Here is a 72089-nt window from a genome sequence, read left to right on the forward strand (position 1 = left end):
ATTTTCTGCTGGGTTTTTTTTCTCTTTTCCTCAGGCACTCAGGGCACTGCCTGCCTTCTGCACCTGCCACAGGCAAGTGTCTCTGTCTTTCAGTAAAATTACTTTATGCATTTTTAGTGCAGGTCCTGGCCTGCTTTACATCCTGCTTTACCCGAATGATTATATCTTCTTTACTTCACTAACTTTTCAATAGACTCTGCAAAGTAAAGCTGTCACTCTGATATCCGCCATTTGATATTCTCTAATGATGTGAGGCTGAAAAGAAAGAGAGAAAGGAACCACCTCCTTCAGCCTCCCTCCCTTCCCCAGTCCATGGCGTGTATAATCCTGCTTCTCTTCATCCACACTGTTGATTCATAAAATCCCTTCCTTGTTATGGTTTTTCAAGAAGCAAACTGATCTTATGTATACAAGTACAAGCCTTGTATACACAATGCAAGAGATAGGAATAAAGAAATGAAAATTGGCCATTGGGGGGTGTATTAATTCCTGTGGGTTTAAAGAGACTGTTTCAGAAGAAGGGGGTCAGTTGTCTTATATGATCCAATCCAAAACACACAAGCCCCTTTATTTGAAGAGCCTTTATCGTACTCTGTGGGTTTAATGATTTTCTTTGAAGCTTTGTGAGGTAGCTATAGAAAAAGGATGGCTGGGAAAGGATACAGCAGAAATGATGAGAAAAGATATACAATTTGGTCTCCAGAGTTGCTCCTTTCAAACACTCATTAACACCTCTAACGGTATTAACTCATATTCACTGACTTTTTGATAGCCTTTTCATTACAGAAACTATTGTCTCCCTGTGAGACTCATCAGCAAATAATTGATTAGATGGTGTTCGTTCATACTGATACCTGTTCTGTGATTTACTGCTAATCACTTTGCCCTGGATGTGGAGGACAGTGTGACTATAAATGACCTTGTACTCACTGTCAACATTCTGCCCACAGCAGTGACCAAACCTCTATAAAGTGCCCAAAGACAAAACTTAAAAATGTCTTTTTATCACATTAAAGGGGCTTTCAATCATGAGTTGATGGTAGCTTTAAGCTCTGTTTTGACTAGGTCTGAGGTGGTGTATCCTTTACCCAGTTGACTGACAGCTCAGAATCTTCATCAATTCCTCTATGTAATTTGGTGATGGGGGCAGGTGATGCTTTCAAAGTGCAGCCCAGGTTAAGGAAGGAGAGTGTGGGGTCTATATTTTACACATTTTTTCAAGTGTACTTCATCTTGACAAGCCCCCTCAGATAAGGGAAAGCTCTGTGAGCCTCAGGAGGGCCACATAATAGAGGCAGTGTAGACTAGCTAAACAGCCATGAGGGAGGTAAAAATCAACAACAGTATGTGTGTCTGAGGGGGAGGAATATTTTCTTGACTGATTAAGGTAGGAGGCATAAGGTACACAGAAAGCCACAAATTACCTAGGACAGAGTTGTTTACAGATCAAAAGGAGCTAATTATTGCATGGAGGTGTAATGACATCCTGATGATGAGATTTCAAGCACTTCTTACAATTTCAACTGCACCAGAATTCCATTTTTGTCTTGCAGTTTTCACTGTGATTCCCCCCCCCAAAGAATTAACATAGTTGTTGGATCATATACAAGTATAGACACATACACGTTAAAGTGCACACACGGAAGTCACTTGCTCAAGTTCAGTTATTATTATTTAATGATGATGATAATAAACTTCATGTAGTGCTTTACATTAAAAAAAAAAATCTTCCAACTACTTTCACATGTGTTGTCTCGTTTAATCCTCAAACAATCATGTGACCTAGGTAGGGGTTTAACTAAGCATTATAGATGAGGATACTGAGGCTCAGAAAGTTTAAGCAGTTTGTAAAAGGTCATAGAGTTAAACATCAGAGCCAAGAATCAAACCTATGTTTGCTAATTCAGTATGTTTACACTACACTTTGATGTTTTGCATAGTCATTTAACCTTTCTTAGCCTCAGTTTTTTTTATCTGCACATACCTCATAGAGTTGTGAGAGATCTTATTTGATAACACAGGTAAAATTCTTTGCAAACCTTAAAGTGCTATACAAATATGAAATATTAATAATAATAATAATTGTTATTATCTAAAAGTACCCAGATTCTTACCTATTCTCCTGATGATTCTCCTTGCCTATGCACAGGTCAGAAAAAGCACTGTGTAGTAAAAAGCACATTGTTAATTGTGTCAGAAGTCCTGAATTTGAATAAAAGCTGGTATTTACTCCCTGTGTGACTTCAGGCAAATAATTCAGCCTCTCAGGGCTTTCATTTCTTTTAGGGGATGGACTAGATCAGAGATCTTAAACACATGAAACCATATGCCAACCCCTAGGTGAGGCCCAGAACAGATTACAATGTAATTGGGAAATATTTAACAAAACCAATAAACTTAAAATAAAACATAGATAACATTACATTTTAAAATTAAGTTAATATGCAGCTCACAGGGATCCTTATGTATAGATTACTAACCTCTATTTCTATTTGAGTTTGATACCACTGGGCCAGACAATCTCTAACATTTTGTGTTTATATTATTTTAGGAAGATTTCTAGTGATAGTAATTGTGTATCATTTGGCACTATTTATTTAACCCAAGAATTCTCTTCTTTACATCTGACTAGATTATTACTCACTACACACTAAATTCACTTCTGTGTGTGTGGGGGGGGGGGGGGGGGGGAGATAGAGACCCAGAGGGAGAGACAGAGATAGAGACAGAAACAGAAAGAGAGGCAGAGAGACAGAGACAGAGATACACACAGGTTAGTATCAACCTAAAGACAACCTGCTTTACGTCGAAGACTTTAGCCTCCTTTTCTTCAGGCAAAAATGGGTCTCCATTGGGCAACTACTTGAGTCTTTTAAGTATACTTAGTGAATTCATGAATTCACTGTCACTTATCTAAGGATGGTCTGAAGCAGGAGTGGGGAACCTGCAGCCAGGAGGCCACATGTAGACCTCTAGGTCCTCAAGTGTGGCCCTTTGACAAAATCCAAACTTCCGCAGGCTTCAGGTTCCCCACCCCTGGTCTAAAGGAACAGGAGATGTGGACTCCACTGTATGCTCACATGAAGCCATAAGCCCTGTCTGGCCTCCATTTCAGCATTTCAGAACTTTCACTGATTTCACCCTTTCCTCCCAGAACCACCAACCCTCCACTGAAGACAATTCCAATCCACGTCACTTGCAAACTTCCAGTTGATATCATAGGGTCAAGATTTAGCTAGTCAAAAAGACATTTTGTTAGGCTGATTTTTTTAAAGAAGCTTAATAAACTCCAGAAAGACTGTAACTATGGTTCTTCTCCTACATGGCTCGACCTTATGTCATAATTAAATGGTTATGATTTTCTTTTCCGAAAGTATTGCTAATTCATTCTCAGCACCTTGGGCAGTGTTAAGTGGATTCACAAATAGTTCCAGCTCGTTGGTAATGATCAGAATTTGCTGATTGATCAATACCTACCAGGTTGGTTCTTCTTCCTTCTTGTCTTAAAGATAGGAACTATATTTCCCCTTCTTCATGTCTTAGTGATTTCTCTTGACATCTGTGAGCTTTCAAAAATAATAGCTAGAGCGTTTTCAATAACACCCTCCAATTCCTTCCCTACTCTTGCAGGTATCTGCTGATTAGACCAGGCCCAGCTTTTCCAATCATTTTCTTCCTTCTTTGAGGGTCCTTTTTCTGCATTTTACCCAACCCTAGTGGCTACAGTCATTAAACCACAAAAATAAAAATGAAGTATTAAAAACTTATACTTCTTTGTAACCATATGTTGGCTTTTTTTTTTTTTTAAACCTCTCTAGCATCTTCATGGAGAGAAGGCAGAAAACATTGTTTAAGTCTGGAAATTCCTGGCTAAGGAAAAATGAAATTAATGTTTACTTGTTTGCCTTTTTTTTTTTTTTACTAGCACCTAGAGAGTCAGTATGAGAACTGAGACACCTATGTTTAATTAAATTAAATTAAACTTAATATTAAAATGCATTTCTTTCTCTCTGCTACTTTCTCCAACTCTTTCTCTATTCCTTTCTATAGTCTCTTTAAATTTTTTTAACTTCAAGTTTTACTCCTTAAAGGAGAAATACATATGATTTCACTACATGTGTTCCATTGCTAGCTGCTAATTATTTTTTTTCCAGGGCAGATATTCCCTTATCTTAAATTTTACATGGAAATTCCTTTCTCCTTAGAGGAATCATACAAAAAAATAAGTTAAGCATAATAAGTGACTCTCCATTTACTCAGCCTAATTGGCTGAATTTAATTTTCAGTCTTACCTGCTCATCTTGCCTAAGATTCTTATCAGCTGTGTTAACCTGGACAAGTCATTTGACCTTTCTAAGCCTCAAATTCCTCTATTAATAAAATGTGGATAACAATAGAACTTATCTCAGAGAGGTAATGCATGTAGAGTGCTTTGCAAGCAACTGTTATCCTTACCATCCTCTTGGGAAGAGGCTTTCTCTACTGCCTTTACATTGTGTGATACAAATAATATTGCATCTGGATTCAGAGGATCTAATTTTTAATTCCAGGCTTTCTATTTGCTCCAAGTATGACCCTGGGCAAGTCATATACACTCTCTGGGCCTCTGTTTCCCCATTTATGAAACCAGGTGGTTGGACTAGATCTCAAAAAGTCCTTCTCAGCTCTATATTTATAATTCTGGACTAGACATACAGACATCGCAAATACACTTGCCTTCATGGAAAGCCTTCAGCATGCTGTTTTCATGAATGACAGCCAGTCTTCATCCACAAATCAGCTGGCAGGTGTTATTTCTGAAGGCAGCCTCTGCCTGAAGGTCTGGTTCATAATCTCAGTGTTGCACCTGTGTCCTGTAACCTCAACACTTGTTGAGTTGTTCCAGTCTTGTCCACCTCTTTGTGACCCCATTTGGGGTTTTCTTCACAGAGATACTGGAGTGATTTGCCATTTCCTTCTCTAGCTCATTTTATAAATGAGGAAACTGAGGCAAAACAGGATTAAGCGACTTGTCCAGTGTCACATAGGTAGTAAGTTTCTGAGGTTGGATTAGAAATCAGATCTTCCTAACTCCAGACCCTGGGCTCTATCTATAGCTCCATATAGCAGCCTTCAACCTCAAGACTTCTTCTAGCTTTCCAGAATTATTGGATATACACACCACATCTAATTTTTCCCCCATTGGGTCTTTTGCAAGGAGAGTAAAGGTGGTAGGAAAAAATAAACATGGGGGAGAGAATTAAATTACAGCTTCATTGTTGCCCACTCAAATTAATGTTCACCAATGGAGTGGCTCACAAGGCAGGAAGCTTCACATCTGGGGCAATGTAGAGATGCAGAAAGGCAGAAAGGGTAGCTTTATGGGTCCATCATGGGCCAAAGTCGGGCCATGTAGGAAAATCACCTAAAGCTCTCATATTCAAGTGGTGATTTGGTAGCGGGTAAGAAGTGATCTTTGACACAGTTGTCTCTTATGGTTGTTTGTATGGCATTCTATTCCTAAGGAAAAAGACCCTTGGGTATGGCTGTGGGTGGTTCTTACCTAATAGTGGAACTGGTTTGGCCCAAGTTAAGCATATTATGGAAGCTAGCCAGTTGGGTCTTAGCAAAGTATATTTGCCAGGGAAGCTGTTGGTTTATCTTATAATGGGGATGATGTATCTTCTTTAATCAGTTACTCATGGGTAGCTCAGCTTGCACCTGCCTTGGCTATTACAAGGCATGCCCATTTATGACTGCTAATCCTTGGAGGAATTTCAATCCTTTTCAGGGATTGAGTCAGTCCTTCAGTCAGCCAGCCAGGCAGTCAGTCAGCAGCATTTATTGAATGAACACTTCCTAAGTTCTGGGGGTGGGGGTTGGTGAAGTTACCAGGGTTATGGTCCCTGATTTTGAGGATCTTAGAGTCATAGAGGAAATACAAGAAAGAAATTGAAATATACTCAATACACACTAATATTTATATAACTAATCATCTGAGTACATATTAGGGGCAATTGGAGCTAGGAGAGGCTAGCCCAGAAAGGCTTCCTGCTGAGGAAAAAAACCCTATAGCAAAATAAAAGAGAAATACAGTCCAGGACCTTCAGGAGATTTCCAGGACCCGACACTCACTGATGAAATTGGTTGTTTCTATAAAGACACCTTATCACAATCTTATGACTTCCAGATACTCCACAAGCATTCTTCCCTTTCTTCACACTGCCACTTGGCTAAAGACAAATAAATGCAACCCCTGAATGGAAGTGATGATCTCTTGAGTCAATCAATGACTGAATGAAAAAGTACTTACTATGGGACAAGCAATGAGCTAAGTGGTAGGTATATAAATGCAAAAAGCAGGGCAGTCCCTTCTCTGAAGAAGATTATATTTGAATACTGGAAGATAACAAATACAGGGGAATGGTAGTGAGCAAAGAGGGAGCTTTCAGCCTGTGAAACCACAGAGATGGTGAGAGGTACCATAGGCAAATTCCTTTCCAGGAATCATACTGTTGGTTTGATTATTGTTCTAGAACTAGAGGTGGAAAGTGGGAGGTAACAGAGAAAGAATTATGAAGATGATGGGAAGGTAGTATAGCGGGTATGATTTGGGCTCAATAGGGAGAAATCTCACCAATCTGGATCCCAGGGACCCCAGACCCTGAGCCCTAGCATTCATTTTTGGACACTTGTCATAGTTTGTCATGTGATATGTATACTCACATAGCATATAGTTGTCTGTAATCTTATTTCTCCTGTTAAATCGTAAACTCTTTGAGGGCAGAGAGTACACCTTGGATATCCTTGCATCTTCTACAACTCCTACAGTACCTTGTACCATAAGTATTTGTGAAGTTGAATTGGAGTGAGCTTTGAATAGGGTAGTACAGGTGGGGAGGGAAATGACTCTGGCCAGAAAACATGGAGATATTGGAGGAAGGGAACAAAAGAAGGAAGGAAGATAGCTGAGGGGACTTAGCATACAAAAAAAAATAACAAGAAAAATTGGAACAATGCAGGGAGAGGGAAAATGAAGTTAAATTTTTTTCCTTAGTGTAGGATCTTTTCAGGTTCATAGGGTTAATGCTGAATGGATCTTAAGGCTATCTTGTCTAACTCCCCCGCATTTTACAAATGAGGAAACTGAGGCCCCCAAAAGTTAAATGACTTGCTCAAGCTCACCCAAGTAGTGATTGAGGTGGGATTGAAATCTGAGTCTTTTCATTCCAAATTTAGAGCTATTTCCACTATTTCAAACTGCCTCAGTCAGTCTTTGGAATAAACTAAACTAGATGCTCTTGGTCTCCTAGGTCTCCTATTTATTCCTCACCTATTCCATCTTCTGTCTTCTTTTAACTTCTCTCATTTTGAGAAAAAATAAATCCCTGTTTTCAATTCAATCTCTTAAAAAACTGCTGAACTCTATTCTTAGGCCTTCTGGCCAGAGGATGCCCCCAAAACCTGTTTGGCCCTGGCGACCAACATGCCCACACAATTATGCTATTGCTTCCTGTCTGATCTGGGTGGTGTTGACACTGAGGACAGAGGCCAAGAAAAGGTAGTTTGGAAAGCAAACAACAAAATACATTTGCTTTTGTGTAGACACAGCCTTAGTGAACAGGACCCATGGTCTTAGCAAAGGCTGGGCCCCAAGACTGCTTTGCCTCTCCTTTAGGGAGGTGGTCTAGCTAGTCAGGTAGTATAGCACCTGGCCTGGCTGAGGAAGGGGAGGGGCTGCACTGTCTCTGCTGCACCTGTTCTACCTGTGGCTGTGAAATAATGCATTTCCACTCTCATGAATTTCATACCTTTTGGGAGCACTGTTTTAATGTCATACTTAAAAAAGGAAAGACAGAAGGAAAAGAAAAGAAAAAGAAAGGATCACTTTCTTCCTGTATCCTTAAGGCCCAGCAATTTTGATTGTGCCAAATTCTGATTTTGCCTGTGACTATTAACACCCCCAGAAAACAGGGCTCCCCTTTCAGCATTTTAAGGGGTTTGACATTTTTGCATTCTTCACTGAGAAGGAACACGTCCTGACAAGGCATGTGGTTAGAGCAGATGCCTGCATGCCTTAGCTGGATTGGGAGGCCAAGGAAGGGGAGGGGGCAGAGGGAGGGAGGCAAATGGAGGGAGCGATGGAGCGCAGGAACTCTGTTCACCTGAAAAAGAATTCAAGCTAAAACCATTTCTCTTTCTCTTCACTAAATTTTCTTTCTCTTCACTCTCCTTCATATTCCTCTGCACCCCAAATATTTCCTTCTAATACAAAGGTCCTCTAGGGCTATGATGTAAGAGGGAATGCTCCAGTGTTTAGTATCTGCAAAAGTTACTGAGTGCTGCCTCTTATTCCTCCTGCTATTTTTGAAGCCTGTGCATTCATTGAACTTCCCTAGGGGACCAAGTTCAGGATCACCTCTTAAATTGTGGCAGGTACAAAGTGGGTCACACTGAACCCAGAAACCGTGCCCAAGCCAATGCTGAGCTAAGGGAGTCAAGTCACCAAAACCAACCTATTTGAGATTATCTGCTACAATCCCTCAAGAAACTGAAGCCCACGTATAACAATTGGCATGAGGCGCTTTTCATTTTACAAAGCTGTTTCCCTTATGAGGTAAGTAGTTTTAAGTATTAGTAACCCCATTTGATGGATAAGGAAAATGAGATTGCAAAAAGTTAAGGGGCTGGCCCAAGTTGCACAGCAAATTATTGATAGAATCGGGACAATTTTTCTTTGTCTTAAAAAGGCAACCTTTTAGTTCTACTCACTTTCTTGCTGACTTCCTGGATTGTATCTCCTCTACTTTGGTCCACTGTAGCCCAACACATACGTGTGGTTTTGTTGGATCACTACCTTTTAGTATAACGTGAAGGAATTTGAAGAAACAAACTATATATGGCCAGGGAATATCATCAACATAGTTTTAGGGGTTTTTAGACCGTTTACCTCAGGTTTAAATGCCTTCAATCGCCTCACCACTGATTTAAAAATACAAAAAATTCTTCTGAGTGCCACCTATCCTCACTCTTCACTTTTTCACCCTTTAATCCTGGGTCAAGTTAGGTTTCTTTCCTGTTTGGGCTCCAGGTCCAAATTTTTGGCTCCCACTTAAAACCACACAGAAATTATGGCTACCTCTTTCAACTGTGCAACTGCTATACCCTGTCCGAAGCCCTAGAAAATTGAGCCTTTCTACTGTCTCCTCTTTCCATGGACTATTTAATGGACTCCTTTTGGCTCAATGGCTCCTCCAAGCCCTTTCTTCACCCTTCATTTTTAGTACAGCTCCCCCAAGACAAGTAACTCTTGTCCCTTTAATGATTTAATCCTATCTCTTGTTGTTGTCATCTTTTCACCACTCAAATATATACACCTCTATAGGACCATTTGGTGATACCTTACTTATTCCTACTTCTGTCCTTTGTAGCCACCTGTACACCTCTCATTCTCTTACATTTGAAAAAATGCCCAAGGCTGGTGTTTATAGGTGAGCACATATATATTTGCAGTGCCTCTCCCAAAACACAATCATCTTCCAGAGGAGGACGTATTTTATCATGGCTTCACAGAAAGCAATACTTTGCCAAACTACTCAGATTGCGGTCATCGGGGAGGACTGCAATTCTCGGCTCTTTGTCACAGACACCAGGGAGGCTATGTCATACAGGAAGGAGGACCAAGGGAGCCAAATGGTACTGGAATCCCACAGTGCTCTGAGCTGTGAGCAATAGGGGATTTAAGGCTAGTCTTTTGGTGAAACAAATATATAGGTGGAAGAAAAGATACACCCAGCCTTGATGAAAGGTAACAAATGCTCTGTTTGTGACTTTTCCCAAAACAAAAAAATCTTCAAAGGTCATATCACACAGGTGACAGGATGTAAAGCCTTCAAAATGAAGAAGAGCCACCATGGATGTCCCAGGTTGTCAGATTTTGCTAACAGAATCAGGACTCATGTCAGACAGACATCTGTGCTACAACCCCCCCCCCCCCCCCCCCCCCCCCCCCCGCCACCTTGGCCCTCATCAGTTCTCTCCAAAGCAGCCTTCTGTGTTTCTTTCAGCTACAAAACACAAGTTCTGCTGGCCTTGTGTCATCCAAAGCCTCCAGAACTGGAGACTTCACCAAACCACTCATCTTTCTCCCCCTCCCTACCCTGCCCCACTGCAAACCATAATCTTACGGCAGACAATAAAGATAGAACAAGTATTCAAAAAAATGAGTAGCTTTGGAGTCTTAGAACGTGTCCCAACACTTTCTGCTGGTTTTTCTTTTCCCCAGGCACTTAGGGCACTGCCTGCCTTCTGCACCTGCCACAGGCAAGTGTCTCTGTCTTTCAGTAAAATTACTTTATGCATTTTTAGTGCAGGTCCTGGCCTGCTTTACATCCTGCTTTACACGAATGATTATATCTTCCTTACTTCATTAACTTTTCAGCAGACTTTGAAAAGCAAAATCATCCCTCTGATAACTGCTATTTGATATTCCATAATGGTAGCATGGAAATAGAGGTAGGGAAAGAAGTCTTTGGTTTGGTCCTGCTTATCTTCATCCATATATTTTATCTTTTCGTAATCAAATGAGATAACATAAAACACTTAGCAAACCTTAAAGCCCTTATTTAAGTGCTAGATATTGTCATTTTCCTCATTGATTAATTTCCAATGTACCAATTATGTTATTTGAGTTGAGGCACTTCATTATAGAAGATAAAATGTTGGACTTGAAGTTAGAAAAAAAAACAAAAACATGAGTACAAATCCTACTTCAGGCCCTTTAATAGCTGTTTGATTCTGTAAAGAACACTTTGCCATGAAGAGCCTCAGTTTCCTCATCTATACTCCAGTGTTGCTGAAAGGCTCAAATGAGATTTTATACACACACATACATATATGCATGTATCATAAAAGGATATAAGCTATGTTGTATATACATATAATTTCCTATAAACTATAAATTGTTAAATGAATGGTAGCTATCATTAGTTACATGATTCTACTACTTTTTCTTTTTTAGTACTGGCAGATTTTCAGGGCAGTCTGCAACTGGGTGATGACATAAATGGATAACAATAATTGTTGGAGGGGCTGCAGAAAGATAGGCATGCTAGTATATTGGTGGAGCTGTGAATCACTCCAACTATTCTAGACAGCAAATTGAAACTATGCCCTGAAAATCAACAAATCATGCGTTTTAGCCAATTATATCAATATTAGAACTATACATCAAAGAGACAAAAGAAGAAAGAGACTCGTATGCAAATGTATTTATAGCAACTATTTTTATCATAGTAATGAAATGGCAGTTAAAGGAGTTTTCATCAACTGGGGGATAGCTGAACAAATTATGACCTATAAATGTAATGGATTACTATTTTTGTTATAAGAAAGAAATGAGGAAGGAGATGGACTTAGAGAAACCTGAGAGGAATTATATAAACTGATGTAGAGTGAAGTGATCAAAACCAAGCAAACCACCTATAAAATAACACTGTAAAGAAAAGTAACTTTGAGAGACTTAAGAACATTGATCAATGTTACTGTGACGAGTTAGGACCAATTGTGATTCCAGAGATCCTATGATGAAACAGAAACAGCTAGGTGATATAGTGGAAAGGGTCTAGTATACAAAGTCAAAAAAAATCTGACTAGGCTCAACTCATATTCTGTATGGAGGGTCTGTTTCAGGTATCTATATTGATGGTTTGGAGAGTACTTGAAAATTAATTATTAAGCTCTTTTCTCCTAAACAGAAGCTGGCAAACATTTAATGTTCAATCATAGTGAGAGCAGGATGGACTGAGGACGATGTAAAAGGCCTACTGAGAGGGAGCATGCCCTTGTCTGCAGAACACCAAGAGTGCCAGGGCCTAGTCAAAGGTAGCAAAGGGTAAGCCAATCTTTATTATTACAAAAAACTCAGTACCCAAAGCTTCAACATTTTTAAGCAGGGCATTAGAGTGTACCAGAAGAGGGAGATACTGAGTTCTGCTTTACATTCTGCTTTATCCAGATGAATAGACCTGAGGCTTGCCATGGTGGTGCTGTAGAGACAGCAAGGGACTGATGATGCTTAGCAATGTAGGCAACTAATGAAAAGCCCCTGAGATTCTGCCTTTCATTTCATACACTCTTTGAAAATACAATAGCCCTGTGTTATATTGCTCAAATATTTGTAGATGCTGGATAGTTACGTTGTTGGTACTGAGTGTGAAGAGGAGAGTCATGTACATTCCTTAGTCACCTCTAACAAAGAGGGTGGGATAGGGAAGAAAAGAGCTTTGTGTTATGGTTGCAAGTCTACTACAGAGAAAAGAAAAGTGCCTATGAACAGCATGGAACACTTAACAAGAAGTTTCCAACATAGGGACCTCCCAAAGGATATGAAAAACTTGTCAAGGAGGTATGTAGAATATTTTGTAAATGTACTGTCTCATTGAAATTAATCTCTTTATATTATTTCACATGTGCATATTATGCATGGTAAGTGCTAGAATTTATTTTCATGTTGAAAAGGGGTTGCAGAAAAATTTTATTGAAAGTCAAAGTGTATAAGGATGAAAAAGCTTCAGAACTAGACTGACCCCCAATTATCATAGGTATGTTTCAGGATGAAATGATATAGGTGCAGTTAATAATATATGTTCATCAAAGATGGTACCATTACCAGATAGAGCTGATTTGATTGATCAGGGAAATAGTGATGAGAAATGATAGATGGAGTGACTGGAAGAAACTGGAGTCAGCCTTGAATGGCCATAAGATATATTCTCAGGTATGGATCACAGAAACCAAATGAGAGGCAAATTCATAGCAATTGGGTCCCACAAAAAATTTCAGGTAAAGCCTAATGGAAGATGGGTAAGTGGACAGAGCCATTCTTTTTGGAAAGTTAAAGAAGTTTAGAACCAGAGGCCCTGGCAACCTGCTTTGGGCACCATACCAACAGAGCATAGCCAGAGTATGAGCTAGGTTTTGTTACAATTATGGATACAATGGACATATGCATGCTGGGTATACCTGAGAGAAGTATCTGGTCTTGCTTTTCCAGTAGTTGAGTTCCACTAGACGTCAATGGCAAATTGAGGTGATATGAAGGATGAAGGATACATAAGTCACAAAAGAGCTCTTTCACTCAACAACCTTTTTGGTCCTTTCCTTCTGAATCCATAGGCCCCCATGAAGCTGTGACAATTGATAGCATGTGATAATTATATCCTAGCCATTTTATGAAGAACCTTTCCAAGATATCCTTTTGCTACTTCTGCAGGGGCAAGGTCTATGTGGACTGAGAAAAAAAGGACTACCCATATATGGATTACAACATAATGAACCTGGAGTTCCCTTGGAAAGTCATGGGTAGATGATGGACATCATGGTCCTGATATATCCAGATCAAGTAAATATTTCTGAAATTAAGCATAAATTAGGATCAACTCCACTGTGTTCAGTGTACTGTCAATGTGTGACTGGCAACAAGCTGGTACTCAATACTTAAAAACAATTACAATTCATGCATCCTATGCAGAAACATAAAAGACAAGACAGAGCTGGCAGAGAGAATCAAATGAGTACTATACCCTTCTACTCATGAATGGCTTGAAATGAGAAGTTTGACTTTAGAGACTCCTCAGGAATGGAAGATTATCTAAGGAAGAAGCTCAGTGGGAGAGCCCACATATCCAAGTTATGTATTTGTCATAAAAGAACACCCTAGCAATGAGATTCATTATGCCATCCACAAATTATAGTTCTTGGTCTTTAAGTGAGCTGCCAGTGGACTGTATAAGGGTATGTGTATGGAACTCAGTTTCAATATGGATGAAAAATAACCTACTGACACATTTCAATGAGCTTAGTTAGATGCTAACAATCAGAGATGGGTAGTGACAATCTTCAAGTATAAACTTAGGATGTATACCTAGCCAAAGAAGATGAATATGGATGCAGATGCCCTATCCCAAAGGTCCCATATATTTGAATTCATGCTAATGACCATGGAGGGATTGAAGAAAATCTCTGACATATATTAAGGCACAGCTGATTGTCTGGGACTTCTCCTGGAAAATGTGCTATTGGTGGAAGTCAACCTGCAGCATTGCATCAATCCTCACTGTGCCAACTTTCCTTGGATGATTGGTAACTAGAGCAGCTGTATGAATCTATAAGAAATGATATAAGAGTCAACAAAAAAGGTAGTGTGACTCTTGAGCAATCCTCCGAGGATATACTACTTTTGAAAGTATGACAAAAGGTGGAGATATGCAATGGAATGCCCTAAATGAAGTATGAAAATGTCTATTGATCTGTGACTGTGAAAGTACTTCCATGATGATTATGGAAACACAACCAAGGCAAGTGGAGACACAGAAATACTGACTCCTCCCTTACTCCATCCCCTCATGCCCAAGATTGATGATTTGATTACTCCTTTGTGAATTTCTCAAGAAATTGCTTTTTTCCTACTGGCTTCTTTAAGAGATTACAAGCCAATTTTATGTATAGTGTTGGAGAGACTGAGGAGGATTCCATTGCCTTTTAATTTCTTGAGAATCGCCTTGTTAATCTGCTTTGATGAAATATTTTGCTGTTTGACTTGTGATTCTTATATAATTTGTGATTTAAAGATGCACTGAATGGGAGGTCAAAATATGATTTTTATTTCATAATTGATTAAAGAATACACTGACCCTCAAGGTAGTGAGCAGTCTGAGAATGGGTTGGAGGGGTGGTTATACAGATGTTCACCTTTAAAGAAACTCAGACCTTCTGCAGGGATAAAAATATAAATGCATACTCAAACACTAAAGGGTCCAAAGCCTTGTAAGCACACTCTAGTCATTAAATTGGAAAGGATATTCTCTTGCAGGACTCATTCACCCCTTTTCTGGATATTATCACTTCCCTTCTCCTCCATACTCTGGAAGCCTGTCCATATTTTCCCTTTATCCTATGCCCAAAGAGATTAATTTCTTCCTGTCAAGTTTAAAGATGATTCTTTGCCTCTAAGTTCAACTGGTTCAGGCTTACCTCTCCAGTCTTCCGCAAACACTGATCTGACTTTTTTCCTTTTACCTTTAATTATCACACAGTCACCAAGGTTTAGTAGCCAACTACTACTTTCTCTGCCACTGCTATCAGCACTCTCCTATTCTTGGTGACTGGCTACTTCCATAAACTCCAAGTCACATGGTCAAGTTCCTCCTGGCAGTCAAATGCCAAAGAAGACTCATCAGGAAGGAATTGATTGAATAGTTTTAATTCATACCAATGCCTGCCATTTGATTTGCAGCTAATCACTTTGCCCCAAATATGGAGGACATTTTGGCTATAAATGACCATAGCATTGCTGTCACTGTTTTGACCACACAGTAATCAAATAACGAACATCACTCCTGAATATTTGACTTGAAAAGGCCTTTTCTCATACTAATGATGCTTTCAAATATGGGTTGGTGGTACCTTTAATCTCTATTTTGACTAGCTCAGAGGTGGTGTAACCCTCATCTATTTTATTGGCAGCTCAGAATTCTCTTCAATCCACATGTATATTTGGTTTTGGGGGCAGGTGATGCTTTGAAAGTGCAGTCTAGGTTAAGGGAGGAAAGTGTGGAGTCTATATTTTACACATTTTTCAAATGTACTTCATCTTGTCAAGTCCCCTCAGATGAGGGAAAGCTCTGTGAGCCTCAGGGAGGCCACATAATAGGGGCAGTGTAGAGCTAAACAGGCATGAGGGAGGTAAAAATCAACAAAAGCATGCGTGTCTGAGGGGGAGGAATATTTTCTTGACGGATTAAGTAGGAGGCTTAAGGGTACACAGAAAGCCACAAGTTACCTAGGACAGAGTCGTAAGAAGCTAAAGAGATTTCAAATATTAAAAAAAAAACCTCATTTTTGTTCTAATTATTTCAGTTTTATATTCTATTCACCCCATTCCAAAATAGAAGTAAAGAAGTTTTCTTGACATAGTTTAAATTGATAAAGGAGGTTTCAATTTCTAGACTTAAGGTCATTGATGGTAGTGAACACATTTTATTCTGCTATATAGTTTCCCCAGCCTGGAACATGAGGCCTTGAGTATTGTATGACTTTAATTCTGGTTTATTTCCTCACCAACATAATGATAAATCTAAGACAGATTACTATTTTATCTTCTGAAGTAACTAACAAATCCAATTCCCCAGCCAATTCAAAGGTTTCTTAATACATATGATCAAGAGTTACCTCCTTATATTTAACCAGACTCTGTTTCATTTGTCAATAATGGAAGATCAGAAAGTGATTAACTGTACAGATTTTATCACTGTTGACCACACCTTCTCAATAGTTTTACTTAGCTTGACTCTTGAAACATAATAGTCTCTTGCCATCTCACTGAATACTTAAGAGGGATAGTTGCCAAAACTTTTTCTTTGGCTTTCTCCCACTTTTATTTGCATTGTCTCTTCCTTGACAATCCCATTCAATCTCAAATTTCAGTTATCACATATACAAATAATTTCCATTATCTATAGCTCCAGCTTTGACCTGAATTCCAACCTCCAGACTCACATTTCCAATCATCTGTAGAATAATGTCATTTGTATATCATTTCTGGACTTTGCCACTTTGCTCCAGTGGCCTTCTCCCTCTGCCTTTGTGGCTCCATTTTCCCATTGGTGAATTCCTCCTGAAAGAAAGAGTCCAGACCAACCATGTTTAATCCTCCAGATTATGCCACAGTACAAATACTCCTTCCCCCTTTCCCCTTTTCAGTGATTTTTTTTTCAAATATTGTCTTCCTCCATTAAAAAGTCATGAGGGAAAGGACTATCTTTTGCTTGGATGTGTATCTCCAACACTAATCCCATCACCTGTCACATAGCAGTGTTAAATAAATGGCATGTTGACTTGACTTGATCTGTTGGTACTATGAGCTCAACATTTCCAAACCTGAGCTTTTCCTTAGTACTCAATCCTGTCTTTTAATTTCATTGTTCCTATCAGTGGCACAGCATTCACCATTTACCGTCCTCAATTTTGAAGGTTTTGACTTTCCCCTCTCCCTCATTTTTCATGGTCCATTGGTTATCAAATCCTGTCAAGTTCATCTCAGCAACATTTCTTGATTGTCAATTCCCATCGCCACATCTGTCTACCTTAATCCTGCTGCTTCCTAACAGAGTCTTCACACGTCCACTTTCTAATCTCTCCAATTAATCCCACATATTGCTATCTGATTTATCACTTAGTATTTATATGCTGTCTTTATGAATGTGTTACATATCCCTTTTAGACTTCTAGCACCATGAGGGCAAGTACTGTAGTTTACTTAAATTTTGAGTCTTCCCCCAGCATAGAGCAAGGTGCTCTGAGTAGGTGTTTGATATATGTCTATTGAATTGAATTCAATTAACATGTGAATGAAGTTATGAATAAAGCTGACAACTTTAGAGAGAACAAGAGGTCAGAAATAAGGAGGAAGCTTGAGAGCAGAAGACAAGTGGAGTTGAGAACATGCTCATGGAAGACTGAAATGCAGACTGTTTTTCTTTTTTCTTCCCTTCCCTTCCCTTTCTTTCTCTTCCCTTCTCTTTTTTCTTCTCTCTTTTTCCTTTTTTTTTAAAATTAGGACACTTTTATGGAGCTACTACAGCTAAGTTGTTGTTTTTCAGTTTTAGATCTCCAGTACCAACTTGCTGCCTGGTACATACTAGATAATAAATATTTGAATAATAGTTGAATTGAATGCAATAAAATATAATTTAATTGATTTGTAGGGAGAGGAGTAAAGAGAGGTACGGACAAAATAACAGGAACAAGGGATGGTGATAGGATACAATCTTCAGAGGAGTCACTCCAACATACTGACAAAACTTCCTGGGAAGATTTTGCATGGGAACTACACTGGCCCTTTTTTCATCTCATTCCAACATCTGGTTTTGTAACACTACTTAACTCAATGGCTTTCATAAAATGCTCAAAATGAATTTAATTTTAGTTCTTCCTAATAATTCTTTTTAATTAAAATATGCATATGAAATTATGAAAGTAAGAAACCTAAAATGTGAAGTTGTATGTGTTTTCAAGCACAATTATAGAATCAATGATTAAAAGGAGGAACTAGAAATGCTATGAAATAAAAAATAATAAAACTATGAAATCATAGTTCTTAAAAGTCCTGGAATTATTAGTTTATGACTGTAAATTCTGTGAGGATAAACTTTTTCTTATTCTTATGGCTTTTGTGCAAAATACTCAAAAGCTTGTGATGATTTTATGATGTTAATAACTGCAGGACCAATTTCTGACTTGTACAATGATATCTTCAATGACATTTGTTGGCAAAGAGTGCAGGATGAGTAGTTTTCAGTGAAAATGAAAAGCTGGTGGTAAAAAAAATACATGTATATACATATACATATACATACATACATACATATATGTACATATATACCTGCATGCATGCATATGTATGCATATGCATACAGTTATTTGCTTTCTTAAGTGAAGTGTTCACTTCTGCTTGAGAAGTGACAATGCATGATAGCCAAAGAGCCCTATGCCCAGGCTCTCCTCTACTTAGCACATATCATTGTTTATAACCTGGCTTCCTTCAGAAAACAGCTGGAAGGAGCAAAAAGAAGCCAAGATTTTGAGTATCAAGTAAAAGGAAGGCTCCACTCCATTCCTCCTAACCACAACACTTCGCCTATAGCTCCAACTAAGCTATTTTCAGAAGGGGAGAAGTAGGAGGGCTCAGCCAAAGTTGGATACACTTACTTACTAGAAAGAGGAGCCAGGTCTGGATCTGGCAGCAGAGGAAGAAAAGCAGTAGGAAAAGAGTAAGGAGCAAAGAACATGTCACTAAGTAGAATTTTGCTAAATTTCAATTTGCCAATATATGAGCAGGGGATAGATTTTCTCTGCTCTTGCCAAGTGTATTTTGCATGTACTTAGACATTCTGGCCATTAAATTGATGGAATGTCCTACATCAAAGGGAAGCCAGGGAAGTGTGGTCTGTCATCTATTTTATGAAATCTAGAAATCATAGCAATGAGAAGTGGAGTTGGAATGAGAAGCAAGCAGCAAGGAAGATTAATTCTATGGATATAGGGAAGCTCTTAATCAGGACCCCGCCTAGTTAATCAATATAGTAGACTAGTCTACGTGTTCTTGCTTCTAAAGCACTGCCATCATTGGTCCCAGTTAAAAGCCTGCCTTCTGCAAGAAGTTTTTTCCAGGCTTACTTCATCTTCATGCTTTTCTTCTTAGATTACCTGTAATTTATCCTGTATATATCTTGTGCATGCACAGTTGTTTGCATGTTGTCTCCCTTATTAAACTGTGAGCTCCTTGAGAATAGGGCCAGGTTTCTGTTGGTTTGTTTTTGCCTTTCTTTGTATCCCCAATCTTTAGTATGGTGCCTTCACATAGTAGTGCTTAATAAATGCTTATTTTTTTTAGAATTATGTAGTCTTTATCATTAATTTTATTTTTAATATATTTTATTTTCCCCCAATTAGACGTTAACACAAATTTTTTTAACATTTTTTAAAGTTTTGAGTTCCAAATTCTATCCCATGTAAAACATTTCCATATTAGTCATTTTGTACAAGAAGACTTGAATAAAAGAAAAAGAATTTAAAGTGAAAAATAGCATGCTTCAGTCTGTATTGAAACAATACCAATTCTTTTTCTGGAGGTGGATAGTATGCTTCATCATTAGTCCTTTGGGATTGTCTTGGATCATTGTATTGCTGAAAATAGCTAAGTCATTCACAATTCTTCATCGAAAAATTATTGTTGTTACTGTGTACAACATTCTCCTGGTTCCATTCATTTCACTTTGTGTCAGTTCACGTAAGTCTTTCTAGGTTTTTCTGAAATCATCCTGCTTGTCATTTCTTATAGCACAATAATATTTCATTACAATCATATACCACAGCTTGTTTAGTCATTCCTCAATTGATGGATATCCCTTCGATTTCCAATTCTTAGCCACCACAAAAAGGGCTGCTATAAATGTTTTTGTACAAATAGATCCTTTCACCCCTTTTTTGAGGTCTTTGGGATACAGACCTAGCAATGGTATTGTTGTATTGAAGGGTATGCACAGTTTTACAGCTCTTTGGCCATAGTTCCAAATTGTTCTCCAGAACGGTTGGATCAGTTCACAACTCCACCAGCAGTGCATTATTGTCCCAGTTTTCCCACATCCTCTCCAACATCCATTGTTTTTTTTTTTAATATTAGCCAATTTGATAGGTATGAGGTGGTACCTCAGAGTTGTTTTAATTTGCATTTCCCCAATCAATAGCGATTTAGAGCATTTTTTCATATGACTATAGATAGCTTTTATTACTTTGTCTGAAAACTGCCTGTTCATATCCTTTAATCATTTATCAACTGGGGATTGACTTGTATTTTTATAAATGAGACTCAATTCTCTATATATTTGAGAAATGAGACCCTTATCCAAGGTACTCATTGCAAAAATTTTCCCCCAGTTTTCTGCTTTCATTAAAATTTTGTTTGCACTAAAACTTTTTGATTTTATATAACCAAAATTATCTATTTTACAATTTGTAATGCTCTCTATCTCTTGTTTGGTCATAAATTCTTTCTTTATCCACAGATCTGACAGATAAATTGTTCCATGCTTTCCTAATTTGCTTATGATATCATCCTTTATGTTTAAATTATGTACCCATTTTGGCCTTATGTTGGTATATAGTGTGAGATGTTAGTCTACATGTACTTTCTGCCATCCTGTTTTCCAGTTTTCCCAGCAGTTTTTTATCAAATAATGAGTTTTTGTTCCAAAAGATTGGATCTTTGGGTTTATCATGTACCAGATTACCATGGTCATTTATTATAATGTAATTTGTACCTAATCTATTCCATCAATTCACCACTCTATTTCTTAGCCAGAACCAGATTGTTTTGAGAATTACCACTTTATAATACAGTTTGAGATCTGGTACAGCTGGACAGCCTTCCTTCATTTTTTTTACCCCATTGATTCCTTTGATATCCTTGACCTTTTTTCCTTCTAGATGAATTTTGTCATTAATTTTTTCTAGCTCTATAAAATACTTTTTTGATGGTTTCATTGGTATGGCACTGAGTAGATTTAGGTAGAATTGCTATTTTCATTGTATTGGCTTAGCCTACCCATGAACAATTAATATTTTTCCAATTGTTTAGATCTAACTTTATTTGTGTGAAAAGTGTTTTGTAATTGAGTTCATATAGTTCCTGGGTTTCTTTTGGCAGATAGATTCCCAAATATTTTATAATCTCTATCGTAACTTTAAATGGAATTTGTCTTTCTATTTTTTGATGCTGGACATTATTAGTAATATATAGAAATGCTGATTATTTATGTGGATTTATTTTGTATTCTGCAGCTTTGCTAAAGTTGTTAATAATTTCAAATAGTTTTTCAGTTGATTATCTAGAATTCTTTAAGTATAACATCATATCATCTGCAAAGATGATAGTTTGTTTGCCTATTATAATTCCTACCATTTCCTTTTCTTTTCTTATTGCTATAACTAACATTTCTGGTAGAATATTGAATGATAGAGGTGATAATGGGCATCCTTGCTTCATGCCTGATGGCATTGGGAAGGCTTCTAGGTTAACCTCATCACAGATAATGCTTACTGGTGGTTTTAGATAAATATTACTTGTCTTTTTAAGGTAAGCTTCATTTATTCCTATGCTTTCTAGTGTTTATTAATAGGAATGGAAGTTGTATTTGGTGAAAGACTTTTTCTTCATCTATTGAGATAATCATATGGTTTCTGTTGGTTGTATATTGATATGATCAATTATGCTGATGGCTTTCCTAATATTGAATCAGCCCTGTATACCTGGTATAAATCCCTCCTAGTCATAGTGTATGATCCTTCTGATATATTGCTGTACTCTCTTTGTTCGTACTTTATTTAAAATATTTGCATCAATATTCTTGGGAAATTGGTCTATAATTTTCCTTCTCTGTTTTGACTCATCCTGGTTTAGGTATCACTACCATATTTGTGTCATAAAAGGAATTTGATAAGACTCCTTCCTCTTAAACGGCTTTCCCAAATACTTTATTTGTATTGAGATTGTTCTTCTTATTATTGTTCTTTAAATATTTGATAGAATTTGCTTGTGAATCCATCTGGCCCTGGGAAATTTTTCTTCAGAAGTTCATTGATGGCTTGTTCAATTTCTTTTTTCTAACATTGAGTTATTAAAGTATTTTATTTCTTCTTCTGTTAATCTGGATAATTTATATTTTTGTAGATATTCATCCATTTTATTTAAATTGTCAAATTTATTGGCATATAATTAGGCCAAATACCTCATAACAGATGTCTTAATTTCCTCTTCATTGGTGGTGAATTCATTTTTGATACTAGTAATTTGGTTTTCTTCTTTCTTTTTATGATCAAATTAACCAATGTTTTTTTTTTCATAAAACCAGCTTCTAGTTTTATTTATTAGTTCAATGGTTTACTTACTTTCAATTTCATTTATCTCCTCTTTGATTTTCAGAATTTCCAATTTGGTATTTAAGTGGGAGGTTTTCATTTGTTCTTTTTCTAGTTTTCAGTTGCATGCCCAATTCATTGATCTGCTTTTTCTCTATTGTACTGATGTAAGCAATTAGAGATATACATTTCCCCCCAAGTACTGCTTTAACTGCCTCCCATAAATTTTGGTATGTTGTCGCATTGTTGTCATTTTTAATGAAATTATCTATTGTTTCTATTAACAAATGCTTATTAACTTGACCTAATCATCATTTTATTCATAAGTCTAAGATTTGGGTAAACTAGGTATAACTACCAACTTGCAATTCAAAGTTGGGATGTGAAGATTATAATAATGGTGAAAGCTCGCTCTTATATAGCTACATTTTCCCCCCCAGGTAATTACTTCTTTGGCCAGGGTCATGGCAAGAAACAAAGGAAAATAGAAAAATGACCTTTCTGAAGTGATGGAAAAGTAGACATCTACTCAGTGGTGGAAAAGCAGGCAGGGATGCTAAGACTTTTGTAGTTTCTAGATTAGGTATAAACATTAACTGTTGATACTTGAAATACTAGATGAATGTAGATATTGTTGGAAGAATTGGATCATTACCAATGTTGAGATTTTTGCTATAAATGAAACAAGCAACAGGAAGATAATTGCAGGTTTTTCATTAATATTCAACTCAATATGCATTTATTAAGTACCTACTATGTACCATGCATTCTACTCTATGCTATTTTAAAGAATTAGCAGGTTGAAAAATTATACAGACTTCTGCTTCTGGGAGCCAAGATGGCAAAGTAAAAGGTAGTTGCTCTCACCCTCTACTATCAATCTCTGAAAACCCAGAAAATATCACCCCAGAAAAAACCCTGGAACAACTGAACCAGAAGAAAGACAGGGTGCAGCAGTGCAGTAGCCCGGGTAGCTAGAGGGATTAAAGGGAAAGGCCCCTCTTACCCTGGGGAAAGGGAAGCAGTAAGAAACAGGAGTCACCCAGCCAGCTAGTGGAAAGACCCACTTTAGCACACCAGGAGGAGATTCTGGTGCCTCGGCATTCTATAGCAAATGGGTCTCCCAGTGCCTCAGCAAAAATAAGGGAAGCAGCACTACAAAGGGCCCCAGGCAGTTAAGCACCCGGCAGCATTCATCTGAAAGGAGCTGAAGAAAGCAACCTAGAGGTGCCAAAAAGTTCCAGCCTTGTTGATTCCAGCCCAACACCAGGTAAGCTGTCAGAACCCTACAGCCTCCAACTACCAACCAGGAGGACATCCCGAAGCCCAGGTGGTCGAGCAGGCAAACACCAACAGCTGTACCTCTGAGTGCCTCAGTGACAGTGGGGTAACTGGTGGAAACCAGCTCAGAAAATCACCAGGTGCCTCAGCATTCTACAGCAAAGAAGTCTCCCAGTACCTCAACAGGAATAAGGGAGGCAGCACTTCAAGGGGCCCCAGGCAGATAAACACCTGGCAGCACTTATCTAAAAGGAGCTAAACAAAGCTAAAGGAAAGGAAAAGCAGGCAACCTAGATTTACCTGAAAGTCCCAGCCTTGCTGATTCCAGCCTGACACCAGATAAGCTGCCTGAACCCTACAGCCTCCAATTGCCAACAAAAGAGGCCCCACCTCCTAAAGCCAGTGACCAAGACCTAGGCTCTCAACACAAGAAGCTTGGGTCAGTGCCCTCTGCTCTCCAGCAGGAGAGCTTAATCTCTGTAAAGGCCAGGGAATAAAGAAACACCATGAGTAAAAAGAAATGTATGATAGATTCTTATTATGAGAAGAGTAAAGATCAAGACAGAAATTCAGAAGAGGACAACACTGTCATCAAACCCACATCTGTAACATCAGAAGGGAATGTGAACTGGTCTGAAGCCCAAAAAGCCTTCTTAGAAGAACTCAAGAAGGATTTTAAAAGTCAAATGAGAGAGGTAGAGGAGTCCTTTAAAAGTACAATTGGCCAATTGGAAAAAAAGTACACTGAAGAAAACAAGTCCCTAAAACACACAATTGGCCAATTGGAAAAAAAGTACAATGAAGAAAATAAATCCCTTAAAAATACAATTGACCAATTGGAGAAGAAAGTACAAAATCTAACAGAAAAAACCAATATGTTAAAAATTAGAATTGAACAAATGGAAACTAATGACTCTATGAGAGAGCAAGAATCAATCAAACAGAAACAAAAAAATGAAAAAAGAGATGAAAACGTAAAACACCTCATGGGTAAAACAGCTGACCTGGAAAATTGATCCAGGAGAGACAATTTTAAAATTATAGGCCTACCTGAAAGTCATGATGAAAAAAAGAGCCTGGACAATATTCTTCAGGATATCATAAAGGAAAACTGCCCTGAAGTCCTAGAACCTGAAGGTAAAATAACTACAGAAAGAATTCACAGCTCCCCACCTGAAAGAGATCCCAAATTGAAAATTCCAAGGAATATAATAGCTAAATTCCAAAATTACCAGATTAAAGAGAAATTACTGCAAGCAGCCAAAAAGAAACAATTTAAATATCATGGAACCAGTCAGGATTACACAGGACCTTGCAGCCTCTACAATAAAAGACCTTAGGGCATGGAACAAGATATTCTATAAGGCAAAGGAGCTTGGAATGCAGCCAAGGATTAACTACCCAGTGAAAATGAGTGTGATTTTTCAGGGAAGGAGATGGATATTCAATGAAATAGGGGACTTCCAAAAGTTCCTGATAAAAAGACCAGAGCTCAACAAAAAATTTGATCTTCAAGTACAAGATTCAAGAGAGACATAAAAAGGTAAATGGGACAGAAAGATACAATATGTTGTTAATAAGGGCAAAATGTTTACATCCCTACAAGAGAAGATGACACTTGCAACTCTTGAGAAATGTATTGTTATTATACCATGTTAAAAGGACTATACATAAAGGGGGTGGATATAAGTTGACTTTGATGTAATGATAAAAAAAATTAATCAAGTGGGTTAAATGGATCCAAGTAAGTGGATTAGTCTGAGCTAAGAAAATGTACTGAGAAAGGAGGAGGCAGACAAGGGTAAATTACATTACAGGAAAAGACACAAAAACTTATTAGAGCAGAAGTAAAAAGAAGGGAAGGGGATGAGCATTGTTTGAACCTTACTCTCATCAGATATTGCTCAAGAAGGGAATAACATAATCAGTTAGGTATAGAAATGTAACTTGCACTATAGGCAGTAGGAGGCAAAAGGGGAAAGAAAAGGGAGGGGGGATAGAAGGGAGGGAAGAAGCAGTAAGGGTAAAGGGGAAGAAAAGGGAAAGGAATAATAGAAGGGAGGTGGGACTGTAGGAGGCGCTGGTCAAAAACAAAACACTAGTGAGGGGGGAAAGGAGAAAGGAGAAAGAAAAGCATAAACAGGGGGGAAAAAGGATGGAGAAAAAGACACAGATAGTAATCATAACTGTAAATATGAATGAGATGAACTCTCCCATAAAATGGAAGCATATAGCAGATTGGATTAAAAACCATAATCCCACAATATGTTGTTTACAGGAAACACATTTGAAAAAGAGTGACACATACAGGGTAAAGGTAAAAGGCTGGAGCAAAATATATTATGCTTCAGCTGAAGTAAAAAAAAGCAGGGGTAGCAATCCTGATCTCAAACAAAGTGAAAGCAAAAATAGATCTTATTAAAAGAGAGAAGGAAGGAAACTACATCCTGCTAAAAAGGCACCGTAGACAATGAAGTAATATCATTACTAAACATATATGCACCAAATGGTATAGCATCCAGATTCTTAGAGAAGTTCAGAGAGTTACAGGAAGAAATAGACAGCAAAACTATACTAGTGGGGGACCTCAACCTCCCCCTCTCTGAACTAGATAAATCTAACCACAAAATAAACAAGAAAGAAGTTAAGGAGGTGAATAGAACATTAGAAAAGTTAGGTATGATAGACCTGTGGAGAAAACTGAATGGGGATAGAAAGGAATATCCTTTTTTCTCGGTGGTACATGGCACATACACAAAAATTGACCATGTACTAGGGCATAAAAACCTCACAATCCAAGGCAGAAAGGCAGAAATAGTAAATGCATCCTTTTCAGATCATGATGCAATAAAAATTATATGTAATAAAGGGCCATGGAAAGATAGACTAAAAAATAATCGGAAACTAAATAATTTAATCCTAAAAAATGATTGGGTCAAACAACAAATCATAGAAACAATCAATAATTTCATTCAAGAGAATGACAATAATGAGACAACATACCAAAACTTATGGGATGCAGCAAAAGCAGTTCTTAGGGGAAGTTTTATATCTCTAAATGCTTACAAAAATAAAATAGAAAAAGAGGAGATCAATGAATTGGGCATACAACTAAAAAAACTAGAAAAAGAACAAATCAAAAATCCTCAATTAAACAACAAATTAAAATATTGAAAACTAAAGTAAAAATTAATAAAATTGAAATTAAGAAAACTATTGAACTAATAAATAAAACTAAGAGCTGGTTTTATGAAAAAAACAATAAAATAGATAAAACTTTGGTTAATCTAATTAAAAAAAAGAAAGAAGAAAACCAAATTACTAGTATCAAGAATGAAAAGGATGAAGCTACCACCAAGGAAGAGGAAATTAAAACAACAATTAGGAATTAATTTGCCCAACTATATGCCAACAAATTTGACAATCTTAGTGAAATGGATATATATTTACAAAAATATAAATTGCCCTGATTAATAGAAGAGGAAGTAAAATACTTAAGTAACCCCATCTCAGAAAAAGAAATTGAACAAGTTATTGATGAACAACTCCCTAGGAAAAAATCTCCAGGGCCAGATGGATTTACATGCGAATTCTATTAAACATTTAAAGAACAATTAATTCCAATACTATATAAACTATTTGGTAAAATAGGTAAAGAAGGAATCTTACCAAATCCTTTTTATGATACAAATATGGTGCTGATGCCTAAACCAGGAAGAGTCAAAACAGAGAAAGGAAATTATAAACTAGTTTCCCTAATGAAATAGATGCAAAAATTTTAAACAAAATATTAGCAAATAGATTATAGCAACTTATCACACGAATAATACACTATGACCAGGTAGGATTTATACCAGGAATGCAGGGCTGGTTCAATATAAGGAAAACTATCAGCATAATCCATCATATCAACACCAAAACTAACAGAAACCACATGATCATCTCAATAGATGCAGAAAAAGCTTTTGACAAAATACAGCACCCATTCCTATTAAAAACACTAGAGAGCATAGGTATAAATGGAGCCTTCCTTAAAATAATAAATAGCATCTATCTAAAACCTTCAGCAAGCATAATATGTAATGGGTAAAAGCTAGAAGCATTTCCAATAAGATCGGGGGTGAAACAAGGATGTCCATTATCACCACTGTTATTCAACATCGTACTGGAAACGTTAGTTTTAGCAATAGGAGAAGAAAAAGACATTGAAGGCATTAGAATAGGCATAGAAGAAACAAAGCTATCACTCTTTGCAGATGACATGATGCTATACTTAGAGAATCCCAGAGAATCAAGTAAAAATGACTTGAAATAATAAACAACTTCAGCAAAGTTGCAGGCTATAAAACAAACCCACATAAATCATTGGCATTTCTATATATTGCCATCAAAGCCCAACAGCAGGAGGTAGAAAGAGAAATTTCATTTAAACTTACTGTAGACATTATAAAATATTTAGGAGTCTACCTCCTGAAACAAACCCAGGAACTCTATGAACACAATTACAAAACACTTTTCATGCAAATAAAATCATATATAAATAATTGGAAAAACATCAGTTGCTCATGGGTAGGCCAAGCTAATATAATAAAAATGACAACTCTACCCAAGCTAATTTACTTATTCAGTGCCATACTAATAAAACTACCAAAAAACTATTTTATAGAGTTAGAAAAAATAATAACAGATTCATTTGGAAGAACAAAAGGTCCAGAATATCAAGACAACTAATGAAAAGAAATGTAGGGGAAGGTGGTCTAGCCATTCCAGATCTTTAATTGTATTATAAAGCAACAATCATCAAACTGCTTGGTACTGGCTAAGAAACAGAGTGGTGGATCAGTAGAATAGGTTAAGTATGCAAGACACAGTAGTCAATGACTATAGTAATCTATTATTTGATAAACCCAAAGACCCCAGCTTTTGGGATAAGAACCTACTCTTTGAAAAAAACTGCTGGGAAAACTGGAAAAGAGTATGGCAGAAACTAGGCATAGACCAAAATCTCACACCATATACCAAAATAAAGTCAAAATGGGTTCATGATTTAGATATAAAGACTGATACTATAAGCAAACTGAGAGAGCAAGGAATAGTTTACCTGTCAGATCTATGGAGAACAGATGAATTCATGACCAAACAAGAGATAGAGAACATTACAAAAAGCAAAATAGATCATTTTGATTACATTAAATTGAAAAGTTTTTGCACAAGCAAAGCCAATGCAACTAAGATTAGAAGGAAGGTAGAAAATTGGGAAAGAAAACCAGTCTCTCTGATAAGGGCCTCATTTCTAAAATATATAGAGAATTAAGTCAAATTTATAAGAATATAAACCATTCCCCAATTGATAAGTGGTCAAAGGATATGAACAGCCAGTTCTCAGATGTAGAAATTAAAGCCATTTATAGTCATATGAAAAAATGCTCTACACAATTGATTAGAGAAATGCAAATCAAAACAACTCTGAGGTACCACATTACACCTATCAGAATGGCCAACATGACAAAACAGGAAAATGATAAATGTTGGAGAAGATGTGGGAAAATTGGAACACTAATGCATTGTTGGCAGAGTTGTGAAATGATCCAACCATTTTGGAGAGCAATTTGGAACTATGCCCAAAGGGCTACAAAAATGTGCATACCCTTTGACCCAACAACAGCACTTCTAGGGCTATATCCCAAAGAGATCACACAAATGGGAAAAGGACCTACATGTGCAAAAATATTCATAGCAGCTCTTTTTGTGGTGGCAAAGAACTGGAAATTGAGAGGATATCCATCCATTGGGGAATGGCTGAGCAAGTTGTGGTATATGAATGTGATGGAATACTATTGTGCTATAAGAAATGATGAACAGGCTGACTTCAGAAAAACCTGGAAAGACTTGTATGGTCTGATGCTAAGTGAAATGAGCAGAACCAAGAGAACATTGTATACAATAAAAGCCACATTGTGTGATGACTAATAGTGATAAACTTAACCCTTCCTGGCAATACAAGTATCTAAGACATCTCCAGAGGCCTTGTGATGGAAAATGCTATCCCCACCCAAAGAAAGAACTATGGAAGCCGAATTATTTTTTTTCTCCTCTGTTGAGTATGTTTCCTCTTTCTGATGGTTCCTCCTATTGATTTTAATTTCTACTTACAACATCACTAATGTGAAAATATGTTTAATATGAATGTAAATGTATAGCCTATATCAGATTGTGTGCTGTCTTGGGGAGGGTGGTGGGGCGGAAGGGGGAGAAAAATTTTAAACTCAAAGCATATGGAAGTGATTATTGATAAATCAAAAGAAAATTTAAAAAAAAAGAAAAATTATACAAAGAGCTCAATGATACCTTCCAAATCATATACATGTATACATACATGTATATATACTCTATATATATACAGTATATATACTCTATATATAGAGAGAGATACATGTTATTCATACTTATACATGTGTGTGTGTAGCTGGATAAGGCAATCAGCACCATGTAGAGTAGTCACATCAATAAGATGAAATATTAAAATACTCTTAGTATTTGGAGAATTTTTATCACAACTACATCTGGAAAGTAAGGCAAGTATCACTGCCAATATTTTACAGAGAAGGACGTTGAAACTTGGGACTTACCCATTATCACAAGGTATTGTTGTTGCTATTGTTCTGGAAGAGGACCAATGACATCAGGAGGGTGCCATCTGGACTTGAAAGTGAATTGGATTTAAGTGAGGCAAGGCTGTTCAAAATCACCAGCCCCACTCTCTCTTCAGGAGCCATCTGGGTCCAGTGGCAAGGTATAGATCAGGATGACTTAGGATAGTCCCAGATGCAGTGAGATACCTTGGCCTTTTTAAGCTAAGGTCTTTCCCAGGTCTCAGTTTGTCTGAGAAAAGCCCCATTCAGTGTTTAAAAGATAGGTAAGAATTGAGGCAAAAGATAAGACTAGTTTGCCTTCTCAGAAGAATCAGTCTGGGAGGGGAAGACCCTCAGGGTCTCTGGCTAGAACCTAAACAGTTGCCTTTAATATTCACTCTAAGCCATCAAAACCCAAACAATGAGCAAGTGAGCCTTGGGCTGGGACCTGCTGTGGACCAATCAATGAGAGCCAGAGTGATTTGGGTTTAAAGGCATAATCAAGTAGCTCCATCTTGGAGTTTGGGGCTAGATTTTTTTCCTCTACTTATTCTGTCATTTCCCCCTGAAAAACCAGGACAATTAACTCTTTTGTCTCATGTAGTTTTCATTTATGACTTCTTGAAATGTAGCTTTGGAAAACCAGGCTTGATAAAGTCTATTGGGATTCAAATGGAGCTACTTGATTTTCAGGAGGTAAATCTTAATGTTGGGATTAGAACCATAGGTCTCCTGACTCCAAATCTCATTTTGCTTTATATAATCATTTTGGTTCTCCTAAAGACTAGGACATTACATTGTAATAAATATAAGATTTACTGACTCTGGTTTAAATTGCTGCTAGAAAAAATATAATTGTGTCAAGAAATCATTTATTAAGAAAATATCAATCTGTCTATACAAGACAATTTTTTAAAAATCAAGAAAACATTTGAATAGCAAAAAGGTAATAAATCTTTTATTTCAGGAAAGGATTTATTTAATTCATTAATTTTCAATGATATTTTACAAATGTTAATTTCATAATTTCATTATTTACACACAATTAGTTTATAATGATAATGATGCACAACATAGTGACAAAGAATATACCAGTAGGCAAATGATCTGTGATTTCATCAGGTGGGGAACTCCCAGTATAGGAATTCTCTCTAGGAAGCAACCTATCTATGACTTGGTAGATAAGTCCTAGGGAGTTAAATCAGAAGTTAAACGACTTGCCCAAGGTCACACAGCTATTAAGTAGGAGAGTCAGGATTTGAACACAGGTCTTCCTTACTCCAAGTCCAGCACTCTATCCACCTTGACAGTATTTGCATCTGAGCAAAACTGTTTGCATTATCTTTCCTCCTGCTGCTTATTATATATGTGCACTAAAGAAACAGAGACAAGAAAGGAAATAATATTTTAAAAGTAAAAACAAAAAAAAATCCTCTTGATTCGTTTTGTTTTTTTCTGTTTTGAAAGAAAACTGTCATCTGATAACCTTCATCAGGGAGAGGTACATTTGAATTACTCATTAAAGTCAAGAAAACTGTGTACCATTGGCATAAAAACAAATTTAATTTGTTTTCACACAAGGGGAATTAAATAATTTTAGTTATTTTCTTTAACCTGGTACTCAGAGTCATTATTCATATTTATCCTATTGATGCTTCATAATAGCATTACCTCTTTTTTGTTCATGAGATTAAAAGTATTACTACAGATCCATATATAAATTTATAGCCCTGTGTAAATTGTAGAATAAATGTAAATCATTTTTGTCAACAAGCAGAACTGTTAGTCTTGAATTCTGATCTTCCATCAGTCTGTCATAATAGTTTACATGTAAGTAAAATAATATTTAAAACATTATCAATGCTTATTTAAATTACAAAGTACAGAAAATAAGCATTTGGAATGTGCTTTTTAATTTGCTGTCTTGAAACTAACACAGCTGTTAGGTGTTCTTATTTTAGAGATCATGGGGGTCTTTGAAGACCTGGGCTTCAAATTCTAGATGGCTCTGCAAAATAAAAGTGAAAAAAATTAGATGTAGCTTACACTAAACTCTTGTAGGATTCTTAAAGTGGCCCATTTCAATTGATGACTTAATCATAAGTCTAATTAAAAAGCCTTTCCAAACAATTAAAATGTTTTAATCCTGTTAAGAAAGGTACAACAATTGGGGAAATGTGGAGAATCAGGGAGCTGCTGAGGGAAAGAGCTATTGAACTAGTGGGAGAAAGCATTTAAAAGATATGAAATCCAGTCCATATTATAACACAACAATCTTATTATCTATTGTGAATACTTTAAAAACTAGAATAACAATTATCTACAAGTAATGCTGTCCATATCCAAAGATTAATTTCATTACAATGCATAGCAAGGTAGTGAGTAATGGATGAAGTTTATCCTTTTAGAATCTTGGGAAATATGAAAGAAATCTCAGATCAGTCCTCTTCAGAGATGAAGCCACTGAATCCTTTCCCACACTGTCCTATCACTGCTCATCTTTTACTAAACCCCAACCCTGACTTTGTTTCATACTATCAATTGTGCTCATTTTATGTGCCAGGGAGGTTATGCTTAAGAGGTTTTGTCCAGTAGTTCCCTAAAGCCTTTGGAATAAAATATAAACTCCTTTGTTCGTATTTAAAGACCTTCATGATCTGGCTACACCTTATCTTTCCAGGCTGATCACACATTATACTCCTACCAACTAGCTCTCTTTCTGTTCCTCACACACAAAATTCCATTTTCCAGCTCTGTGCTTTTGTACAAGCTATTCCTAATGCCTAGAATACTTTTTCTCATCTCTGTCTTTTTAAATACCTAATTCTCTTGAAAGTTCAGCTGTTTTGCCACCCCTTAAAGAGGTCTTTCCTGAATCCACCATTGATTAGTACCTCTACCAAATCACCACTCATTTATTTTGGATGTATCCTGTATTGGTGTCATTCAATTGTTTCAGTTGTGTCCAACTCTTCATGATCCCATTTGGGGTTTTCTTGGCAAAGATACCAGAGCAGCTTGCCATTTCCTTTTGCAACTCATTTCACAGATGAGGAAATTGAGGCAAACAGGGTTAAGTAACTTGCCTAGGGTCACACAGCAAGCAAGGGCCTGAGACCATATTTGAACTCACAAAGTTGAGTCTTCCTGACTCCAGGTCCTGCACTCTATCCACTGTGCCATGTAGCTGCCTTGTATTTATCTGTAAACATCCTTTATGAATATGAAGTGGAAGTGATTAATAGATTTAAGAGATTAGATCTGGTAAATAAGTGTCTGAATAACTATGTATAGAGGTTCACAATATTGTATGGGAGGCATCAACAGAAATCATTCCAAAGAAAAAGAAGAGCAAGAAAGCAAAATGACTGTCTAATGAAGCTTTATAAATAGAAGGAAAAGGAAAGGGAAAGAAACCCAACTGAATGCAGAATTCCAGGGAATAGCAAAAAGAGATAAGGTTTTCTTAAATGAGTAATGCAAAAAAAAAAGTATAAGAAAATAATAGAATGGGAAAGACAGATCTCTTCCAGAAAATTAGAGATATCAAAGAAACATTTCAGGCAAACATGAACATGATAGAAGACAAAAATGGTAGGGACTTAATAGAAGTTGAAGAGATTAAGGAAAGGTGGCAAGAACATGCAGAAGAACTATACAAGAAAAATCTTAATATCACTGATAACCACAATGGTGTGGTTACTGATCTAAAGCCAGACATCCTGGAGAATGAAGTCAAGTGCTAGGAAGCATTGTTAATAAGGCTGGAGGAAATGATGGAATTCCAGCACAGTTATTTACAATCCTACAGGATGGTGCTATTAAACAGCTGCACTTAATATGCCAGCAAATTTGGAAAACTTAACAGTGGCCACTAGATCATAAAGGCTCAGTTTGCATCTCAATCCTAAAGAAGGACAATTCCAAAGAATGTTCAAATTTTAGAACAATTGTGCTCATTTCATGTGCCAGGGAGGTTATGCTTAAGATTCTGCTAGCCAGACTTCAGCAACATGTGAAGCAAGAATTACAAGAAGAATAGACTGGCTTTTGAGGCAGAGGAACTAAAGACCAAATTGCCAATATTTGCTAGATTATGGAGAAAATAAGGGAGTTCCAGAAAACAAAACAAAACATCTACTTCTGGTTCATTGACTACACCAAAGCCTTTGACTGTACAGATCACAACACAATGTGGCCAGTCCTCAAAGAGATGGGAGTATCAGATCATATTACTTATTTCCTAAGGAACCTGTGTGTGGGCCAAGTAGCAAGTTAGAGTCACATGTGGAACGGATAGGTTTAAGATTGGGAAAGTAGTATAACAAGGCTGTATATTGTCATTTTATTTATTTAAGTCCTTAACATCATGCCAAATGCCAAGATGGCCAAATAAAAAGTTGGAATTAAGGATGCTGGGAGAAATATTAATAATCTTAGACTAAACAGACAATACCACTCTGATGGCAGAAAGTGAAGAAGAATTAAGAAGCCTCTTAAGGATGAAAAGGGAGAGTTTAAAAGCTGGCTTGAAGCTTAACATTAAAAAAACAACAATGATGACAACAACAACAACTAAGATCTTGGCAACTGGTCCCTTCACTTCCTGGCATACAGAAGGAAAGTCAGATTTCGTATTCTTGGGCTCAAAAATCACTGTAGACAGCAACTGCAGCCATAAAATTAAAAGATGCTTGCTCTTTGGAAGGAAAACTCTGGCATATCTGGACAGCATACTAAAAAAGCAGAGACAACACCCTGCTGACAAAGGTCCATATAGTCAAAGCTATGGTTTTTCCAGTAGCAATACATGGCTTGTGAGAGTTGAATATAAGGAAACATGAGCTCCACTGAGTTGATACTTTCAAATTGTGGTGCTGGAGAAAACTTGAGAGTCCCTTGGATAGCAAGGAGATCAAATCAGTCAATGCTTAAAGAAATTAACTGAGGATTTCACTGGAAGAGCAAATACTGAAGCTTAAATACTTAGGCAACATAATGAGAAGATGGCACTTATTGGAAAAGACCTTGATGTTAGGAAAGGTTGAAGGCAAAAGGAAAAGAGGATGGCAGAGAATGAGATGAATAGTGTCATGGAAACAATGAACATGAATTTAGACAGACTTGAGGAGATGGTGGAGAATAGAAGGATTTGGAATGCTGTAATACATGGAATCATGAAGAGTCAGACATGGCTGAACAACAACAAAACATGCAATGGCCCTCTGATACAATGAAAGCTCTTGAGGGCAGGGATTATCTCATTCTATATTTGTATATCCACTGGCTAGCACAGTGCCTGGGACATAGAAAGCATTTAACAAATGCTTGCTGATTGATATAGGTTGATAAACTGAGGAGAGGTTCAAATGAAGGCTTTGTTTTTATGAATGAGGATGATGTGGGCATATTTTCAAGGAAAAAACTAGTGGATAAGGAAACATTAAAAAAAAACATAAAAGGGAAAGGAGATGGTTGAGGAGGAAAGCTCCTAAAAGAGAAAGTGGAGAAAGACTATATTCCAAGGTTAAAGTCTTTAGAGAAAAATTCACTTCACAATTCCCAAGTAGTGACAGCAGAAAGATACTCAAAACAAACCATATTAAGAACTTGACTGTGGGAAGTCCTGGGTGATACCTCATCTTGGCAGATGGAAACTTAAAATATATTTCATGTGACAAGAGAGGACAACTAGTCTTACCCTAGTTCCACTGTGATGTCTCATAGTTCCTTTGGGTACTTTCTTTTTAGGATTGAAAAGTTTCTTCAGAAGCTACAGAAAATAATAAGGACCTATGAGAGCATTGTAATAGGAGACCCTCAGTACTAATTCACTTGTCCTTTCCTGTGGTTCGAAATTACTCTTCCCACATGAGAAAATTTATTTGTACACGGCCAACTACTCATTTCATTTAATGCTATGGAATGAATATGAATATTTTCAATGACTGTTAATACCTTTGTGTCCGGTAAACATGGACCAAATGCTTCCAACAAAAGAGCTTCTTCTTTTACAGATGTTTCATAGTCTGCAAAGGATAGCTTCCCATCATGGTCATGATCCTAGGAAAGATGAAGATCAGAAAATAGATTTCGTGACAATAATGGCTTTGCTAACATTATGTGTTACATATGTATGACATTACATACATGATAGAAAGAAAAAATACACATGATTTTTCTTTTTATTAAGGAGGAAAAGCCACATGGCACAGTGGGTAGAGAACTGTTCTCAGAGCCAGGAAGACCTGGGTTTTAAGGCTCTATGACCCTGGGCAAGTCACTTAGTTTCCTCATGATCTTGGTTATTTATCTAAGACTATGAACTGTGGAGGTACTTGCATTGGTAGAGGGAGTTGCCTCATGAGGAATTCCTTATACTAAGGAAACCACAGATTCAGTTTCTATCTTCTATCTCTACCAAAGAGGAACAAAATGATTACTGAATTTCCCCTTTTTGCTTTTCTCTCATACCCAACTGATTGTTTTTATTGTAATACACTGACTATATTTTCTTAGAATATACTTACCATTTTCTTAAGTGTTATATCAACTAAGTCTTTAATCCCTTCATCTGGATCTTCTTCACTTGGTTGCTTGAGAAGGCTGTTTTTTAGCATGTGAAACATTTCCTCTCGTGAAATGAAACCATCACCATTCAAATCGTAAACTTCAAAACAATCTTTTAAAAACATAAAAACTGTGGTTTTATAAAGTTGACATTCTAATGAGTTTCTCTTTAGTAATTTTAGGACATACATAGGGTAGGTAGCTAAGACACTAGCAATTTTAATAATTTTCATAGTGATTTCACTATGTTTAGTGATTTCAGTATGTTTAGACCTATCGTTGCCTTATAATTTTGATTCAGAGATAAAAAATCATGTAATCAGCCCAATGTTAGAGGCAGTTTTGTCTTCATATGCACAACACTTAAGCACACATCTATGACCTAATGCTGCAATTATAGCTTAGCGTAGAGTCTTCTTTTCCTCTCCACTTAGAAACTGAGTACATTGGGTAGATTGTCCTCTCATATTACTTACTCCCTGTAATCATCTTTCATCACATTCAATATGTAATTTCTCTCTAAAGGGTGGGCTAGGCTAATGAAACACAGAGCATACTTGATTTCTAGTATTTTCTTAGTGAATATGGGGCCTGACTCTGTTCCCCTATGTTGATCGATGCCACATGCTATCGGCCATAGTGGTAATATCTGCTAACTTCACAGTGTTAGAAAATTTGACCACCTCTCAGTAAATGTAAAAATATTCTGTTCTGATATATGCCCTCTAAATCTTCTCAGTGTTGGGGTGGAAGATGAACTGAACATATCAACTATAGGACTATGAAGTTCAAGGACTCTAGAAGGTCCCAGGTTACTTTGGGGTCTGCTTAGATCTACATCAGTTTAAGAGATCTGGTTGAGTTTTTGTTACATAGAATATAGTGCTAACCTCAAGTTTCTGTTTATTCTGGGCAAGGTAAAAAAAAAATCTTTGTTCAGATTGAGACCCTTGGCAATATCCCTATTATACTGTATGGTTCTGTTCCTTCCACACCAGCCCTATCCTCCTGAATGATATGATTTGTTAAAAGTAACCTTACCACAAAACTAGACCGGTTGGAATGGCTCTAGTTAAGAGTATATTGGTACTACTTGGTATGGAATGTTCATAAATGTTGGTTCTTGAGAAATTCCTAATAGTCCAATGGGGTCTCAAAAGGTTCAGTGCTTTTTGGTCTTCTATGTGGTATTTAATGATTTACCACACTTCCTTTTAATTATAAGATGAAACATTTTATAACAAAATTACAAAAAATAAACAAAAAATACCACACACCTTAAACTCAAGTTTCTGCTCCTTTTTTCCCCTTGTCGCTAAGTAACTTTTATAATGTGTTAAATGAGTCTTACAGTTTCTCGGTTTTGTAGATATTCTCTAACTGAAGTGATTTTTGAAATAGTAATTAATTATGTGAATCTTAACCATAATTTGTGATAGCTATACAAAAGGGAGTATATAGATAAAATATATAGAGGGAGATAGATGCCTCAGTGCTGGGCCTGGAATCAGAAAGATCTGAGTTCAAATCTTTCCTCACACACTTAATAACTGTGTGACCCAGGGAAAGTCACTTAACCTCTTTTTGCCTTAATCCACAGGAGAAGGAAATGGCAAACCGCTCCAGTACCTTTGCCAAGAAAGCTCCATATGTGGTCACTAAGAGTTGGACTTTACTGAATGACTGAACAACAACAAACATAATAAATGCCATTTCACTTTTCATTTACTTACATTTCATTATACCTTTCATTCACATTTCACAAAGAAACAGATATAGGACAGACTTGGAAAATAGAACAGGGCATAGAATGCACAATGGTAAGAAACATGAATTCATAATCCATTCTCTTGATATTTACTACAAGACAAAGTGACTCAATCTCTCTGGGTCGCAATACTCCCATCTGTAAAGGGATGGAATTCAACTAAATGATAGCTAAGATCTCTTTTAACTCTAAATTCTACGCTTCTGCTGTCCAAGTAAAACAAAAGGATGGGAATTAACTGATTTGACAGTATCAAAGCACAGAACATGATTCTGAAATCTTTTTGTTATCCAGCTTGTCTGGATACACAGAAAATTTTTGTTTGCTGAAAATGATTTTTAAAAACCAGGTGAAAGGACAACCATTTTCACATGGAATCCTTATTGTCTTTTGGACTCTTATTCACCTTGATAACTTTTGGTAAAGTTAAAATTTCAATAGTGTTTGCCTCAAACTACATTGCATCATCTTAGAATTCCTTACACTTTCTTTTAAATTAGGTGGTCAATTCTTTGGAAATTTTTGTCTGATGTCTTTATTATCTCTTAGAAAATATGAACCTATCCACTTAGAAATGATATTTTACCCAGGGCCATACAAGGCAATGATAAAAGCTTAAAAAACATTAAAGTAGTGGTTTTTAAACTTCTATTTTTGTTCAAAGTACATTATTCTTTGCTGAAGGGCACTGTAGCATATTGACTATCTAATTTGACATCACAATACAAAGGAGTCAGAAAACTCAAGGTAATCTTTTTTTTTTGGTGAGTTCAAGGTCTGAAACATTTTGAGGTTAGTGCATAATTTTGTAGGCAAATTGTTTTGTTTCATATACTGTATTTAACATACTATGTATGTTGAGTAAGTAAAATTTATATTAAACTATTTGTGTAATTTTTTTTAGCTAGGCAATGGGGTTAAGTGACTTGCCCAGGGTCACACAGCTAGTAGGTGTCATGTGTCTGAGGCTGGATTTGAACTCAGATCCTCCTGACTCCAAGGCCAGACCTCTATCTACTGTGCCACCTACCTGCCCCAATTTATGTAATTTTTTATCTGCAATAATATCCAAAACTTTTCAGCATAATTACTATGATTTGTAACACACTCTTTGAGAACTACTGCTCTAAAATTAAGAATAAAACTCATGAATGTCTGGCTGTACTCAGATTAATGCATTAATTCAAGTTAACACTTGTTTATAGAATCTAACAGTAAAAGAATCTATGCATTGTGTATTTCAGAGAATAGATCAATATGGAATTAAAAATTAAGTGTGAAGACCAGGAAAACCACAAATACTTTGCAAAATAATACATTCTCGAAAACAAAGCTTGGGGGCATATCTAACCCATATATTGAAATGTAAATTTATAAGTAAGACTAACACATTAGAAAGCTTAAAAGCAAAGATTGAAACAAAATTTATTTTTAGATAAATCACAATTATGATAAATTATGAAAAGACATATTTTAAAGACTTATTTGAAGATGTTAGCCTATGTAGAGTAATGGGGATATCACATTCTTTCTTTTAAGTAGAAAAAGGAAGAGAAAGATATCCCAGTCAGCAAGCCCTTCAGTGACAACACCCAGTCTGGTACACACACACACACACACACACACACACACACACACACACACACACACATGTATGTATGTGTGTATGTATGTATGTATGTATGTATATATCTTACATTATAAATTGGTTACAAAACAGCGGAAAAAAAGTTTTTCTATGTTATATCCATAAAAGGGGGAACCTGTGGTATTTTTGTGCTAATTTCAAATATGACTTTAGACTTTGTCTCTTTCCCATTATTCATAGTAATCAAAATTTTATATTAATATTATTATTACTAAACAGAATTATGCTTATTATGCTTAAATTGTGCTAAAATGTAGCTACCGATGGTTCCCTGTTGTATTTTATCTGTGAAATATCCTTCCTCAGCTCTCAATTGTTATCAGACAGCATGGACTTTATTTATCCTGGCATTACTTTTTCATTATGGATATTTCTTGATAGAAACATTCTCTGTGCTCATCACTAACAATGCCTAGGTTTTCCAGGAAGAAGTCCAAGCATGAATCCCAGAAATGGATCTGGAGTAACATGTTACATTCCATAACTTTATGGGCTTTGAGAAGATCATTGACACTTTCTTGGTAATGTTCTGCTTTGTAGTTTCCCAAAATGTATTTGGTCACTTTAAAGAAAAATACTCCCATGCTGCTCCTTCAACTTAATTCACCTATTCTTCACAATGTTCATCTTTCATCACTTCTATTGTTTGAAGAGTCACAACATATTCCCTCTTTTATTTTAGCCTTATTGAGTTCTGGAAAAATTTTTCAGATAGAAATAACCCATATCATTTCAATATACTAAACTGACAAATTTTCATTAAGCAAAGTTGAATGGTCATAAGAAAACTTTACAAGGACTAACCAGTAGTTTGATTACCACATTTTTCATTCTTGGAGTCAGTTCTTTCCTTTGAGGCTTGTGTTAAGGTAGGGGGGCTGATTTTTGTCTCTGCTGTCCTAATCAAATATAAAGCAGCAGTTTTGGGTAAGCAATATTTGATATAGCTAAGATGTAATCCTAGTACTAAAAGAACAATTATGTTTAGAGTTCCACAGATATTCCTTGACTACTTCTCATACCTAATGAGGTATGGCATGAATATTTTTCATACTTATTGATTCAAATATTGAATGTTCATGTTTTGAACATTTTGTGTGCCACCTTGTATAAGATTCTATTCTTTTATTCCAGAAGCCAAAAGTTCAATTTTATTTTTTTAAAAAAATCTATTTTTGTATTTTTAGTTTTCAATATTCACTTCCATAAGATTTTGAGTCCTAAATTTCTCCCCATCTCTCCCCTCCCCCCACATCAAGACAGGCATGCAATTTGATATAGGCTCTACATATACATTCATATTGAACCTATTTTCACATTAGTCATGTTGTAAAGAAGAATTAGAACCAATGGGAAAAACTATGAGAAAGAAGAAACAAAAAAAATTCTTTTTAAAAGAGCAAATAATATGCTTTGATCTGCATTCAGACTCCATAGTTCTTTTTCTGGATGTGGACAGCATTTTCCATCATGAGTGCTTTGGAGTTGTCTTCGGTTCTTGCATTGCTAAGAAGAGATGAGCCTATAAAAGTTAGTCATCACACATTGTTGCTGTTACTGTTCTTTTCCCATTTGTATGATCTCTTTGGGATACAGACCTAGAAGTGGTATTGCAGAGTCAAAAGGTATTCACATTTTTATAGCCCTTTGGGCGTAATTCCAAATTGTTGTCCAGAATGGTTGGATCAGTTCACAATTTCACCAACTGTGCATTAGTGTTCTAATTATCTCACATCATCTTCAACATTTATCATTTTTCTTTTCTGTCATATTAGCCAATCTGATAGGTGTGATGTGGTACCTCAGAGTTGTTTTGATTTGTATTTCTCCAATCAATAATTCATCTTTATTTTCATATAAGTTAAGATGATGAACAAGGTCCTTTAGAACTGTTTGAGTTATTAAATGAGAATGCAAGGATAGAGAGGTTTCTACAAAAGGGAAATCATACTTTGCCATGCTGAGGTTCATCTTTATAATCAGAAGCATCAGGCCCATCTTCATTCAAGTTCCAAGTTTCTTTTGGTTTTAGTTTAGAATTCCTTCATTTTGTTAAAGAGTTGAGAGCAGATTTGTATATTGTGCATTAGGCTTTGTGATTCTTTAGAAATAATTGCATTGATATTTTCTGTTTCTTATATCACCATAGTATCCTATTTATCCCTCTGCCTACCTCACCCCAAGGACCATCTCATATGACAAATATTGATTTTTTTAGAGAGGTATAACTCAGTATATATCAGTATATATCAATATATCAGTATAACTGATCCATATATAGTCTGAAAATGTGCAATGTGTTAACATCGATAGACATCCTACTTCCATGAAGCAGTAGGTTGGGGGTATCTTCTGATATTGGTTAATTTGTGTACCACTTGACTTTTGACTTTTTTTTTTACTATGTCCATTTACATTGTAGTTACTGTGTGTGGGCATATGTATAGTTTTCTTGGTTCTGCTTACTTCATGCTGCATCAGTTCATATAGATCTTTCCATGTTTTTTTCTGTATTCATTATACACATCATTTCTTACAGCACAACAGTATCCCATTACATTTATGTACCATGGTTTGTTTAGCTATTCCTCAAATGATGGGTATCTACTTTATTTCTGACTCTTAACTATCACAAAAGGTGCTGCTATAAATATTTTGCTATAAATATGGGGATGTTTTTCTCATCCATGACTCCATAAGTAGTAATGGAATCTCTGGTCCAAAGAGTATGGACATTTTAGTCACTTTATTTGCTTAATTCCAAATTCCTTTCCAAAATGGCTGTACCATTTCACAGTTCCACCAACAATGTATTAACATGGTTTTTCTTCCCAAAACCTCTCCAACATTGTTGCCATTTTTTGGTCATTTTTTCCAATTTGTTGATGTGAGGTAAAACTTCAGAGTTGCTTTGATTTGTGTTTTATTATTAGTGATTTGGAGCATTTTTTTCCATATGGTTGTGTATTCTTTGCAGTTCTTCTTTTGAGAAATGTTTGGTAATATCCTTTGATCATTTATTTATTAGAAAATAACTATTCGTGATTGTGTGTGTGTATTTAAATAGGTATAATTTGGATAGAGAACCCTTAAAAGAAAACTTGACATAACAGTCTGTTAGACATCAAGAGTTGGCTAGATTTGGATGAAGATGTCACAGCCTGCACTGCCACATAGTACATAAGTTGAGGCTTTCAAACTATTCAAGGACAAACGTACCAGTAACTTCTCACAAATCTTTCCCTATTCCCCCATCTCTACTTGACCAAACTTTGCCTTCTTGCTAAGTCATCCTATAGGACATTTGTAAAAATTGTGATATCGTTCAATAACAGAAGAAATTTCATTCACATTTTAATTCAGCTAAAAATGAATACACTAAGAAATGTCTATGTGACAAAATGTACTGAACAGTGTTGCTGTCAAAATATTCCTAATGTCCTTGTATTACACTTCAAAAGTCAAGTTACCCCCTCCACCTCCCCTCCCCATTCAGTATTAATAACTTGTAACTGCTCATCAATTTGGCTTTTGATGACATCACTCAAAGGAAATTGTTCTCTCTGAGATTATCAGTGATCTTTTATTTGCCATAGCCTACTATTTTTTCCTTTGCCTTTATCCTTCTTGACCTCTCTTTGGTATCTGACACTCTTTTTGACCATTTCTCTTCCTCCTGTGTACTCTCTACTCCCTGGGTTTTCATGACATTGCTCTCCACTGTTTTTCTTCCTACTTGCTGACTGTTCCTTCTTAGTTTCCTGTGTGTGATTGTTTTCTCTGGACCAACCTGACAGGTGCCTCAGGGATTTGTCCTCAATCTTGTTTTTAAATGTTTTCCCCCCTGGGGAGCTCATCAGCTGTCAAAGGCAATAGTTTATTATTGCATTTATGTAGAATTATCTATGTGTTTGGTCTGTCTTCCACCTTCTTTTATCTATAACTGCCTACTTGATGTTGTCAAATGGATGTCTGAGAATCATCTCAAATTCAATACATCCAAAAAAGGACTTACTGAATTTCCTCCCAAACTTTTCTCATTCTTCCCTATTTTTGTTGAGGGGACTACCTTCTAGTCACCTGAATTCTCATTGGAATAATCCTTGATTCAACTCTCCCTCATCACCTTTTCACATCCAATCAATTACCAATAATCGATTCTACCTCAACAATACAATTTCACATCCATCCTCTTCTCTCCACTCACACAGCTATCACTCTAGTTCAGGCTTACATCACCTCTTCCCTGGATGAACATCCTCTCAACTCGTCCCTTTGCCTCAAGTCTTTCCCCTTGACCAATCTGTCCTTCCACCAGCTGCCAAACTGATATTCCTAAAGCAAAAGACTAAATACATCAAGACCCTAATTAAGCAAATCCCTTTTACCTTTTGTAGAAAAAACAAACATGATTTTACCTTTAACCTCAAGGATAAGGTAAAAACTCTTTCCCTTTAAAGTCCTTCACAATCTGGGTTCAGTCTGTCTTCCCAGGCAAATTATTCTTTATGCCCTTTACCCTCAGCCTAAGTGATCTACCTGCTTGTCTCCAAATACTACTTTTCATCTCTAATCGCTGTGTCTTTATACAGGGCTGTGCTCCATTCCTGGGATGCACACCTCTCCACAAAGGACCCTACTAGCATCCTTCAAAGTTCAAATTGAGTGTCATATCTTAGAGGAAGTCTATCCTGGACCAATCCTCCTCAGTTGGTAGTGCCTTTGTCCCAGAAGTCATTTTGCATCTATTTTGTATTTCTGTATCTATGTAGTTGGTGTTTCCATCCAATAGAAGGAAACAGTCAGGACTGTTTCATTTTGGCCTTTGATCCCCAAGACCAAGCATGTGATAGATGGTTAAGAAAGGAATTAAACCAAATCATCTTAATTTTTAAATACAGAAACATTGTTTCCTGATATGATATAAAACAAGTTAAATTGACATGAGAGATAGCTAATTCCATACTTATGGATATGAATTTTTCAAATTTTGTTCAGTTTATTTGTCTTTCTGGTTTCAACTAGAATCACATCCTGAGTGCTCTAGTTTCAGCCTCCTATCATAAGAAAAATGTGATACATTTAAAAAAAATGATAGAATATAATTTCATTTGTTTAGCTAGTAGTCTTAAAGAAACAAAATTAAAGTACATTATATCAAGTTACCTTGTTAAAGAATACACAATTTAAAGTTATATTGTGTTATGGAGTTACTTTAAATATTGTTAAGTGTAGACCTGGAAATTTACTTTAGGACCACTTTAGAGAAAAAAAAGCAAAAGCTTTATTTAAAAAATGAAAACATGTCAAATGTCCTAGATTCCAAAATAGCAATAAATGCCTTCTTGTTTGTCCTTTGTGGAGGTCTTAAGTAGGGTCACTGATATTAAGATCTAGCACCACTGTCTCTGCACATAACATAGATGCCTAAGAAATGTTTGCTTAATGAGTGAGTTAAGCAAAGACCTTAAAATAAAAGCTCAAAATCCTGATAAATCAAGTTTATTTTACCTGTGACACATACACTAATATTCAGCACATAGCTGTAAATAGCAATATGCTCTCAGAATTTCCTCAGTGTGAGGATCTTTGCACCAGCACAAATTACAACCCATCTATGATTTCATAAGTCTTAGGGAAGTACTTGAGTCACATGGGGTTAAATGGCTTGCCCAGGGTCACATAGCTAATAAGTATTAGAGGGAGGTTGAACTCAGGTATTTCTAAGTGAATAAATAAAGTATTTATTAAGTGCTTACTATTTGCAAAGCAGCAGGTACATAAATAACACAATCTGTTCTCAGTCTAATTCTACAGATAATACTCATGGAAGGTCTCAGCTGCAAGTCAGATAACAAGGTCTCATGGTCCTTAGGGTACAGTAGCAGAGCAAATGGTAATGCCTCTTCTTTAATGTCATTTCCACTGGTAAAATCACACAGGTTTCTGGTGCTTAACTGTTTTACAATGCCAAGAGCTTGGTGGCAAGCTCTTTTTTCAAGATCTCCAGAAATTGTGGTGATAGTACCTGTAGGAACAGTTGCCAGGTTGCATCTTCATAGCAGTTGGTTCCCAGAGTGATGGCTTTGGGCATTACTATTCCTAAGGTTCCTGGGTACAGGGTTCTGTGTTGGCTGTCTCTATCAGGGTCTGAAGGACAATGGTAGTAGTCATTGTTTGATTAGTCTGGTGCACACTGCCTCCTGGTTTGTTTTTCCTCAGAGTGCCCTGCTGCCTCATCCATGTGAGTGGCAGTTGGTAAGCATTTGACAGAGATGGCTGAGTCCCCATATGATAAATGTGAGGGACAGGTTAGAAGCAGGACAGGTCATTGGGGAGGGGTTGTCCTTCCACTCCTAGGGTTCTTATGCCTAATTCCTTTTGGTAACAGTTAATTAGAAGTTATTGTTGGTGATGATCAGAAATGTGGTCCCCGTCTCCACAACGATTTCTCCTAGTGATGGCTGTGGGGACTGGGCTAAAAGCAGGGGTCGAAGTTTGGGGAACACTACTATTTCCAAGGCTGTTGGTTCAGGGTCCTGAGTTTTCTCTTTTACAGTCCAAGAGGAGGTAATAATAAAGGTGGTGGTGGTTTGACTTGCTGGCAAATGCTCCCTCCTGACTCTCCCAAGGTGCCTTGCTACTTCACCCAGGCTGACTTGTCTTGCCTGTGAGTAGCAGTTGATTGGCTGTTGGTCCCTTCTCCATAGGAGAAGAGTTGCCATCATCCAGGGATGATGGCTGTGAGGGTTTGGGCTAGAAGCAGACTAGTGGTCTAGGTGTGATGGTGCTGCCACTCTCAGGGCTCTTGTGCTTATCTTATGAATTCAAGCCTAACACTCTGCCCACTATGACAGGTTGCTTCTATGTAATCGCGAATTCATGTTTTAAATATCCACAAATATTTCTGGAAGTAGCCTATACTTGTTAGAAGAGGAATGAAGACTGAATATAGAAGAGAAACTGCAATGATTTGCACATATATACCACACATATATTTATTGTAATAATATGGTATAAATGAAAAGAGCTTGAAGTTACCGCTATATCATTTATTAGCAATATGATCTTGACTTGTCATTTAATGTCTTTCAGCTTTCTCAACTATAAAATGGAGATCATAATATGCACATCACTTACCTATCTTGTGGGTTTTTTCTCAGGTAAATTTTGTCAAACTGTAAAGCACTATGTAAATGTGAGCCATTTTATCATTCCCCATGGTGTCTAGCACAGTGCAAACACCATCATTTGGAAGTGGAGTTGGGGAGGAGGGGATCTGAACCTGTGTACTGAGAAGACAAATGACTTTCCCAGGATCACATGGTCAATATGTATCAGAATCTGGACTTAACAACCCAGGTCTTCCTGCCTCTGAGGCAAGTATTTGATCCACTTTACCTTACCTCTCACATAAATGATATGTACTTAATATATGATGAACTGACATGCAAAAATGTTTGGCTCAATCTTTGAATATTTTTTAAATCAACTGTAAGTAAATGAGTAAAAAGCACCACAATGAATGCTAATTTTATAATGTCTTACCATTAAAATTAAACTACATAGAGTCCGAGTCAAATATTGATCTTGAACATGATTACTAAGTGATATGGCTTAACAAAATAACTTCTTTGGGGGAGGGGAGTAAGATCTGTGATTTTATCAATGAGAGAAATCCCTGGAGTAAAAACTCTTTCCATCAATACATGTAGGTGACTCATCTCTAACTTACAGTGTAATACCTAGGTGGTGCAGTGGATAGAATGCTGGCTTAGAGTCAGGAGGATCTGAGTTCAAATTTGACCTCAGATACTTACCAGCTGTGTGACCCTGGGCAAGTCACTTAACCATGTTTGCTTCAGTTTTCTCATATATAAAATGAGTTGGAGAAGCAAATGGGAAACCACTCCAGTAACTATGCCAAGAAAACACCAAATGGGGTCACAAAGAATCAGAAAGGCCATCTGAACAAGAATAATGAGTTGCCTGAGGCATTAGGAGGTCAAGTGACTTGCCCAGGGTCATACAGACAATATATATCAAAGGTGAAATTTAAATCTGGGTCTCTCTGACTCCAAAACTGGTTCTCCATCCCTTATGTCATAGAACCTCTCTAATAAATACTTATTGGGTAAATTGAATTGAATTCTCTACTGGTACTTCTCTTCTACCTTACCCACTATACCATGATGCTTTTCATCCAATGAAATAATTAGAATTCTAAACATTATATATATATGTATACATACATACATACATATAATTAGCATGAACCTATATCAAACATGCAGTTAATTTTCAGGCAATTAAAATAAAATTAAAATTCTATTTCTTGATTTTCCTTTTTATTGTCCATTCCCCACTCACTGTCATTGATTAATATTCATTACAATAACTAGGATAGAAACTCAGATTTCAGAGGAAAGGTATGTGAGGAAAATGAGTGCCACCAGAAACCTCTGCTTGTCTGGTTTGGATAACTCCAAGTAAAACAATCTTTACATATTTTAAGCACAAAATCCAGAAAATAACTATTTATAAATCAAACACTGAAACCTTACATTTTGTTCTTTCTTCCAAATTCCCTCGAAGGAATATACATAGTCCTGAAATCCACTCTGTTACATTCACAAATCCATCATTGTCTTTGTCAAAAGCACGAAATACTACAAAGAAAAATTTGATACAAATATAATGATTTATATAAAACTTTTTTAGAACATTTTTCAATATAATATTTTGTCAGAGATTACTAAAGCATAAAATTTTTCTCTACATTTGAATTTTCTCTGTATGTGGGGAAAATGAAAATTTTGGCAATTTGAGGTAATTAGTTATATACAGAAAACAAATTTCTCCATAGATATTTGTACAGTCATAGTGGGAATTTATGCCTATTAAATAATGTTTCATTTGTAATTTTTGTATACAATCTTTTATTCATGAATACAGTATGTTTTCTATGATGAAGAAAAAAGCCAAAAATTCCTTAAAAACAAATTATATAGAAAATAAGCTATTTATTAAATAGAAATATGATATAAACAACATATATTATGAACTTTAGGATTTTTTCCATCAAATGAGGCAAACTAGATATGACAATTTTTCCTGTTCTTAATGCTTGCTTAAATGTTTTTGTCTCTGCATGTATGGCTTAAGCTTATTTTCAAGCAAAATTTGAAACATCAAATACTAATTTTGTTATACAGAATACCTCCCAAACTTCAAAGCCGATGAAGTCTTGTTTTCAGCAGAATTTGGTCAATATGAATTGATTATGTCCTCTTACCCCTGTCCATAATCATGTCATCAGTCATTCCAAATGTAGTATGCAGGAAGTTTCGAAATGCATTACGATCTATCCCAATGCTACTTTGTTTCTCAGCTGTTTCTTCCAGCAAGGTATAAAAAAGTTTTATGAGGCACTCTATTTCGTATCTGTTAACTGTGATGAAAAAGTCAAGAGATGACAATGAAACTTATGCTGAATTTACAATATTTTTTTTTTACAATGGGTGATGTACCAAATGTACAATTCGCAATGATAGCTACTACATTTTGAGGTATTTTAGAAACTGAAGGTTGTAAGATCATTTCAGAAGCTAAATTTAGCTTAACAAAGAGAGAGGTTGGGAGTACCTAGATTTTCAACAGTAAATTTTTTGAATGGGTTTGTCATAGTATTATATAATCATAGTTTTAGAGCTGGGAAGGACTTAAGAGGTCATCAAGTTCAAAATTCTCATTTTACAGATGAGCAAACTGAAGCACAGAGAAAATAAGTGACTTATTCAAGGTCACATAGCTACTAAATGTCTGAGGTCAGACCTGAACCCCAGTCTTCCTGACTTGAAAACCAATAATCTTTGTATGCTATGCTGCTTCAATAGAATCAAGTCACATTAGAGTTAGGAAAAAAGATGACTGGCAAACATTGGCAATATTAACCAATATCTGTTTTGTTGTTCAGTTGTGTCTGATTGTTTGTGACTCTGTGGGCCGTTGCCCACAAATACTATGCATGGGGTTCTCTTGGAAAAGATCCTGGAGTGGTTTTCTATTTCCTTGTCCAGCGGATTAAGGCAAACAGAAGTTAAATGACTTGTCTAGTGTCACACAGCTAGTAAGTACCTGAGGCCACATTTGAACTCAGATCTTCTTGACTCCAGGCTCAGTGCTCTATCCACTGAACCATCTAGCTGCCTCAAATATATCTTTTACCTGGAACTTAAAAAGTATGTTTGAGTGAATATAAAAAGTTAAAAATAGGAAAATAAACAAAAAACTTGACTAATAAAAATGCTGAATCAAAAATGCTTCCATCTATCTATTAATTATCCTTTCAACATTTTAGTTATGAAAGTCCATGGGACTATCAACTTTACTTCATGTGGTGATCCGTTCTATTTCCATAGAAACTGGTTTCAGACTTATATAAACTACATGGGCACTAATTTTCATTTCAATTAAATATAAATTTATTCATAAGTATTCTCATTGAAAGTAGAAATATCCTTTCAAATAAAACTGTGATATTTAACCTACTATCTACAAGTCCCAATTGATATCACTCAAAAATGATTTTATGCTACTGCCAACATGCAAGTAGTTAGAAAGAAGTCAACAAGGTTTATGCTGGAAAGGTAACAGATCTGGGAGAGAGGAAAGCAAGGCTCTCTAAGACTGCCTCTGTATCTAACTACAACCTCTCTGGCTCTCATTTTTTCATCTATTAGGGGACCTAAAACTCCCTAACATTTCTTCCATTGCTCATATCCTAAACTTGGGAACTTTGAATAAAAGAAATTAATTTCTTTTTTAAAATGTTTATACTATAATGGATCGTTCATGTTAGAATGTTTCCTCTATCATGGAAGATCACAAACCATCTTCACTCTCCCATCTTTATAATGTAGACATATGTATAATATATATAGATATAGATATAGATATATAGATATAGATAGATATAGATATAGATATAGATATTTTATACGCACATATGTCTATGGTCCCTTTTAGTTCTAAATCCTGTGATTTGCTGGGATGGCATTGATGTAGTTCTTGAAGATCGACTGGGTGATTTTTAAAGAAATTTTCTTGTTCTAGGATAATATTAAGCTTATCCACTGAAGAATGATGGCACGATCATCTCCACAATCAACATAATTTGACCACCAGGGACAGAATATAATAGATATATACTCAGTAAAAAAGATAATATTTCATATTCCATCTCCTCCCTCAATCTTAAATCATTTAAAGTCAATGTGCAGACTTCTTTCAAATTTGATCAATTAATCAAAAAACATGTTTATTAAATGCCTACTATGTGCCAGGTACCATGCACAATACAATCAAATAGTTATTAGAGCTTCCTTTTTCCTTTTCTAGAATAACAGATGGCAAAAATGTTTAATACCTTTTTTGTTGTTGTTACCACCAACCCTTTGAAAATTGTACTCTTTTCCCTCACTTGTTTGCATCATGAGGTCTGTTTACAACATATTGCAAACCTACTGTGAAAGGATTATGTTTCATCTAGTGTTTTGCATAATACCTATTGTATTGTTTTGTCAGACAGAATGTTTATTCAAAACAGCTATTGAAAAATTTAAGAACAGTTGTTTTTTCCAGAGATAAAAATGTTGTAAGTGAAAAAGCATCAGATTATAATAATCATGGTGATACTTTAAATGCATATGGCTTCTTTGTTCTAAGGAGTTTAAAATGTTCTCTATGTAGCATAACTTTTATTTACAGTATAGTCCTGTAAGAGTTCTCTTTTGTTGCCACAGCCAAAAAGTAAATCACACTCATTACATCAGATACTAGTGATTAGAAATTGCTGAGTCCTACAATCTCTAGGACAGCCACTAAAGAACACATTTGTTCTTTCCTTTTATTCTTGGTAATACAGGTTCACAGTTGCTCCTGTTTTCTCAGGTAGTCACAAATATTAAATAGTAAACTAAATCATAAGTAAGCTTGTCCCTAGCAAGGTGTGCTTCCTCTTATGATCATGTTAGGTATATTTAATATCTATATCACCACTATCAATCCACTCAATTCCCCAAACATTACATCAAGGGCCTCAAAGGGGAACTTCTTGTATTCAACTCATCTCAACAAACATGCACAAAACCATGCACCAAAAGTGTGTTAGGTGCTGGGAATACTAAAAAACAAAACAATCTCTGTCCTTAAGGAGTTTACATTCTAACCGAAAATGCAACATATACACAAGTTAATTAGATGTAAGTGTTGACAACTTGGTGGTGGTGGGGGATGTTTGAAGGTAGGGATTAGACTTCCTGTAGAATGTGGTACCTGAGTGGAACTTTGAAGGAAACTAGAGATTTTAAATAAGACATGGGTGAAGTGGGAGTGCTTATTTCATAAATTGCTTCCACGTATACTTTTGAATTGACTTAGGAAGATTCTGAAGATCACCTGGCAGGATAAGATACCAGACACTGAAGTCTTTTCTAGAACTTAACTGTCACGCATTCAAAATCTACTGTTTGAATGCAGAAGGTATGCTTGCCCAGAAGACTATTTTATGGAGAGCTCACATAGGGTAAGCATTCACATGGTGGTCAAAAGGAGTGATACAAGGACACTCTCAAGGTCTCTCCAAAGAACTTTGGAATTGATTGTGTGACATGGGAGACGCTGGCACAGGACTGCTAAGCATGGCATGCTATCATTAGAAAAGATGTCGTGCTCTATGAGCAAAGCAGAATTGAAGTAGATCAAAAGAAATTTGAGATGTGCAATGTTCACATGGACTATTTGTGCTCGACCTGTGGTAGAACATCCCGAGGTTATATTGGTCTGGTCAGCCACAGTTGGACACGCTGTTATTTGACTCTAGCATAAGTGATGTCAACAACCAAGATATTTAGTGTAAAATATCTATGCACATTCTTTGTAATATATACATATATTAAATGACTGTATTATAAATATGTCTATGGAATATTATAAAAGGAAAACTTGAAGGGAGATTATTTATTAAAATATTCACAAAATATCTATGCACATTCTTTGTAATATATACATATATTAAATGACTGTATTATAAATATGTCTATGGAATATTATAAAAGGAAAACTTGAAGGGAGATTATTTATTAAAATATTCACAAAAACCTGTGATCCTGAATACTATCACATAATGGACAGCTTGAGAGAAGGCAAAAAAATGGGGAGTTGGAATGGGGAACAACTGGTGGGTCAGTTTGTAATGTTGAATGTGTGATGGAGGCTCTATGGAAAGTGGAACAAATAGGTTGGAGCTAGATTGTAGAGGGTCTTAAGTGGCAAGTTGAGCAGTTTTGAATTTCTTCTTGGAGGTAATAGGATACCACTGAATATTTTTGAGCAGGATAGTGACATTGTCAAACCTCTGTTCTGTTGATACTAATTTGGCAACTGTTTGAAGAATGGACTAGGAGTGAGGGTAAAGACCAAAAGTGTGGGGAGGGGGAATTGCAGGGTGAAAACATTTCCTCAAAAAGTTTGAAAAATAGTATCCTAATACATTTGGCTTGGAACCATTATTATAACTGATCCCCAAACTATAGTTATGTAAGTTGCATAAACATACTATTCCTATATGTCCTTGTTTACACTTTTGAGTTTTTATATCCACTGACATAGCACAGTGTCTAGATCACAATAACCTGTTAATAAAGTCTTACTGAATTGGACTGAATTGTTCTTGGGGGGAGGGGCTATATATTACATGGTATAGGATAATTATGCAATTTTCTTGAACACAGTAGTTATTAATCCACTGGTAATTGTGATAAGAAGCCACAACTATCTTGTAGGAATATAACTTTCTCTTTCTTTTCTCAAAAGATTGTACAGACAAGCCAACAGGAGACTAGGCATATGTGTAGTGAGATCAGGGGTAGGGGACTGGAGGACAGCTGCTTATTCTCACACCACTTACTATAAAGATGGGTTCCGGTCCTGAGGTATTAAAAGGTGAAGGCAGTTGCTTAGATTCACTGATTTCTCCCTCTCCCCTCCCCTTATTTTTTTTTTTTTTTTTAGCCATACAGCATATATGGATAAAGGTCTCTTATGAGAGGAGTCGTATACGAGGGAGCTCAAGTTCTGAGGGTCTGGAGAATTTTCTTTGGTGTAAATTGAAGGAATGATGGGGAGGAAGCCCTGCTGGGATTGGCCACCCGGCATTGGAAAAAGTGGGGGCACGCACCGGGGAGCACATAGACATCTTAGGGCTTGGGAGCAAACCGTCAGTTTTTAAGTTTCCTCAAGAGGAAAATTTTAGAAGTCAGAGAGAAAATGGGACGATTTCTGTACATGGAGCTGACTGATGTGAATGAAGGGGGTGGGGAAGGAGAAAGTGTGCTGGCCAAGGCCAAGACTAGGGTCTCCTGGGATCCGGAGCTGCCTGTCCCGGGGTCTACACGCCTCTCGCCAGGGCTGTGATCATCGCTACTCACAATGCTTGGAGGCTTTGCTCGTGCAGTCCGTTAGCTTCTGCAGTCTCTTCCGGTTGGCAGTATACATCGTCGGGCCGGGTGAGGAGAGAGCTGATGGTCTCTCGATGGTCTATCCCTGCGAGCTCTCCTGAGTCACCTGGAGCCTCCCACCCAAACCCTCTGGTGGGGTGGTCCACAGACCAGCAGGATCGCCCCCTTTCCAGCACCTCCCCACCCCTTCCCCACCTCGCTTCCCTACCTGCCCAGACCCGCTCCGTCCCATTGCCCGCCCCGCCCCTCTCCAAACACACAACGTGACCATGGCAACCGACTCAGGGACCAGCCTGCTATTGGTTCCCGGGAAGATAAGTGTCTAGAGTGTCTGGAGAAACCCCTCCCGGATTCCAGGGTGACTAGCTGCCAGGTGCGGATAAATTGCTCTTGCTCTGGCTCGTGCAGCTTCGCTTTCAATTGCTTTTTTACCTCTCCCTGTCTCTGTTTCTGTCTATCTCCTCTATCCATTCATTTTTTTCGATCTCTGTGTCTCGGCCCCTGTGTTTCTGTCCGTCTCTCTGTTTGTCTGTGTCTCTCTGTCTTTCTGTCTCTGTCTCTCTTTTTTCAACTCTTTTTTTCACCTGTAATTGGTAGAGACATGGATAGCGTATTCACATTTCAAGTCTGGAGACCTAAGAGAAATCAACTACAATTGCTTTCATAACTTCATACTAATCTACAGATTTTGATTCTGTTTGCCTTTGTACCAGCTCCTACAGCTTATGGGAGTCTTTGCCCCTTTCTCCCTACCTGTGATGACACTTACATAAGGGACTCTATGTGAGGAAACTTCCAGAATTATGTAGATCTCTACATGCTCTGTAAATTAAAGTTTAGAGAGTTGCCTTGGGCACTGGGAGGTTAAATGATTTGGTCACCTTCTTATGGCCAGTATTTGCGAAAGGCAGGCATTGAGTTTAGATTTTCCCGACTGAAGCCTGCATTTTCCCCACTAAACTGATGAATGTTAATGAATTTCAGAGATGCTGGGATTTGTGTCTGACCTCCATCATTAATGTTTACCAGGATTAGTCTTGAGATTTACCTCGGAGACAGGAAGGAGAATATTTGTATTCAGCTGTCTGGTTAGACTAGATGACCTAACGAGAGACTGTTGGCTCTGGAGTCAGAAGCCTTACATTTATGTTTTACTATTTGTGCCACATTGGGCAAATCATTTAGTTGTTCCCAACGGTTTCATTTCCTCATAAAAGGTGGGAGTTGAACAGCCAATGAACATTTATTAAGCACCTACTATGTCCTAGGCTCTATTTTAAGCACTAGTGATACAAAAAAGAGATGAAAGAATGTAGTCCCTGCTCTCAAAGAGCTCACAAACTAATGAGGAAGACAACAAGCAAACAAATATGTACAAAAATACATTTACAAAATAAATATGAAATAAGAAAGGGGAGTCACTAGAATTTCAAGAATTTTAATTGTGACTTGAAGTCAGTAGCTAGAGATGAGGACAGAAAGCATTCCAGGCATGGGAGACAGCTAGAGAAAAATGCCTAGAGCCAAAAGATTGAGTGTCTTGTTTTTGGAACAACAATGAATGAACTGAATTGAATTCACTGAATTGAGAAGAGTCTATGACAGGCAACAAGGTGTAAGAAGACAAGAAATGAAGAAGACTAGGTTATGAAGAGCTTTGAATACCAAAGAGAAGATTTTGTATTTGGTCTTTGAGGCATTTGGGTGTCACTGAAGTAGGGGAGTAACATGGGCAGACCTACACTTAAGGAGAATGACTTTGGTGGGTGAACTAAGGATGGATTGTGGTGAGGAGAGACTTTTAAGGCAGGGGACCCACTAACAACAGACTATTGCAATAGTCCAGGTGAGAGGTGATAAGAACTTACACTAGAGTGGTGGTAGTGTCAGAAAATAGAAAGGAGCGTACTGAAAAATGTTGCAAAAGTGAAATGGACAGGCCACGACAACAATTTGGATATAGAATGGAAGAGAGAGTAAAGAGTCAAAGATGTCATTGAGGTTGTTAGCCTTGGGGACTGGGAGGATGGAATTACCCTTAACAGTATTAGGGACATGCAGAGATTTAGGGGAGAAGATAATGAGTATGGTTTTCAATGTGTTGGGTTTAAAATGTCTATTGGATATCTAGTTAGAAATATCTAAAAGGCAGTTGGTGATGTAAGACTTGGTGGTCAGGAGAGCATTTGGGGTAGGATACATTGATTTGTAAATCATCAGCATAGAGATGATAATTAAATCTGTGGAAGCTAATGAGATCACCAAATGAACTAGTATAAAGAGAGAAAAAAGAGGGCCTATGATAGAACCATGAGGGACATTTGCAGTTAGAAAGTGTGATCTGGGTGAAGATTCAGCAAAAGATGCTGAGAAGGAGCAGTCAGATAGGTCAGAGGAGAGTCAGGAAGACTGATGTCCTAAAAACCTAGAGAAAAGAAAGTGTCAAGGAAGAGAGAGTGATCAAAGGCTGCAGAGAGGTCAAGGAGAATAAGGATTGAGAAAAAGCTATTGGGTTTGATAACTAATATCATTGGTAACTTTGGAGTGAATAGTTTTTAGTAGAATAATGAGGTCAGAAGCTGGATTGTAAGAAGTTAAGAAGAAAGTGAGTGGAGAGAGAATGAAGCCACCTATCGTAGATGGATATTTTTAAGGAATTTAGCCACAAAAGGCGGAAGAGATACAAGATGAAAGTTAGTGGGGATGAAAAGATCAAGGGAGGGCTTTTTGAGTATGTGGGAGATGCATATGGTTTTAGGCAATAGGAAAGGAGCTGTAATACAAGGAGAGATTAATAATAAGTAATAGAGCGGGGATGACAGAGGGAACTTTCCAAAGAAAGCTGGAGTACAACACAAGAAAGAAGGCCCACATGGTCAGATGACTGACCCCATTCCACTACTCCTTTTCCCTCTGAAGGCTGAAGATTAGGCAGAAAATGGCCCACCAGGAGATGGAAGTCTAATCTACACAACAGCAATAGGAAGTCCCACTCCCCATCAACTTTCCTCTTGTTCTTTTTTCAAGGGACAGGTGCAGCAGGAGATGGAAGGTCAAAGGTAAGATTGCTACACATTGGGAATGGTCTCTATATTGCAGATGGGAGATCAGGCTGGCAGCAGGGGATGGGAATTGCCTTGTGCTGGCACAAATGGAGGTTGGCTGGCCCCTCATCATTTCCTTGAGGGGACCGATGCAGCAGGAGCTAGAAAGTATAAGGTCAAAAGAGACTAGCTAGAGGACATTCTGGTTCATCTTCTCCTTTCAGCTCTCTAGCTCTAGATCTGGAAACATAGGATCCTTCCAACTCTTCACTTTCTGGTCTTCTGACTTGCTTGTCTTCTGAAGGGAGTAAGGTAGCCTTAAGGCTTTCTGGTCTCTTGCCTTTTATAATTTTCTATGTTGCCAAGAGGGAAGCTGGAATTGAAGAGCTCCTAACAGAAGTAGGCTGCATTTGGCAAAGAGGATCTTTGAACACTATGCACGGTACGAATGGAAAAATGGAAGGAAGTCATTTGTGAAAAAAGCAAAAGAAGACAAGATCCAGAGCACAGAAAGGGCCAAGCTATAGCCTTATATGTTGTAAAATGAAGCCCAGCTCTGTCCTTATGGAAAGAGGCTAGTATAATTGATTTTCTAGTTATTCTAAATATAATCTCTGGCAGCAAACAGTGCAGTTTTCTTACATATGAAGTTTGAGAATAATTGCTGGTCTTTTCATCTATGCATTGGCAATGTCTGCTTTAGGATACTTATATAATGGACATGTGTCACTGACAACAAAGGTAAGGTGCAATTTCTCTTGGGAGGATGTGAAAAGAGCCTCAGAAGTCTACTACAGGCACCTTATTCAATATATGAGTAAATGGTTAGAAGATGTTAGAAGATGGTTAGAAGAGTTAAGTGATTTACCCAAGGCCCTCACCACCTTATAGCAAGGACCATTAAAATAGTTGATTTGTCTACCCGATTTAAGTTTCTTCCAACTCTAGTCTATCTAACTCAGCTGTCAAATTGATCTTCCTTAAGCACGAGCCTGATCATGCCACTCCTCTTTTAAATAAACACTGGTGGCTATCTCCTCCAGGATCAAGTACAAAATCTCTTTGGCTTTTAAAATTCTTCATAACTTGACCCTTAAAAACAAAACAAAACAAAACAAAAAAAGCTTGTCTTCTTAAACCTTAGTTCCCACCATTTACTCTGCAATCCAGTAACACTGGTGTCCTTGCTCTTTGTAGAATAAGACACCCCATCTCCTGACTCTGGACAGTTTCACTGTGTGTCCTTTATGCCTGAAACTTCCTCTTCATCTTCATCTCTGTTTTCTGGATTGTCTAGACTCCTTCAAGCCTTAGCTAAAATCCTATCTTTTTCAAGAAGCCTTTCCCAGTCCTCCTAATTAGCAGTTTCCTTCTGAGAGTAACCCCAATTTATCTAGTATACATTTCTTATTTGTACATCGTTTTTTTGCATCTTGTCTGCCTCATTAGTCTGTGAGTTCCTTGAAAGCAGGGACTGTTTTTTTCTTTCTTTGAATCTCCACCACTTAGCACACAGCTTGGCACTTAGTAGGTACTTACTACTTGTTGACTGATTCACATTATGAGGGACCTTTCACATAATAAGCACTTAATGACTGCCTGTGTTAGCACTATACCATTATGCTTCTTTGGTCTGAACAGAATAGAATCCAGTATGAGAGAAGATTTTGTACCTTTGAGAATATGCAATATTTGCTTCATGATATAACTATTCTGAATCACTTACCTCAAAGAGGAAAAAATTGCCTTAGTTTTCCTGTTTCAGATGCAAGTTGAATGAATGGATGACTGCATTGGAATGGTTTCTGCAACCAGGGCTGGTATAGCTCAGTAAACACAGGGATATCTAAATGTTCAGCTCAGTACCTATGTTTTTGCAAATACTTTGTAATACTAAATGGTATCAAGAATGAATATGAGATGCATCAGCACCCAACGTGAATAGTATTGATGTCACATTGGCTGTTAAATTTTTGTTTTTTATTTTGTTTTTTGATAGTAATGAATGAATTTATTTTTAGTTTTCAACATTAATTTCTATAAGATTTTGAGTTCCAAATTTTCTCCTCCTCCCTTTCTTCCCTCCATCCCAAGATGACATGCAATCTGATATAGGTTCTGCATATATATTTATTTTAAACAATTTTCACATTAGTCGTGTTGTAAAGAAGAATTAGAACAAACAAAAAAATGAGAGAGCAAATAGTATGCTTCAATCTTCATTCAGACTCCATAGTTCTTTTTTCTGGATGTGGATAGCATTTTTCATCATAAGTCTTTTGGAGTTGTCTTAGATCCTTTCGTTGCTAAGAAGAGGTAAGTCTATCAAAGTTAGTCATCGAATAATGTTGCTGTTACTGTGTACAAGGCTGTTAAATTCTTAATGGAGGTGGTAGAGAACAGATGGAAAGAACAGTCAAAGCAAGATGATTTCACTCAGCCATGACATTCTAGTGGCTGCATTTCATTGCATCCTATGTGGAATTCCTGCCGATTTTCATAGAGAACCTTTTGGTAAAGTTGATCCTTCCCTCATTTCAGAAAATTAGGAGCTGAAAGGATTGTTTTAATGGTTCCTAAAAAGCCCACAAGCCCCACCTGTCTCCAGCTAGTGTCTCTTAAGTACCACCTAGCAAAGCATTCAGAACACGTAGGTTGTCAGGCCTTAGTGGTAGGCAAGTCTGCACTAGTGGATAGCACATTTATGTGGTGTCCACATATCTTGACAAACATTCTGCATACTTATCTTGCTGGGGAGCACCCACAGAATGAGGTAATGAGTTCTTCTTTCACAAGCTTTAGGCTTAGGACCAATCACCTGTGTTCACTAAGTGGAAAATGTGATATGTGGGTTATCATAGACTTGAGAATAAAATGGTTAAGTCTGATGGCAGCAATAATTACTTATTGAGAAATCTTTTTTTGTGAAGCAGAAATAAAACCATACCCTTTGCTATGCATAATTTTCTGTTTCAAACACAGTAGAAAAATATCCATTATGAGTTCATGTCTGAAACTTACAGCTCTTTAGAACAGCCTCAGTTGCAGTGCTTACCTCACCATGATGCTTGGCAGATCTTTTTCTCATCCTGTACTAACAGAGGTAGAACCTTTTATGCCTATGGCACATTTCTTCAACATATAATATTTAAACATAGTGATTTCATGAAGTCCTTACGTAGTTGTCACACTAACAAATTTTAGTAGTCATATCCAATCAACAAGCATTTATTAAGCACTTACTTTATCCTTGGTATTCTGCTTATCCCTGGGAATACAAATATAAGCAGAAGGACAGTTCCTGTCCTCAGAGACAAAGCTTACCATATGAGCAGGAAAAAAAAAACCATAAAAGGAAGCTGTAAAGGGGATGTGGTGCCAAAGTCAGGCCATGATAGAAAAAATTCCACAGGGTCAGGAGTTTAGTATGGAGAGGAATGAACATATCATTAAAAAGGATGTTCTGGAAAGAACTAGCCAATCAGAGGAAGACACCACAAGATACTTCCAGTGTGAGGTGTCCAGGTTAGAGTCAGGGGTGTTTTTGAAATGCTTAACAACTAGCTTCGGGTTTAGGATGTAGCATTATACACTTTTAAGTTTTATTTGCATTATTAAAATTTTCTCCATCACTTTATTAAGTCAAGACAATAAATAAAATTTTGATTTGCTGATTTCTAAGGTGTAAATGATTATCCTGAAATTTTAGCAACTGGCTTTAGTATACCTGTGGGTACAGTGAACTTCCATGGTAAAGATATTTCTATGGAATGATTATAATAAAGTTGATTAGAGTTGTTATGATAGGAACAATCTGTAAGGAACATTTAAAGACAAATTGAATTGACATATAGCTGATAGGGATTCAGTGCTGTTAGCTTTAGGCAGAGCTGTGACTAGGACAGGGTGATGGGGATGTGGTCTCAAACACTAAAATTTGGTGAGTGCTAACAGCACTTGTATTTCTTTTCAACATAGTCACAAATGAACTTAGCACTGAGTTAGCACCTAAACAGAGAGCTACCCATGTTTATTTCCACTGGCTTTGCAGTTGAATCTCTTCTTTGGCCTAGCTATACCCTGTCTCTTCTTTCTACTCTGGTGGCAGTTGTGTAGGGCATTTGTCTTTCTGTTACAGGTCAATGTCCAAAGAGCTATTCTTGCTGCAACTGAATTTACCTTTTAAAAAAAGTTGATTTGAGGGCTCATTTTGTATTACTTGCCCTGAGTGCCAGAATTGCTAGTTACAGGTATAACTACAGGATGCAATATATCTGGCATGCCACAGTAGGGCTTTTCCCCTTCCATGTGTCAGAGGATGTGAAACAAGAGTACATTGAATTCAATTGTGTAGTGTACCCACCCTAAGTCATACATGCTTTTAATGTCACTTACAATTTTTTTCTTTCATATCTATAACCTAAGTTGTTCAGGTTTCAAAGTACACTAAAGCTTTTGATTATGATCTGAGGACAGAAAAAGGTTTAGGAGGAGAGAGCCATAGGGAGGACAGGAACTTATGATTATATAGAGTAATTAAAGAGCTATACATTTTGGAGGTAAAACACTTGGGGTTGATGAGGCAATCAAGTCATGACCATATTGAACTGAGGATAACTGGAGGGGAACCCAAGATGGAGGGAGATAAGTCTTTTTCATATTTCCTTGACTGGACAGTAAACTTGCTAAGGGCAGGAACAATATATTACTAAATATAGCTCCAAGCATTGAATCTTTCATATATCAGCATAGGATCATAGACTTAGAGTTTGTAGTGGAGCATTATTCAATTGTTCTAATTTTATCATGAAAAAAAATAAACCTGAGGGACAAATAGTATCAGAAAAGTAAATTGTCCAGGGCCACATAGTAAACAGCAGAGTCATATGGGTTAAACCGAGAGCCCTTTGAACTGGATTCTAAATACAATACTCTTTTATACCACACTGCCTCTTGGAATAGGTATGCAGTAAATCTTTGTTGCTGATTGCTTGCTTGTTTAGTATGATTCTTTACCCCTATATGTATGGACCTGGTGCTTTTTATGATAAGATAAATGGACCAGAGCAATTGTTTATAATGAATTCATGTATGATGGATTTTTCCAAAGTTTCTACAAAAGCACAATATTTTTGAATGCTGGAGTCTACTGGGAGATAGTCATTACATCAATATAAAGTATTATTAAATCCAATAAAGTGAAGATTAAGACTATATTACACTTAAGTTCTTATTTGAGGAAAACTCCCCATTAGTCTAAAAATTAATTGGAATCATGCCAAGACAAACATTATAGAATTGAGTTTTTAACAGATCAAATAATGTTTTAAATAGTGTAATCTTTTATGTATGGAAGAATGTTTATAATATGACATCATGCTCTTACTCTAGGAATATTACAAATCTCTTTTGCAATTGTGCTAATAGCAGGAAATTAAAACAGTTTGTTATCTATGTGATCATAATTAATTTAAATTCAATTTTACTAATATCATTCCATAATAAGGCATCTAATGGATATAAAGCACTGGGAAATAGTTGAAACAGATTGGGTAGCTGAGCAGGAGAAGGCTATTGACTATGCATTGATAGCTAGTAATTAGGATAAGTTGATCAGTCCATCCAATTTACCTGGATGGCATTTCTTCCTCATCTCTGTCCTGCCACTGTGTTCAGATGGCTCTGAAGAAGCAAGTGAGGCTGGTAACTCTGCACAGCTCTCTCTCACTTAAATCCAATTCACTTACAAGTCATAGCCTCACCTTCCTGATGTCATGATCCTCCTAGAGAAAACGAAAAACAAACAAGAACCCTTCTAAAAGCTTGGTGATGAGTTTAGAATGATCAGCTTTTTCTGGGAGGGGCATCTTGTTGAAACTAGGCAGAGCTGCAGATGGGAAGCAGATACCATGTTCCTCCCTCCCTCCCTCCCTCCCTCCCTCCCTTCCTTCCTTCCTTCCTTCCTTCCTTGCAAAAATGGTAACACCATTGTCTATGGTAGCTGCATCTGCAGGTATCAAGGCATTACTCACAGAGGTTAGGATAACTTGAGTTGCCTTCTCAGTAGAAATAGTAACTTTGTTATCTGTGATTGCCTTTCTGGGTCATTTTCTTCCTTTCAAATGTAGATTTGTTAACTTGTTTCACAATGAAATAGGATTTTAATTTGGATGACTGGAAATAAAAGGGGAATACAGATACTTGGTACCAATAGATAGGAGGTTACTTAGAGTTATATAAGAGAGTTGCTGAACAAATTGAGGAGTAGAGTCAGACTGGTACTTAACCTCAGTCATTGAAGACATACATTGATGGCATTTTCCTTTTCTCTTGGAGTTTATGTTCATCTAAGAAGGGATGGAGAACCTGCAACCTTAAGGCCACATGTGGCCTTCTAGGTCCTTGGGTATAACGTTTTGACTGAGTTCAAGTTTTACGGAACAAGTCCTTTTATTTAGCAAATTTGTTCTGTTAAGTTTGGATTCAGGTAAAGGGTCCCACTTGAGGACCTAGATGACCACATGTGGCCCCAAGGCCGCAGGTTCCCCACCCCTGATTCTAAGGCAAGCATATTATATTGGCCAATCCTCTCCCCTCCCCCAACAACAAACAAATAAAACCCAACAAAAACCAAATAATTGCCAGGAAAAAATACACAACAAAATAAAACCTGGCCTAAGAATTCCACTTCCACTTTAATTATTTGGGCTAAAAACTTTTTATCTACACCTTCTGGAATCAAAGTATTGCTCAAAGTCCTAGGCACTGGAAATTATAGTATTTTCTCAAGCCCTCATTAAAATACAAACTTCTGACTTTTAGGAAATAAAATCTAAAATATCCTGCAGGTGTGATATGTACATTTCCTAACCTTGATCTTTGTTATACTCTTATTTAGTTTTGGCTTTGAGAAATCTGAACTGATTGTTTTTCTGTTTCCTCAGATTCATGCATGTGAAACCTACAGACCAAACAGGAGCATGTTAATGAAGTTTTTCAGTGTTTGTTAATCACTGATGACATGCTTTGGAAGTACTCAAAACAAAGGTAAACACCATTGTTGAGTTGCAAGGGAATGTCTGATTTCAATAGACAAAACAATTAGATATAAACTAAACCAATGCCAAGTATTTCAGAGGAAAAGATTTCTTAGCCATTACGCTGATGACTAGTAACGTGTAGGAAGGGACGCTTTGTCAGAATAATGTTTTTGATGACTAATATTTGATTAACTTTATTATAAAAATACGTAATAAACAAATAAACCTTTCCACTATTGGGAAATGTTGAATCTTAGCCTTGTCAGTGACTTGCTGAACTTCAAACAAATCTTCTAAGTGTAAGGAATAAGTGAGGGTCGCATTATGACATAGCATGGTTTTGGGGAGGTAAAATTGTTACATCACATAGTTTTCTATCTTCTATAATTCCTTAGCTCCTGCCAAGAACAGGTGCACATACTGCAACCAAGCCTAAACATATCATTCTGCCAATGTTATGCCAAAGTTACTGATACACCTAGGTCATGATAAACTTACTAGTAGAGAAATAATGGGATGAAAGTTCTGAAAAAAATAGTCATGTTGAGATAGTTCTGAGAAATAGTTGTATTATGCACAAATTACTTTTATATAACTATAAAAAGAGTGTTCTTGCTGATTTCTCTCCCTAGTCTCACAGGCTATGTTCTGCAAGCTCCTATTTTTATCTTTTCAATAAACTGTATTATTTTGAGGATTATCTCCATATAGGTTTATTTCAACCTAACAATTTGATGTAATTGGCAGTATTCCCAGGTACTGGAGGAGTAGTGAGCAATCTCCCTGTGGGTATTTGTGGGAACTTTCTAGCAGGTAAGAGACCTTGACTGTCTACAAAGTCTTCCTGCTGGGACTCTGCTAACTATCTGGTTCCTTAGGAAGTAAAGATGTGTGAAGAAAATGGAGACTAAATATGGTAAAACTGGAAAATGAACAGCATTGGATCTAGAGAGATCTGGCCTGGTATGGTAAAAGTGTAAAAATGGGCAGCATGGGATCTAAAGAGAACTGGTCTGCGCTTCTATTGGTTAACATGGCAGAGAAATATGGGAAACCTATATGTTGCTGGCAGGTATCTCTATCTCAAGAGGTTAATATCTCACTGTCATATCTGGAATGTTTATACTTATGCAAGGCCAGATTTGGAAGGAGGTTCATTAGAAGAATGAAAACTGGTTTATTTAATGGGACTTTTAGAAACCACACACCCAAAGCAAATGAATTATTGGTATCTTTGGGATGGGTATTATACCTCTAACAAACAAGAGTGATTTGGATGATCAGAAAGAAAAAGAAAAAAAACCCCTAAAGACAATGCTGGAAGAAAAGAAACATAAGTTCTGTCATTGAACCCTCCAATCAAATAGGACCTTTAATTGAAAATTAGGCTTTTTTTTTTGGTTAATCTCTTGGGAAGAGGTTTGGTGTTTAATTCAGGATAACCATATTCTGTACCCCAGAAGGAATATTTTTGGAGCACCTGAAAGAAAAGACACCTGATTTAGTTACTACATACCTTCTGTTTTGGGGTGGGGTGTATGTGTGGAAGTTCTACCCCATGCTGGAGAGAAATTGATTCTGTATTGCAAACCCATGATAGTGATGATAGTGACATGATAAAAGAAATTAATCTAGTTGTGATTAGCTATTATAGAGAGAAGCCATGGCCACCAATAGATTTGGAGAAACAAGGAGTTATCCAAAAGGCAGAATCTCCATATGATGCCCCATTTTATCATTAAGAAAACAAAAATTAGATGAAGGAGGTTGATGTATGTATCAGTTTGTTCAAGATTCAAGAGTTGTAAATAAGTAAATATTCTTATGATTCCTGTTGTTCCAAATCCTGTTACTCTTCTTCTGTACCTTCTACCATGGTTCTTTTCAGTAATTGATCTACATTCTGCTTTCTTTTCCATTAGTTGAAAACTTTAAATTCTTGTTTGCCTTTACTTGTGGGGGAATCTCAGTATGGATGGCAAAGAATTTCCTAAGGGTTTTATGATTCATCTGCTAACTTTTCTAGACCTTGCAGGAAAATGTAAAGCCCTATTGTCTTAAGAAAGAGCAAGAAAAGAGTGAAAACTTTTTTTTCTGCCAAAATTTTAAAGCTTTCAAAAGATATATTCTCATTTTTGTGATCCTAATTCTGGCCAAATTGGGAATGCAAAGAGAGAAAGAGATAAGAGAGAAAGAGATCCTTTCCCTCTTTCCAGAGATTTATAGCAGGCAAACTAAATAGAGGCTGAATTTGGGAACTGAAAGGAAATCTGTTTACCAAATTGTGGTGAAAATCTGAAAGATCCTAGTGGGATTTTGGGGTTGCAGCCCCCTAGGACTAAGGAACATATAAACAGCAGACTCTTCTATCACTCTCTCTTCCCAAGAGAATGACAGATTTATGGTTTTACTGTAAGGGAAGAAGGTGATTTCACTGACTAGAGAATAAACAGAACTGAAGTCATTTTAAAGTTTTATCTCCAGTGAAGTCTAAAAGTGAAAAAAAAATGGCTTTTCAGTTTTAAAGCATTCTCTGGTGCTTAAGAGCCACCCATTATTGTCTCTTCTTCCCACCTTGGAAGGAGAGAGGATTGTTTTAATTAGAGAGTAAAATGATTGGGGAGTAAGTAAAATCTCATTTTAAGACTGGTGAATGATTTGGTGAATGAATTTAATTGTATGGGTAAATTAGAAACAAAATCACCTAAAAAGAATTAGAATAAATTGTGCATTTGAAAGTTCTAAAAAAACCAAATTGGAAAATTTTTCTTGACAATATGAGAAACTGTTTATAAACCTTGAAGTTTCTATTTTGGGCAAAGTATAAATTTTTCAGGTGATTGGCATTGTGTAATAAAACTTTTTCATAGGTGTAAACTCTAGAGAAAAGCTGACAATTTAGCAAAGTAAATATTGCAGAAAAGTATCAGTCAAGTTTCATATCTCATTTTGATAAGAAGAGAATAGGAAGATTTGAAATTCTTATTCTATATTGAAATAGGGCTTATTTCTGCTTCAGAAAGTTCAAGATAATTTTGAGATTTCTCATGATCTCTTATATTTATTTCACCAACTTTGATATTCCCATTGATGTATAAAAGTAGGGGGAGTGACGTAACACAATTTAAAATTGAGCAATTTAAGTTTTGGATTTATAATGGGCTATGATAAATCAGTTATGGGAAATTAACTGCTGATGCCACTCTTGTACCTATAAGAACAATTTGATCTCTTCTAGTCTCTGAATACAGCTAGTATAGAATGCCCAAATTGATAAAACAATGAAATTAATTTCTAGGAAAGATAATTCATAAATGCATTCAATTGAATTGATGTCATCTGATATGCAGTAAGTTTGTTTCATGTTTTAAGTCTATAATATTGTTTTATGTTATTATTATACTTCTGAGTGTTTGCATTGTGATTTTGAGAAACCATTGTATAAGAAATGCTGTTAATTTGAAAAATCATACCTACAGTATACTGCATTGATATTATTGAGAGATTAGCTTTTCTTTTGATCTATTTGTTATGAAATTATGAATTTGAACACTCACTTATTAGAGACTTTTGTCATTATGGTTTAAAATATGTCATAAGACTTTAATTAGATATATTTTGCTTTATATTGAATAATAATAATTACTTAGTGTTTGGGAAAAGTAAAAAAAAAATCCCTTGTAAATTCTTATTATCTATAAAGTTCTTTGGAAGCTTGCCAGGTTCTCTGAACCTTCAGCCTTGACTAGGTCATAAAATCTTACTAGCTATGTGAAAGAAGTGACTGTAAAAATGTATGTGACTAACAAGAGCCTTGCCTGATGATAATTTTTGCATCAGGATGTTATTAAACTGGAAAGAAAAAAATAAATGTTATATGAATGTTTTTGTAAAGACCTTATATGTACTTAGCAAGTACTGAAGATAAATTATTTATTGTTAGCTAACTGTTATAGCAACAAAAAGGGGGGAAAAACACTTTACCCTTCTCTAAATTTGAACAGTAGAACTTGCTGTGTGAGGTAGAACTGTAATTTGATTTGATTTGAGTTTTAAATTTTAGTATAACTGTTTCAAATTATTGTTTAGCAAGTAATCCACTGTTAAAGGGAAATGTCACGAGCTCCTCAAAGGAAGTATGATTTTACGTTGTACAGGTGGATATAGGGAGATGGCAAGGTTGAGAAGATGCCTTACAAAGGTAATGGAAAGATCCTCTTAACTTAGTTTTCCTCACCATTTCCTTTTTTGAACAGGAATATTTCCCACCTAGTTGGTTCTGGGTCCAACTACGATACCCTATGAATAATTGTATGAATTTGACACTCAAGAAAACCAAGGATGGCTCAATAAAACACTATCATTCTCTATAAGCAATATATTTTTAATGATTTTACAAAAAAAATTCTAAAAACCCAGTAATTTACCTTTAAAAGGAGAAACATTGCCAGTAAATACAGAATTCAGTATACTCTATTACTCAGTAGAAATTGATGCTTGCCCTAAGAACCCAAGATGACTTCCCTCCTTTTCTTAATACATGTGGCTATATTTCGTGCAAAATAGTTGAATATAGGTTCATTCAAAATAAGAGGTCCTTCTTTACAACATGACTAATGTGAAAATATGTTTAATATGAGTGTATATGTAGAGCCTGTATCAGATTGCATGTCATATTGGGGAGGGAGGAGGGAGAAAATTTAAAACTCAAAAGCTTATGGAAGTGAATGTTGAAAACTAAAACTAAATTAATTAATTAATTAAAAAACAAGAGGTCTTTACAATCACACAATTCTAAAACATTTAGTTTTAGTAGATTAGTCTCGAATTTTGAAGCTCATACATTAAATAAGTTGATTGTTTGAAGCATTTCAGTATGTGCAAGATGGTTAAAGGGTGTTAAATTAAAAGAGAAGTCTGCAGTGTGATCTAATTACATGGTTTAAAAGTCAGTTTTCAAATTTTCAAACTGGAGAGTTACTAATAATAAGGAATAGGTTTTAAATATTGTAGATAAATTTTTACTAATATTTCAAATCATTGAAAAATATTTTGTATCTTGTTTTGAGAACTTTTCTTGAATGGGAAATTGATTTTTTTTAACTTTTCTGTTTGAAGTCTTTGTCTGTCTCTGTCTCTCTGTATCTCTGTCTCTGTGTCTCTCTCCCACCCTTTCCCCAATACTGATAGACAGAAGGATTTATTTTATAAAGTCAGGTCCTCCAGCATCCTTTTTAAGAGTCTTCCTCTATCCTTTAGACAGTATTATCTGTACCATGTACAAGGTACAGGTAAAGAAAGAAACAACAAAGGATATGTGAAAATTGAAATTCTTCAAACTTTCAGATGACTTACAGGTAGCTTAATTTAATGTTCTTCTTAGAGCTTTGATGAACAATGTGAAGTGTAGTGGAAACTGGAAAGTGGATCTACTGGAATAAACACCTTGGCAAATCTACCCTGAAAACAAGGTTCATTCCAGGTTCTGTTAGCAACTGACAACTAAATTAAAGATACTGAGATGCTCATTTGGGGATACATGTCTCTGAGTCTGAGTGGGCTAAACTGGACAATTTGTGAACAATGGTCAAGGACAGACCCCATTTGACATAGAATTCCCAAGGGAAATTATTTCCCAGCAGCAGATGACTTCATGAAGTCAACAGTTAAACCCAAAATGACAGAATAAGAAACTCATTGTTCAAATGGACATTGACTGAATGTTGCATACATGTTTTTCTCAATCTAATAATATTTTCCTGCATCTACATTTCAATAAGGAGTTAGGGAAAGGTATATTTTAAGGGTTATTCTTCCAAATAAAATTTTGTTCAAAATTTTATGATTCATTCTATTATAATATGATTTAGTTGTGCTAGTATGGTGGAAGAGACCTCAGCAACTATCTGGTCTAACCTGTAAATAAAAGGAATCCTCATTATAACATAACTGACAAATGATTAGTCAGCCTGTGTGAAAACTTCCAATTAGGTGGAAGCTAATTCTTTTCCAGGAAGCCCATTCCACTTTTGGAAAGGTCTAATGGCTAGAAAGCATTTTTCTTGACATTGCCTAAATTTTCCTCTTTGTAGCTTCCATCCACAGTTGCTGTTTCTGCTCTCTTGGGGCCAAATCTCCAGATTCAACCTCCCACCAGAAGCACAAATGCCCTTTATTATATCCTCCAAAATGATCTTCCATCTACCCCTGAAAGATGCCAGTAAAAGGGCAGATAGGTGGTGCAGCAGATAGAGCACCAGCTGTGGAGTCAGGAGAACCTGAGTTCAAATCCAGCGTCAGACACATAACACTTACAAGTTGTGTGACCTTGGGCAAGTCACTTAACCCATTGCCTAGCCCCCCCCTAAAAAAAAGATGCCAGTGAAGAAGAATTTCACTACCTTCTGAGGCAGTCAGCTTATTCCATTTTGGGACAACTTTAGTTGTTAGGAAGTTCTTTTATTATTATTTTAACAAGTAAATCTGTGATATAATGTAGATAATTCTTCCAACTACACAGATCATTGCCAATCAACCAATCAACAAGCATTTACTTCAAGGGCTTACTTTATTCCAGATACTCTGTTAAATGCTGAAGTTACAGAGAAAAAGTAGAACTAGACTGTCATGGGGAACTTTACATTCTAATGGGGGCAATAATATAAGTAAATCAGAACATACATGGTAAGTATAATGTAGATGCATGTTAACTTTAGAGGACATGGCACTATCATCTGGGAGTGCCAGGTAAGAGCTCCTGGGGGAGACAGTGGTTAAGTTACAAAGGATCTTGGAGGTTTTTAGAAGCAGAGGTTGAGGAGACCATTTTGGATATAGGAATTCAACCAGTACAAAGGCAGAAAGGTGGGTGGTGTTTGAGTAGCATCAAGTATACTAGTAGACCTGGGATATAAAGTACATGCAGTGGAATAGAATGTAAAAAAGATTGGAAAGGTAGAAAGCAGCCATGTACATCAATCTATTCTAGACGTAATTCTCTTCCTTTTTTTTGAAAATCAGAAAAAAAAATATGCTCCTCTCTAATCTTGTGCTATCTTTCCCATGTTCCATGGAATTTCATGTATCACTGAAAGTGGCTCAGCAATCATTTCTTTCAGTACTTTCAGTATTT

General features: G+C 36.6%; 1 protein-coding gene across 2 annotated transcripts; it reads right to left on the reverse strand.

Annotated features, from left to right (window-relative positions):
* Positions 1-31424: 31424 nt before the first annotated feature.
* On the reverse strand, positions 31425-55047 carry LOC114054275 (EF-hand calcium-binding domain-containing protein 1-like). Of its 2 annotated transcripts, none has more exons than XM_027877464.1 (6): positions 54844-55047; positions 49650-49805; positions 48919-49023; positions 36899-37050; positions 36327-36431; positions 31425-31741 (listed from the first exon to the last, which is right to left on the reverse strand). In XM_027877464.1, the coding sequence occupies exons 1-6, from the start codon at positions 54908-54910 to the stop codon at positions 31607-31609; spliced, it is 720 nt and encodes a 239-aa protein (XP_027733265.1). In that variant the 5' UTR covers positions 54911-55047; the 3' UTR covers positions 31425-31606. The 2 variants fall into 2 exon arrangements, with proteins under 2 accessions (XP_027733265.1, XP_027733266.1); XM_027877465.1 differs by lacking the exon at positions 31425-31741 and adding an exon at positions 32305-32376.
* Positions 55048-72089: the final 17042 nt, after the last annotated feature.

This window comes from Vombatus ursinus, unplaced genomic scaffold (assembly GCF_900497805.2).
Source record: "Vombatus ursinus unplaced genomic scaffold, bare-nosed wombat genome assembly UNPS02014812.1, whole genome shotgun sequence".
NCBI lineage: Eukaryota > Metazoa > Chordata > Mammalia > Diprotodontia > Vombatidae > Vombatus > Vombatus ursinus.

Bases quoted from the DNA above. Each gene is read 5' to 3' on its own strand.
- LOC114054275 (XM_027877464.1), bottom strand. From the start codon at position 54,910: ATGTATACTGCCAACCGGAAGAGACTGCAGAAGCTAACGGACTGCACG. The intron at 37,051-48,918 runs GTAAGGTTTCAG...TGTTTTTAAAAG, and splicing joins TTTGGAAGAAAGAACAAAAT to ATTGTTTTGAAGTTTACGAT. The intron at 36,432-36,898 runs GTAAGTATATTC...CATCTTTCCTAG, and splicing joins ATATAACACTTAAGAAAATG to GATCATGACCATGATGGGAA.